The sequence below is a fragment of the Marmota flaviventris genome, chromosome 10 (assembly GCF_047511675.1).
Source record: "Marmota flaviventris isolate mMarFla1 chromosome 10, mMarFla1.hap1, whole genome shotgun sequence".
NCBI lineage: Eukaryota > Metazoa > Chordata > Mammalia > Rodentia > Sciuridae > Marmota > Marmota flaviventris.
The window spans coordinates 40,277,744-40,338,691 of record NC_092507.1 but is presented as its reverse complement, the minus strand read 5'-3'; the positions used below and the strand labels follow the sequence as shown (position 1 = coordinate 40,338,691).

Genomic DNA, 60,948 nt, shown 5'->3' with positions numbered 1-60,948 from the left:
ATCAGCAGAATGTAGCCTGCTCCTGCACTCAGTACTGAAAACCAATCTCAATGTCTTTCTGACAGCATAGACTAGGGTTCCCAGTTCACATAATGCTTTTGAGTCCTAACTGACTGCATCAACTACTATATGGTAGGCTTTTTATTGATTTATTTTGGCATGGCCAACCAAATCTTCTCACAAGAATCCATTACTATGCCCAGATTTTTAGGGTAAGTCCTTAGTTAATGCAAATTTAACTTACTTTCCTCAATGCCAGGAAATCTGGAGCCTATAAGCTTGGTTTTAAAAGGGTTCAAAAGCATACAGTGCTGCTACTCTACTGATCACATTAGGCATTTTAGATGCATAATATGCTCTCCCTCATTCATACTAAGAAAACAAAACCTTCTGTGGAAAGTACCCCAAAATAGCAACCTCCCAGTAAAAAAATAGTAAATTTTCTCAAGAGACAAATTTAATGAAAAATTCCCTCCCAATTCTGCATTTCCTAATTGAAGTATTGTAACATGTTGTTTTTTGCATTTAAAAGGATAAGGTTATTGTTTTTTTTCCTGGTTATGCTTTTCATACCATTTCAAAATGACTTGGCAGGGGCAGCCAAGACACAAGGGGCAGACACTTCACCACTGAGCTATATCCCCAGACCTTTTTAAAATTCTCAGGGTCTAAGTTGCTGTGGCTGGCCTTAAACTTGCCATCTGTGTGCCTCAGCCTCCTAAATCACTGGGATTAAGGTATGCACCACCATACCTGGCTCAAATCCCACATCTAAATAAATTCCCCTATTGGGCTTTAGAAGCTTTAATGCTATAGTGTTTTAATGCTATACTGTTTCAAAGTATATGATTAAATGATATTAAATGCCAAACAATAAAAATATTTCTCAAAGGTATATATACCTAAACATTTTAGTGATCAAATTTAAAATTTATACATGACCCCCCCTTTTTTGGGGGGGGATATCTTGGGAGATATTCTCAGTAATCAACTCTAACTGTAGCCCTTCACAGCTGTATTATAACTTTATTTAACAACTCAGTAAAAGCCAAAATTGATGGATTTTAACATGGTATGTGGAGAACAAAGTCAAAGAATACAAAGTGCCCCAAAAATCATTCTGTTCAATACCGGTGCCTTCAATATTACCAAACTTCTGTGAAAGAAGCCTTATAATAAAGAAAGACTAAAATCAAAATGGAAACTGATTTAAAAAAAAAGTTCATTTAGCAATTCTGACAATCTAGAAAAGAAGGTCTGACTATAATACTGGATAACATATACATCATGTTTTAAGTAGAAAACACAAGAACAAAAAGTAATTATCACTGAAAATATTGCACAACTTCAGCTGTTTCCTCCAAATTTACTTTATATAATCAGATGGATATAAATTAATGAACAAAAATTTAAGCAAGATACATTAACAATTTAACAGAACCCGATAATCTAATTTCTTCCAATTTTTCTCAAATTCATTTGAGTGTTTCCATCATGGTGCTCATAAGGAAATCAAACAACATATGGCTACTACAGATGAATGTCAAATTAAGTATTTATGACATACTAAATTCTTCTATAATACAATTATGAAGAATCTTTAAGGAACTTGTTTTGTATGTAGAAAAGTGTTAGAGTCAAACATTCAACTCAACAAAAATAAGAAACATTTCTGATTCCTCTGTTAGATGTAGACTGCTTCTCCTTTTGCTAATGAATGTTTTTTAGCTGTAATATCACTGAGCTGAACAAATAAATCACCTTGAGTACATAAGGAAAAATAAACACATGCTAAATGGATAAACTACATCTTTACTAGATCATCTCTACCTCTAATACTTCAGAAGCTTAGAGATTTAGAGTATTCTTACATTAACTGCAAGAAAAATTAAAGGAGAAATTCCTTTTGAGATCACAACTATGAAGTCATGTGGTTATAAAATTCTGCATTTGTGTGCAAAACATGAATCACATTTACCTTTATTCTCCCTACTTAGTCTCGTCAATCACCTAGCAGGACTTAACAGATACCTTTCAAAGAAACAGAGACTGAGATGTGTTTATATAATTTCAATAACCTCATCACTATAGTAATGAGAGATGCAGTATCCTTTTGCTATGGTTCAAGACAACAGGGAAGGAGAGATCACAAGAAAGAGAAATCAAAATTATTACAACTGAGAAACTACTTCTCATTAAGTTTTACCATGGTGCCACCTTCATTTTTACATAAGCATGGTGGCATAATTCAAGCTCAATAAATCGGAAATCTTAATATTTAAAATTTACCTTGACTTTCATTTATCACCATATTAACAACCAAAAGAATTAGCTAAAACACATAGGAAAGGGTAATATTAAACCCACCTTGCTGAGTTGATTTATTGACACATTAACTCATTTTTATATAGAAAAGGGATAGTGCATCTCAGTTTGCTTACAAGCTAGGAGATCACTTAAAATTCTGCATTTCCTAACTGCAAACAGAATATAGCACTTACAACAGGTTATAAATAAACTGGTTTTCAAGCATAGAGCCAGCCCCAACGATAATACACTATTTAAAAAGACCTAAGGCAATGAATTCCATTTCCAATGGAAAAAAAGAACTGTGCAAACAAGCTTAAAACTACTTTTTTTGTGCCAGTGTTATAAAATGTAGCTTTTAATAAAACCTTGACCCAAATGCCATTAACTTCAGAAAAAAATTTGGTGGAGAGAAGAATGTTATTTCATTTAGGAAAAATAACCACTATCTTTTTTCCTAATCTTCAACACACACAATTTAAACATATACAGTTGCTTTAACACTTTACACAATTCCTATGTACTGGAGCAATAACAAGGTCTAAATACAATTATATTCTTAAACACTGGGTCAAGGCTTTACATAAAAATACCATCCTACTTTCCCCCCCTAAGTTTCTAAAATATCACATACTTTCCTCAACATCTGCAGCCATCCAGGAATTTTTAGGAAACTTTTTGTGCATGATCTTAATTCCTAATCCCTGGCTCTTTGGGCTCAGTGACGAAAGATCAAAACCACCAAAAATGATGGTTCCCTTGAAGTCAGACGAGAGACCCTGGCTCAATTAGTCTCATAGGATGAGAGCAGTGCTGCATCAACTGGCTCCATGCAGGAGGGGCACGTGAAGGATCTCATCAACCAGTCATCTATACAGTCCAGGTGATAGATGTGCATGCACGGCAGAAATCGAATTGGGTCCCCATAAACAAAGTCCATCATACAGATCACACACCTGTGGATGTGAGAGTAAAGTATTTTTAGGTGAGTGGCCTACTCAGAACACTCTTTAAAATCCCATAACAAAGACAACGTTAATACAAACAACACATCAGAATGGTTTGCCTGTCACCTCATTACCAAAGCATGCAAACTGAATACATCCATAGTGATGTATTCAATGTTGATAAATGCTGACACATTCACATTATCTTATTTTAATTTCCTGGGAATTTGCTGGGCCTTCATCACAATCAGCAGAGCAAAGAGAAATGGACCTCAGAATCAGGTTCACTGATGTGTTTGTAAACAGCTACATATTACAGGATACATCTATGAAGAATGTGGCACTTTATGAAGGAAAGCATCAGTTAGATCAACTTTCCTTGTACTGAGTTTTTAGTAGAATGCTGGAGTAATTTTATTAAAATTTGCATTTTAATAACTACATATGAAAACATAACCACTGATTTAATCCTACCTACTGGGCTGCTGTTTTAAACCTATCTTCATTAACCCAGTTTGGAGTTCACTACACTTTTCTGAGGTTCAAGAAAGCAAACCAATTCTACAGTGTTTTAGAAGTCAATATCTACACAGACTATATTGTAAGTACTAGAACTAAATGTTGCTACAGCTAAAACAGCCTAACATTAACTAACACAGTAAATTAGATTATGTCTGTGTTAGTGAAGCCTATCTCAATTTAAAAGGAAAATGAATGTCCTCATTAAAGATTCTCAGATATCAATGATGAGCCCTGGGGACAAAAATTCTCAATAAGCAAAATTTTACCTACAACTCATTAAGCATAATGAATTATTTCACAAGAAATAAATTTCTCTCATATCACTATAAAGCCTTAACAATTTTAATGACTTCATGTTATTGATGTATTCCTGTATTATAATTTACTTAAATATACCTCTACTCTTGAACAATTAGGCAGCTAATAAGACTGCAGTGAATATTTAGTGCATAAAGCTCTGGCATGGGGGGAGTGAAGTATACATTTTGGGACAGATTCCTGGAATATTGTACATAACTCTTTCTCAGAGGTTATCAGTCCTTGAAATACTGCCAAACTACTTTCCAAAAACCTGTTGAGAGGCCACCAGCAATGTTCACTTTCATATAGGTGAATTAACTACCAAAGTCATTCAAATAGACAAGCAGCATATAATGGTCTGAATCCACACATGATTTCTTAGCTTTTTGTTTTTTACAAAATTCTTCCTTATTGTTACTCTGAACATCTTATTGCATTAACTGAGGTGTTCTAAAATCATAAATATCACAGACTTCCAAAGTACATGAGAAAAAGCAAATTTTCAAAAAGTTAATCTCAGAAAACAGACCTCTGAAATGTGTTTATTAATTAAAACTTACTCCCGGATCTTTTTTTCGGATCCATCTCTTCCAGGGTCATAAACTCCTTTAGGCAGATGCTGTATAAGGCCTATTCTTTGAGCTATCCTAATTTGTTCCTCTTCAGTCAGCTGAGTTGCTAGCCGAGTCTGGCTAGGTGTTGGATGATAAACTGGAACTGGAACTTGTTCCTAAATATTAAAAAAAGAATTAAAGATTAAAAACCTTATTTTATTACAGTTCTGTTTTCTTTGTTTTTGTTTGGTTTGGGAGAAGGGGGGCACCCAGCTCTGCCTTAACTTTAGCTTCTACAATAAAGCATAACAAAAAATTCATGTTTAGATATCAGACCTAGTTGATTTTTTTTAGTTGTAGTTGGACACAATAACTATTTTATTTTTATGTGGTGCTGAGGATCAAACTCAGGGCCTCACACGTGCTAGGCAAGCACTCTACCGCTGAGTCACAACCCCAGCCCTCAGACGTAGTTTTAAAGGAAAGTCTTACTGAAAAACTAGCATAAAATTAATAGAAGTTATTTTTCCATGAAGTCCAATATATCAAGATATATTCATTTCTGATATACCAATAGATAATATAAATAGACCTGCCATGTGATCAAGCAGTGGAACTGTACTCAGTTAAGTCACATTCTGTACGCTGCAACAGAGTTGTGGTCACAGTATTAACAATATTTGTGTTAAAACTGGCCATCCCAGAATTACTTTTTTCTTTTCTTTCCACAGATAAAATAACCTTAAAATGCATCTACTGTTTGAAAGACTGGGTATTGTTGCAATAAAATCTGCAAATTTCACTGTGCAGTCTACACAATCAAAAAGTGTGATCCTTTGTCAGACTGGAGGAGTTCCTAGAAAGGGGGACCTCAACTCAGGGCAAGTGAGGTCCTTGTTATAAGTGACTGAAAAGAATTTCAGTAGGCACAAGGCAGAGGCACATATTTAGGAAAGTAGGTAAACATTCAGAGGAGAATGTGGGCTCTCAAGAGAGAGATGTCTTTTGGATAAGGTAACAGGCATTCAAGGGAGAATGCTGGCCATTTAAACAAAGGAGAATACAAGCCATCTTGAGTGAAAAGTTTTCGGAGTAAATCAAGGAACACACATTCAAGGAAAAAGTGTGGGCCACCTCCAGAAGGAAAACAGCAGTTCTTTGATGTAGTATGTTAATATTTACAGAGGGTCAGGTGCTAGGGACTGGATTAGAGGTTGAATCAGTAAGGATTTACGTAATTTCCCATCAGTTTTCCTTGCACATATGTTGCCTGCATCATTTTACTCTGTGTGTGTGTGTGTGTGTGTGTGCACGCGCGCATTACCCAGGGGTGTTTTACTACTCGGCTACATCCGGAAGCCTGATTTTTTTTTCCAGACAGTCTTCCTAAACTGCCCAGGCTGGCCTCAAGCTTGCAATCCTCCTTCCTCAGCCTCCTGAGTCAATGGGATTACTGGCTTGCACTACCACACCCAGCTGCATTGTTACTTTTGTAAGCAAGGGCATGGGCTAAGGATGTACCTCAGTGAATGTTGCTCAAGGAATGTGTGTCATGATTATTTAAATCTCATGATTATTTCCAGTATTCCAGGATTTCATGGACATTTTCCCCAAGCAAGTATATCTTTGTCTTCCCATTTCCTATTTCATCTTTAGATATTAAATCATAAATATGGTATGGGCACCCTGTTCTTAATCACCTTGAAGACTAGCCAAATCTTCAATGCAGAAAAATTCCATAGTGTAGAGTCAAACAGAATGTCTCTATTCTGTCACCTATGTGCTATATATGTTATTTAATGTCTTTGAGCTTCAGTCTCTCCATCTTTAAAATACTAGGGTCACTATAAGAATCCAACGGTGTGATGTTTTGTTTTGCTTCGATACTGGGTATTCAATCCAGAATTGCTTTACCACTGAGCTACATTTCCTGTCATTACTATTTCATTGTGAGACAGGGTCTTGCTAAAATACTAAGGTTGACCTTACACTTGCAATTCTCCTGCCTCAGCCTCCTGAGTCACTGGGATTATAGGTGTACACTGTTACCCCTGGTTAAATGGGAATTAAGTGTTATCCTAGGCATTGGGCCAAATACATAAGTTCAGTCAATAAGTATTATTACAGCTCTGCCTTAGTGCAGAGCATTTAACAACTGACTTTTGCACTGGACTAGAGGAAAAGTAAAATTTTTAAATATATATATATATTTAGTCATTGATGGATCTTTATTTTATTTATTTATATTTAGTGCTGAGAATGGAACCCAGTGACTCACACATGGTAGGCAAGCACTTTGCCACTAAGCCACAACCCAGTCCAAAGTAAAACTTTTAAATGGGAGTTTTATAAATCATCTAAGACCAACTCTCCCACTTTATTAGTTAAAGGATTTGGATTTTGTTCATTTACATTACTTTGAAAAAATATACTGAAACCAGGTGTGGAGGTAAAGACCTGTAACCTTAGCTACCAAGGAGGCTGAGGTGAAGAATCCCAAGTTTGAGTCCGGCCTGGGCAAATTAAATGAGACCGTATCTCAAAATGGAAAAAAAAATTTTATATATATACACATACATACATACATACATATACAGGTGCGGTGGCACAGCACACACCTACAATCCCACTGGCTTGGGAGGCTGAGATATTTGAGGATCACAAGTTCAAAGCCAGCCTTAGCAAAAGCTAGGTGCTAAGCAACTCAGTGATATCCTGTCTCTAAATAAAACACAAGAAAGGGCTAGAGATGTGGCTCAGGGCCTCTGAGTTCAATCCTTAGTTTAAAAAAAAAGAGGGGGAGGTGGTGGTGGTGGGATGCTCTTGTCAATCCCCATTAGCTCAAAAAATAAAGATTTGGATTGGGGGATGATTCTTCCCATTCCATAACTGATGGTTCACTGTGCCCAAACTCTTTATGTAAACTACGATTTTTGCCAAAAACCTGATTTCCTTCTGATTCTGGAATATGGTATATGCTAGGCAAGTAAGTGTCTATTTTAATCCCTTGGGTATGAATCACCAATAAGCTTCCCTAGACGATAACCCTTCACACATGTTTCCGCATGTTGGAGGAATTAAGTTTTCTGTATAACTCCACAAGGAAAGGACTTTTGGAAGCTGATGCTTTATTTCTTCCGAACTTTGCCCTATGCACCTTTCCCCTTTACTGATTTTGCTTTGTATTCTTTTGCTATAAAGCTGTGAGTAGGATTACATGCTGATTTTTGAGTCTTATCATCAAGCCTGAAAATTGTCTTACGGATTCCCAATGCCAATGACTATGATTTGTTCCTACTTCATTTCCTTGGCTACTGTCATTGCCAGCTAAAAACAAATGAAAACTAAAAATTTTGAATAGAATATACTCCAGGGCCTAAGTATAGAGCTGATGATAAAAGGTATAAAAACATACTTTTCAAATGATGTTCACAGTGATAGCAACGGTGCCTGCATTGATGCCCATGTTTTCAAATGATAGTATTAGATATGCTCCCTTGCAAAAACAAAATACAAACAAAATCCCAGCATGCTTTGAATTCTCTTTTTCTTGGTAGTTCTGGGGTTTGAACCCAGTACCTCAAACATACTAGGCAAGTGTTCCATCACTGAACTATACCATCAGCCCTCACATACTTTGACAACAGTGGTGATCCAGCATCAACTTTTCTCAAAGTTAATAAGGACTAATATTTTGAACATTTATTATTTAGTGTAAGGAAAAAGTACTTTCAAGAGAATCCATTAGCTATCTGCCTCTATCTTGAGGGGGTAGAGGGTGTTGAATAAGATCCTATGTGCATCCTTTTTTAATCCTGTCATGGTCTTCACCTAACACTATGGCCTTGTTGACAGTTGAAATGGTATGATTCATAAATTTATACATTTCTAGGGCTGGGGATATAGCTCAGTTGGTAGAGTGCTTGCCTCACATGCACAAGGACCTGGTTCAACCCCAGCAGCCCCCCACCCCACCCCGGCAAATTACATTTTGAGTCTAGATCTCCCTTTTAAACTCTAGGTTCTACCTGATAGTTCCAATCCAATGACTCAAGGGTACCTCAAACTCAACATGTCCATAAACAAATTCCCCTTAAAAAATCTGATCCTCTTTTAGGCTTCTCTATCTCAGTAAATGGCATGATCCTGTCTTTCTATTTTTGTAAGATAAAGACATCCTTGACACCTCCTCCTTCTTCCTCACCCTCTCATATTAAGTATGTCATCAGGTTGTGGTGAACTTATTTTCTACATAAATAGACAATCTGTTATTTTCTTTCCATTTCTATTGCCAACATAGACATGTTGCCTAGTGTAAGCTCTCATTTCTTCCCTAGTATGCAGTATTAGCTAGCAAACCCTCAATTTGTTTTCTATATAGAAGTTAGAGCAATTTTTTGGGGGGGTGGGGGTACTGGGGATTGAACTCAGGGGTACTCAACCACTTAGTCACATCCCCAGCCCTATTTTATTTAGAGACAGGGTCTCACTGAATTGCTTAGCGCCTAGCTTTTGCTAAGGCTGACTCTGAACTCAAGATCCTCCTGCCTTAGCGCCCTGAGGCACTGGGATGCACTGTGCACTGGGTAGAGTAAGTCTTTAATCCTGCATTCAAATCATTGCTTTTTAGTCTTACTGGCTTTCTCTCAGATTCTTGAAAGAGACACAGTCTCATCAGAATGACAATCAATAATATAAAACAATGAATGCTGTCAAGGATGTGGGGGGGGGGAGGTACACTCATACATTGCTGGTGGGACTGCAAATTAGTACAACCACTATGGAAAGCAGATGGAACGCCATTTTGAATAGCAATTATCAAGAATATAAGTTTTACAATAAATGTTGCAAGGATATGGGGAAAGTGTACACTCATACATGGTTGGGACTGCAAACTCATGCACCACTCTGGAAAACAATATGGAAATTCCTAAGAAAACTTGGAATGGAAACACCACTTGACCCAGTCATCCCATTCCTAGGTTTATACCCAAAGGACTCAAAATCAGCATACTATAGTGTCAATGTTTACAGCAGCTCAATTCACAGTAGCTAAACTATGGAACCAACCTGGGTGCCCCTCAACACATTAATTCACAATAAGTGTGTGTGTGTGTGTGTGTGTGTGTGTGTGAGAGAGAGAGAGAGAGAGAGAGAGAGAGAGAGAGTGTGTGTGTGTGTGTGTGTGTGTGTGTAAGGGGAGAAAGAGGTATTCTGGACTAGACAGAGGGGAAGGAAGGGAAGGGAGGGGGCATGGGGTTAGGAATGATAGTAGAATGAATCAGATATTATTCCCCTATGTGCATATATGATTACATGACCTGTAACTCTACATGTATAACCAGACAAATGAGAAGTTATATTCCATTTATGTATGATGTGTCAAAATGCACTGTACTGTCATGTATAATTAATTAGAACAAAAATATATTTAAAAAGCTAGAAAACAAAAATAAAAAACAGAAACAAAATAACCAGTCTCCTCTGTACGCTGACACACAACCCTTTCCCCAAATATGAACTTAGTGATTTTAACCACCAGTGGAAAATAACATTTAGCAATTAATCATGTCCAATGTATAGAAAGAATTATGAATCAACTTATGAAGATCTATCTAAATCACCAAAGTACCAAATTGTTAATATAAACACTGGTCTTCAAGAGAGTATTTGATTAAAGCAGAGAACACCAGTTAGAAAAAGGCCAAAAAGTACCTGGGAATTGGCAATTCTTGAATGAAAGCTCCTTGGATTTATATTACAGCAAGAATAATCGTCTCTGTGGCTATGAATACAAACTATCACTGTGTTTGGGCTAAAAAAGCAATTTAACTGTGATTCCCTTCCCTAACCCATACTAGAGACCGAACCCAGGGCACTCTATACCAATGAGCTATATATATCCTGCTGACTGCCTGCCTGCCAATCAACTGATCAATCAATCATCAAGGCAGGGTCTTCTTGAATTTCTGGTCTCAAATTTAGTGATCTTCATGACTCTTGAGTCACTGGAATTACAAGATTGTGCTACCTTACCCAGCTCTATCTGTTTACCAATGCACAGTACCTGGCACATAGTTAGGACTAAAACATTACTGGATAGCTGAATGATCTATATCAAATCACTAGTGTTCCTATAATCTATGTCATATAACACTTAACTTTTTAAAAAAACTGCTGATATAATACGAAAAAATTGCTAATGATTTGATAAATCACAATAAAAAAGGTAAATTTGATATGAATTACAACAGGGCTTCTCCAAGTGACAACACCTGGCTTGCTATTTTTCAAATTTCTACCTACCCATCCCAATAGGTCCAAACCAAACTACACCTCTCTATACTTCCATATTATTTTCAAATCCAGAATTTCTACTAGGTTAATAGCAGAGAAGGACTGTGTAAATACAAGCATTTCATGGAATTTCAACACTGGCATGTAAACAAGTATGTGACTTTAGGCATGTTACTTAATACCTCTGAACAAGGTGCAGTGGCAAAAGCCTGAAATCCCAACAACTCATGAACTGAGTCAGAAGAGTTTGTGGCTGGCCTCAGCAATTTAGCCAGACCCTAAGCAACTTGGTGAGATGCTATCTGGGAAAAAAAAAAAGTGGGGTGGGGTGGAGTGGGTTTAGGGATGTAGCTCAGTGTTAACGTGGGCCTGGGTTCAATCCTAGTACAAAAACAAAAACAAACCTCTGAACCATTTGGGCTCTCCTATAATGATATCACCAGTCATTTAAGTAGATATTTCATTCTTCCTGATTTCCTTTATCCATCATCTACTTAAGTATCTTACAGTCTTATTTATCATGTCCTCAGTGATAGGATACACACAGTTGCTCTTGGACAGGTAGAATTCAGTTGGAAAAGCAAATCTATTATCAATAAATTTAAACAACATTCTCCTTAATGCTTTCTTTAGTTCTCCATATAAGTCTGCATGTAAAAAAATAAAATAAAATAAACAAAAAATAAATAAAAATTCCAAGTGAATTCAAAAAGACACATTTGTCCTATAGAAAAAGAATAATTTAATGTGCACTAAGGAAAAATGCAGCAACATGGAAGAAGGTAGAATATAAAAAGGACAGAGGACTATAAAACATGCAAATACAGGGCAATGGGAAATGACAGGTTCAGACACAGGCAGAATCAAAATATAACAAAGCAGGTCCAACCTTATGAGAAAAATCTCTGAAACATTCCAGTTGTTTGTTAATAAATAAGATAGCATCTACAAAATGAATAGTGTTGCAAGAACATTCTGGGGCCAAATCTTAAGACAAAAACAGATGAAAATGTAAAATGTGACCATCTGAAAGGCATTCCATTAAAAGTTGGATTCAACTTAGGGAATATGATACACTTTCAGAAACTAAAACAATGCAGTGGGGAATTGCCTAAATAATGTGCTGAGACTGGAAATAGTACAAGTCTGGTTTGTGGTGACGGAAAAATAAAGTCACTGCTAAAGAATGCAGCTTGTCACCAAAAGCTGTATCTTTTTATCCAGTAAGAAATAAGAGCCAGCCCTTCTGATTTTTCTCCTTACAGCCTTAAAACTGCTGCTAGCACCACCTCCTCCCCAGCTGCAGTCTCCTGCTAGGCATGTTTTCTCTGAATTTTGCCAAACTTACACTTATGGTCATAAAAAAAGAAAGATTTGGAATAGTTGGTCACAATGTGTATTTTAGCTCTGATGTTCTATTAATCTTGCTCATAACAGCAAGAAAACCCCCAAATAATAGCATTTAACTATACTTTTTGTACATACACACAGAAACAAAAGTCTGCATCTTATCTAGATACTGAGATATGATATCAACTGAGATATGATATCACTTTATATTTATTAAGAAAGTTGACAGGCGAGCGTGGCCTGAATGTTTGAAAAATTGCTCTGCTTCCAGGGCTGGGATTTGTTTGCTTGTTTTTAAAATGAAATTTACTAGTTGGTTTCTATTAAATACTGAGTATTTCATACATAGGATTGCACAGTGTCCTATTTGGAAGAGAAATGTGTTATCACTACAGGTTGTGGCAATGCCAATTAAAAGGCAGGTATAATCAAGATTATGGGGAAACAAAATTAAGATAGAATGTAGAACTATGCACATATTAGGAGATACCACAAACAAAAAAACCTTGAAACCCTAGGTAAAACCATGTGAGGGTCTCACAGCAGAGTTAGTCCCTTGATTTCTTGGCAGCTTTTGATTTTTAATTCATATGTATCATTAAAATAAACCATCTCTCTGAGGTATTTTTACCTAATTTTAAGAGTCTCCTAAGCTCCACCTCCACTTTCTTCCCTTTCAATTCCCTTTCAAATTCAACTACCTTTTCTATCCCACCAAGCAAACTGGTTTTGAAGGGAAATGGCATTTCCTCACTGATTTAAACATGTAAGATGTCATTGGTTTGAACAGGGCTCTGCATGAGGCCCAAACCAGAAACCAAAATGCAGTCACTCTTGCTGAAATTCTATGCCAGCAAAGCGAAACCAACTTGTTTATCTGATCTTCCCAGAGAGTTAATAGCCAAATCCCCAAGCAGGCTAGTTTTAGTCAGCATGACATGCAAATTCCCTCTGCTTTAACCCTTATAAAAAAGTAGCTATAAGTTATAGGAGGCTAATCATTTTTATCTGTTGTTTCTTTTCTTCCCACCTTACAAACCCACTGCTCTGCTATTGCCTGGTTGGGAGCTCTCATTCTACTTTGTAGAATGGAATCTTCCCCAATCTAAATTTGCAAAAAAGCCAATTCAATAATTCAACTTATAAATAAAATGGCTACAATTTTCTCTTTTGGCAAAGAATTGTTTGCCATTGTTGCAGATCGCCAGAGTATTTGCAGGCCAAGAGATGATTTCCTGACTTAGCATGAATTTTATTGGAACTACTTTACAACAGTCTCAAAAAATTTTGAAATTTTTCTTTCTTTTTTTTTCGCTTATTGCAATGCTGGGGTCTGAACTGAAGGCCTCTTGCATGATAAACACAAGATTTACCCCGAGGCCAAAAGCAATTTAATTAAAGACTAAGGCTAACATCACCAATAAAAATTATGTTTTTATTTTTATCTCTCATGTTAAGAATGCTGAAAAATAATTCTTTAGGAGGTATATTTCTTGGATTCTAACATTTTTGAAGGTAAATAGGAAATAGGAAAACTATATAAATACCTACTGGATGTAATGCTAAATAAAAACACATCCACACCATACTAAAATACGTTCCTTGACAGGAAATGGTAACTTAATATACCATCATTTCATTTGGGAGAAAGAGGTTAAACAGACTCCAGACTACTTAATGGGAGAGAAGAGCAAAAGTACATCAATTGAGCATAGGAAAGAAGATCTGAAGGTATCAAAAAACACTTGGGTAACCCCAGAATTTTGCTATGGAGCACGGCTGTTTACCTTCAAATATAAATCAGACCTTAAATATTTGGATATTTCTATTAATTTTGGTAAACACTGTTGTACCACATAAAGTCTACCTTTATATGATTTATAGGGCATTTATAGAAGACCCATTTGATTATAAGTCTCATTACTTCAGGTATCATTAAAAATAACTTCATCCCAGGGGCTGTGACTGGCTCAGTGGTAGTGCACTGCATATAAATAAAAGGTCTATCAACAACTTAAAAAAAAAATACTGAAAACAAACAACTTCATTCCAATGTCCCTTTCCTCTGCTGAACTCCTAGGACTGCCTTTGAGCCAAATCTATCATATTTATTTCCATTTTACAACTACCCCTCTGTCAGATTATAATTATCACTACTGTTTAAGCTCAACTCTCCTAGCTGACCTGCTCTACTGCTAAGTCTATTTCATCTTTAATATAAAGTAGACCTATTCATATTTATAGATTATAAAAATTTATAAATGCCATCCTGGTTTATGGCATTTAAGGAATTTAGGAATTTTGTCTAACAAATAAAAAGCTAAACAAGTTAAAACTCTTCTTAATCGTTTGAAGTGAGATCACACCAAGTGCATGCCTACAATTTCAGAGGCTCAGGAGGCTGAGGGAGGAGGATTGCAGATTGGAGGCCAGGCTCAACAATTTAGAGAGGCTATAAACAACTTAGTAAGATGCTGTCTCCAAATAAAAAATAAACAGGGCTGGGGATGTGGCTCAGTGATTAAGTGCCCTTGGGTTCAATCCCTGGTACCAAAAAATAGTGAGTGAGGTTACAGGACAAACATTTCCTCCTACAATCAGAGAGAAAGGTGGATATATGGAATCCCACTTACTAGAATAGAAACCCCAGAGACTCAGTGCCAAGGTATAAAAACTAAATAATTGTGTTGATGAATTGTGGAACTCAAATCTTAGGGGAACAATCACACTTGTGAATTTTACCTCCAAGACCTCTTTATCAGGTCCTTGCAATGAAAAAAATCTCATGATTCCTCTAAGTAGAAAAGGAATGATTTGAAATATGCTAAAGCATTCTGTTTTTTAAATATGGGGGTCTTGCAACTATGTTGCCCACATTAACCTCAAACTCCCAGACTTAAACAATCCTCTTGCCTCAGTCTCCCAAGTAGTGGACTATAAGTAATCAGGGCATTCTGTGCTTACCAAAACTTACCCTCAGGAGAAACACTTGTCAGAGCTAAGTGTCACTCAGAAAAGGGAACTACCAAAATCTAGCTCTTTCGGATTATCTGTCCCATTTGGAAGGAGAGAGATGAAAAGTACTAAGCACTGAAAATTAATACAAAACAAAACAAAAACCCACTCCAATATATACATATTAGGATAGTAAAAATCCAAAAAACTGGAAAGATGTGGAAAAACAGGAACTCACGTCACCGGTAGTAACATAAAATGGTACAGACACTTTGGAACACAATTAGTTTCAAACCAAAAACATTCACACAAATGTTTAAGCAGTCCATCCATCCGTCCATGTTTGTCTCCCCTCTCCCCCCTCTCCCGCTAGGGACTGAACCCAGGGCTTGGTGCATGCTAGGCAAGCACTCTACCACTGAGCTATGTCCCCAGCTTCAGATCTTTAAAATGGGTAAAAAAAAGAATGGGCATGGTGGTGCATTCCCGTAGTGCTAGCTACTCCAGAGGCAAAAGTAGAACTGCTTGAGGCCAAGAGTTAAAGACAACATGAAAGATATAGTTAAGAACCTGCCTAAAAAAAAATGTGGATAGCCAGGCGTGGTGGCACACAAATATAATCCCACTGGCTGGAGAGGATGAGGCAGGAGGATTGAGAGTTCAAAACTAGCCTCAGCAATTTAGCAAGGCCCTAAGCAACTCAGTAAAACCCTCTCTAATAAAAATACAAAAAAGGGCTAAGGATGTGGCTCAGTGGTTAAGTGCCCCTTGGTTTAATCCCCAGTACAAAAAAAAAAAAAAGTGGGGATGTAGTTCAGTGGTTGAGCACATACATGGCATGTACAAAGCACTGGATTCAATTCTTAGCACACACTCACACAAGATTTGAACAGACACTTCTCAAAGGAGGAATACAAAGATCCAATTAAGCCCCTGAAGATGTTCAATTTAATTAGCCTTTAGGGAAATACTCATCAAAACCACAATGAAAACTATATCACCTGGGCTGGAGTGCTCAATGATAGAACATTTGTCTAATGTGTGAGGCCCTGGGTTTGAGCCCAAGCACCACCAAAAGAAAAAAGAGGGAGAAAAGCAACACTTCACTGTCATCCACCAAAATGACAAATAATAATTTTTAACAAGTACATGTAGATATCAAAGCCCTCTACATTGCTGTGGCAGATGTAATATGGTCCAAGAGTTGACAGTTTTTCAAAAGGTTAAATGTGGAGTTATTGGGTACAGCAATTCCATAAGTGTATATCTAAGCAATGAAAATATATAACTGCAAGAATACTTGAACACAACTGTTCAATGTAGCAGCATTCATAAGAGCCAAAAAGCTAGAAATATCCCAAATATCTATCAATTAATGAAATTATTAAGTGGTATATCTACAAAATGGAATATCTGACAAAAAGAATGAAGTCCTGGAATGGTGAAATAATTTAGTAGTAGAGGACTTGCCTAGCATGCATGAGGCCCTGGGTTCCATCTCCAGCAACAGAAGCACATACATACAAAGTCCTACTACATTATAAAATATGTAAAACTTAAAGTTATGCTAAGTCAAAGAATCAGGCACAAATGACCACATATCAGTAGGAGTCCATTTGTGAAATGTCCAAGACAGACAAATCTATAGACAGGAAGTAGATTTGTGGTTGCTTCCAGCTTTGGGGTAGAGGTGGAGAAATGTGGATGGCAATGGATAGTGGATTTTGTTTTTTTATGAGGCCATTCTAGGCTTGACTGGTGATGGCTGCATAACTCTATACAAAAACCCACTGAAGTATACACTCTAAACTGGTGAATTATATGGTATATACCTCATTAAAATTGTTAAAAAAATTAAATGTGACAAACATAGGCAAATTAAGTTGCTTAGCTTCTGTAAGCCTCAGCTATAAAAATACTGCATGATATTATAAATGGTATATAAACATACACTATATACATTATAAGTACTTTATTCCAAGGCAATACAATGAAAATTAGAGATATACTAACTCCCAAAGTAAACAGTAAGAGTCAACAATAGTAATATTCATCTGAAATATGAACTAATCCAAAGAACTTAGTAAGGGATATCCAATTCTTATCAGGACTGATCTACTGACTTAAAAAGAAAAGCTATAATCCAATCAATAGAATTATAGATGTGCTCACAGCCAGTAAGTTTAGAGTAAGGAAAAAAGACAAGATTTAGAAATGCCACTTTTGTGCACATTTTCCATGGTTTAGATAAGGATTGTACAACCAATTTTTGTCATCATGGATCTTAAAATTCGTCACATCTTTTTATCCAGCATTTCATAAGAAAATTTACACTATAAAATATTCTAAAACAAATGTCTGATGTATTAAACAATCACAGAATAATGTAAAACAGCAAAAGGGCCAGATGTGGTGGCACATGTTAGTGTTCTCAGTGAGTGGGGAGGCTGAGGGGCAGGAATATCAGTTGGGAGACTGACCTTGGCAACTTGGAACCTGTCTCAAAATAAAAATTAAAAAGAGGGTCTAGGGAAGTGGCTCAGTGGTAGAGTACTCATGTAGCATGCACAAGGCAATCTCCAGTAAAAAAATACACACACACACACACACACACACACACCCCACACACAATGATGAGACTTGGAATGTATTTCAGTGATGAAGTACTCAAACCTGTCAAAAACAAATACATTAATTAATTGATGGGGGTAGGGTATTGGGGATTGAGCCCAAGGGCTTTACCACTGAGCTATATCCCCAACCCTTTTATTTTTTAGACAGGATCTCACTAAGTTGCTTAGGGCCTTGCTGAGTTTGGCCTTAAGCTTATGATTCTCCTGTCTCAGCCTCCTGAGTTGCTGGGATTATAGGCATGGGCCACCACACCAGGACTATTTAATTAATTTTTTTTTGAGAGAGAGAGAGAGAATTTTCTTTTAATATTTATTTTTAGTTTTCGGCAGACACAACATCTTTGTTTGTATGTGGTGCTGAGGATCGAACCCGGGCCGCACGCATGCCAGGCCAAGGGCGCTACCGCTTGAGCCACATCCCCAGCCCTTTAATTAATTTTTTAAAAATAGCAAAAGGGCATGGGATGGTGGCACAGGCCTGTAATCCCAGCAACTCAGTCAGAAGGCTGAGGCAAGAGGATAGCAAGTTCAAGGCCAGCCTCAGCAACTTGAGAGCTCCTGTCTCAAAATTTTAAAAAAGTGGGTTGGGGGAGAGCTAGTGATGTAGCTCAGTGCCCTGGATTCAATCCAAAATAACAAGAACAGAGCTGGGGTTGTGGCTCAGCAGTAGAGCACTTGCCTAGCATGTGCAAGGCCCTGGGTTCAATCCCCAGCACCACATAAAAATAAATTATTTTTTATTTGTTTATTATTATTTTTATTTATTTTTTTATTTGTGTCCAACTACAACTGAAAAATAAATATTAAAAAAAATAACAAAAAACCAAAAGGGTGAAATAATTTGAAGAGCTGAGCATATCTGCAGGGAAGGCAAAAAAAAAATTGTTTTTTTTGTATTCTAGCCCTTAACACAATCTCAGGTTTTCATTCCCTTTTCACTAAATTGCTGAGGCTGCATTAACCTCAGTTTCCTTAATCACTGGGATTCAGGCAAACACCACTATGCCCCACTGTGTGTGTGTGTATGTGTGTGTGTGTGTGTGTATGTATATATATGTGTGTGGGTGTGTGTATATATATATATATATATATATATATATATATATATATAAAATCTTTAACAGAATAACTAAGAGGTTTTTTTTATTTACTATATAATCCAGTGAACAATTATGTACCTTTAGTGTTATAGGGAGAATACTTACTATTGATTCTATTGGTAAAAATGTATTTTTAACTCCTACAGATTCATTTGGGACAGACAATGCAATTAAGAACTGGGCAAAAGACTATATAAAAGATGATCTCCAAAAGGTCAAGCATATGAAAAGGTTCTCAATCCTAGTACTCACTAGGGAAATGCAAGAAAACCACAAGGAAACATATCAATACATCTATCATAATGTCTAAAATAAAATAAAGACAATTCTGGAGATTATTGTATAGCATGGTGACTATACTAATCTACTATGTGTAGTTGAAAACTACTACTAGAGAATCTTAAGGTTCTCAACAAAAAAACTGAGGTTGTGTATCTGTTAACTAGCTTGGTTATAGCAATCATTTCACATGTATAGATATTGAAATATTGTTGTATACAATATAATTTTGTCAAATATAACTCAATAAAGCTGGGGAAAAATTTTAAAGACAATAGACTGACAATATCAGATGACAGTCTCTCATATATTTGATAGGAGTGGTAAACTTGGGAAAACTAATTGGCAACTTTTTGAAATGCACCAAAAAATATAAAAAATTGGGAGAGAATTGTACAGATATGTATTAAAGCAAATACAGCAAAATGTTAACTGCAGAATTTATGAATATTCCAACAATTCTGTCAACTTTTATTTTTGATAATTTCTCTAATAAAATGTTGAAGGGAAAACTAAACATATACACATATACTTTTCCATTACCCAAAATTATGCTCCTGGATATACACCCAAAATAGGTGCTTATGTATAATGTTCACAACAACTTTAGAGCCAAAAAAAAATGCAAACCAAATATACATCATTAGTAAAATGAATGAATAAAATATGGCCCATTTATACAAATGAATATTGCACAGAAATGCAAAAAACATATGAGTTACTGCCATTATGTAACATGAATTTCACAAACAATGCTGAGAATTCTTTTCAATCTGAAAGTTTGAAACTGAGTAAAACAAATACATGGGTGATAAATTAGGATAATGTTTACCTTTGGAGAAAGGGTACTGATTGTTGGAGGGGGCATGAGTGAGATGGTGGGGGGCTGAAATTAGTCTATGCCACAGAGGTACATAATTGTTCACTGGATTATATAGTAAAAAAAAACCTCTTAGTTATTCTGTTAAAGATTTTATATATATATATATATACACACACACATATATACATACACACACACACACACACACACACACACACACAGTGGGGCATAGTGGTGTTTGCCTGAATCCCGGTGATTAAAGAAACTGAGGTTAATGCCAGCCTCAGCAATTTAGTGAAGCCCTAGCAATTTAGGAACATCCTAACTCAATAAAAATAAATTTTAAAAAAGTGCCTGGGGAAGTAGCTCAGTGGTAAAGTGCTCCTGGGCTCAATAACCCATGCAGAAAAAAATATATAAATGAGCATGTGTGCACACACACACACACACACACACACACACACATATATATATATATTACCCAGCCCCCAAACCCCAGTATGGAGACTGAGCCCAGGGGTGTTTTAGCACTGAACTATATCTCCATCCTTCTAGAGTCAGGGGCTTACTAAATTTTCCAGGATGGCCTGAAACTTACAATCTTCCTGCCATAGCCTTCAGAACTGCTGGGATTATAGACGTGCAGAACTGCAATGGGCAAAGATATACTTTTTCACTGTATATAAATTACATTTTCATTTAAGTTTATATCTACACATATATACTGCACTTTACACAAGACTATAGAACTCTGGACTCTCAATTCATGCCCACCACCTACTTACTAGTTTTTCAACTCTAAGCTTGCCTGTTCATAATTAATCAGATAGCTCTATTGTTTTTATCCACTTTTTACCCTGAGGTTTCATGTAAAATTTCATTTGAAGGCATCAGAAGCTAAAAAGTAAATCTGACTCATTGCTCTATTTATCCCAACTTCCAAAGTCTATACAATTTTATACTTGTTTATGTACTGAGCTAATAATTATTTCATGCACATATATATATACACATACATATATAAAATATAAATTTTGTGCTCTTATAACTAAAATGACAGTTCTTTGAGAGCAAGGGACTCATTATTTCTCCTCTTTCCTTTGGTGACACATACTTGCTGTGTCACAAAAGACACAGGTATTAGGACTCCTGGATTTTTATGAGTATTCACAAAATTTTAATTAGACATAAATTTGAAGGAATGCTTTCTTCATTTCTATATCTTCAGATCCCTTAGTTACTTTTGATATATGCTCTCTGGATTAAGAAATAAGATAATTACTCATCTGCCCCCTGGGAGCACACCCCAGATTCACTATTAAAAAGGTAGGTATGTATACATTCATAGGCAATTTAACTTGAAGTATTCTTATTCAAAATAAAGAACTCTTAATAGTAAGTCAGAGTTCAAAGATGATATATCATAAAGACAGTTTAAATTGACTATAAAAAATTTTTTTCCCTTTAAAAAAATTTTTTTACTTTTCAATCTCATGTAATAATCCCTTCTGCCCTTAAAAACCACTTTATCTATAAATCAATTCTCACATCTTTCATATTTCCAATATTAGAGTATTATAATTACACAGTAGTTTTGACAAAGTCATGCATGCATAAAATTTTATTTATTCCATTACAGTCCCCATTTTTCCCCCTTTCCCTTCACTTCTTCCTCCCCTTATTCCCCTTCCTTTATTCTTCTGATCTTCCTATTGCTTGTTTATTCATTATTTATTAATATTTGTTTAGCAATATTAAATGTCACTCATAAGGAATCGACTTTAGACTTTTTACAGCCTATTTTTACCCATTTTTGTTTTAAAATGCACATAGAATTTACCAACTTAGCATATAATTCAGTGATAGTAAACACATTTATGTTCTACAACCATTACCACTATCCATCTTCAGAGTTTCTCTTCTTTTAGAACTGAAACTGTATACCCACTTAACAGCTCTCCATTTTATAGATTATTTTTAATAAACAATTTAATACAGAATGGAAATATATTATCCCTGAGCTGGGCAAAGCAGAGCTCGCCCTGTAATCCTAGTGACTTGGGAGGCTGAGGCAGGAGTATTGCAAGTCTGAGGCCAGCTTCAGCAATTTAGAAAAACTGTCTCAAAATAAAATGGGCTGAGGATGTAGCTAAGTGGTAAACTGCTCCTGAGTTGAATCCCCAGTTACCCCCACCCTTAAAAAAATTTAAGCCCTTAAAAAAGAATCCCATCATGAGCTGGGGTTGTAGCCCAGTTGTAGAGCGCTTGCCTTGCATGTGTGAGGCACTGGGTTCTATCCTCAGCACCACATAAAAATAAAGATATTGTGGCCATCTATAGCTAAAAAATATATTTTTAAAAATCCCATCATGCTTTAAGCATTTATCTTAAAAAACTGTATATTAAAAATTATAAATATTTAAAATCAATTAGGTTTCTATTATTACAAAAAACTGTTAAGAAAATCAAGTTCTCAGATCTTATGTACCAAGTAACTCACTGCCCCATCTTCTCATGTTACCCTATAATTAGCTCTAGAATTAAATTCTGTTGACACTCAGTACTCTTAAAGGTGCATACATTCTTTTTTTTTTAATATTTTTATTAGTTGTTGATGGACCTTTATTTTATTATTTATTCGCTGTGCTGAGAATAGAACCCAGTGTCTCATGCATACTAACTTGGCAAGTGCTCTACCACATTCTTTTTCTTTTTTTTAAAAGAGAGAGAGAGAGAGAATTTTTTAATATTTATTTTTTTTTAGTTCTCGGCAGACACAACATCTTTGTTTGTATGTGATGCTGAGGATCGAACCCGGGCCACACGCATGCCAGGCAAGCGCGCTACCGCTTGAGCCACATCCCTAGCCCTCTACCACATTCTTAATGACAATTAAGCAATTTTAATTAAAGGACCAGTGGGAAATCAGACAAAAAAAAAATCTGAAATAATGGTCACAATAAATAACTTTGCTCATGTATAAAAAAACAACTAAGCAAACTGAACTTCACATAACATAAAACCAAATCCAAACACACAAAATATAGCCAAGCACAGTGGGGCACACCTGTAATCCCAACACCTCAGGAAGCTGAGGCAGAAGAACAGTAAATTCAAGGCCAATCTAGGCAATTTACCAAGACCTTGTCTCAAAATAAAAATAAAAATAAAAAGGATTAGGGATGCAGCTTAGTGGTACTGTACCCCTGGGTTCAATCCCCAGGAGCAAAAAGAGAAAAGTTATCTGAAGAATGGTATACAAAGAAGTAAAACAATTCAGACTGAGAAAAATTAAGAGCCTTTCTTAAGATGCCCTGTAATACCAGCTACTCAGGAGGCTGAGGCAGGAGGATCACAAGTTCCAGTTTAAGCAGTTTACTCAGGCCCTGTCTCAAAATTAATAAAAAGCAGTGGGGATATAGCTCAGTAATAAAAGAACCCTGGGTAAAATTCCCAGTACCTAAATAAATAGATAAAATAAAAAAGGGGTTGGGGTGTAGCTCAGTAATTTTTCAATGCTTGCCTTGTATGGCCAAGGCCCTGGGTTTGATTCCCACCACCACCAAAAAAGAAAAGAATTTTATGTTGCAGGTTGGAATTCATGAACTCATGACATTTGAGCTGGACTTTTGAACACTAGGTGGTTAGACTGGGAAATATTAAAGAAGAGCATACTGAGTAAACTGAACAGAAAGAACAGAGGTGAAAGTCAGGAATGCAGAAAGCATATATAGCAAACTGTTAGGTTTGACTGGAATAAATAGGTTACAGGGTTACAAAGAACTGGAAAGGTGTACAGAATCAGATCATAACCCTGAATGCCTAAACAGATCTTCAGTAGTTAGCCATGGAAGAATCATTAAGGATTAAGAAACAATCATCTGAGATTTATCCAGTGTCATGAAATGGAATCAGGAAAGGAAGTGTCAATTAAGTTATTGTTGTAGGAACTGACAAAGTTCTCAATTGTGGCATAGTTCTGAGCTAGTTAATCAAATATTCTGTGGGTGTCTACAATATGTATAGTGCCCTTCCATTCCACCAAGAAATTTTAAAAATTCAATATATCATTCTTATTTTTGAGGAAATTGAACTGGAAAAACAAATATCATTAAGACCAAGAGTTAATTAACAAGATAGTAAATGTCAAGAGAAATGTTAAAACAAAATTGTACTTGACAAATTAAGAGTGAGAAGAATGAAATGTCTAGGGAAGCCTTTATTAACAAAGCTGGAGTTGATCTATACCTCAATGAGAAAGTAGAAGGGAGGGATAAAACTTCACACAAGGGAAAGTTTTTTCTGGTTTGAATCCAGGGACTCAAGCATATTCAGAAAGCTTTCTTTGTACCACTAATCTACACCCCCAGTCCTTAAGAGAACTTTCTAAAAGTTAAACACTTTGTTTAATAAGACTAAGATCAATGAAATAAATTTGGAGGTAACTTCCACAAAAAGGTAAACACAATGCTGATACATTTAAAAAACAAACAAACAAAAAACCCTTCAATTATTTGAATTAGGTATCAGAAAAATGAAGAATTAATATAGACAATTCCAAATACTTTTAAAATAAATAACATATCCCAAGATTTTAAGGAGGGAGGTTACTATTCAATGAGTTCTGTATGACAGAAAAAGCTATTTAACAAAAAAGTACCTTGAAGAAAGCATTATTCAGTGACATTTTGAAATATTCAAAGCATTACATTTTTTTGCCTGTGAAGGAAGTTCATTAAGACATAATCTGATAAACTCTTTCCTTTTCTTATAAGTAAGTGGCCAAGCAATTTGAATCCAGGCCTATCTAACTCTAAAACCAGAGATATTCTTGTATTCACTGTCCTATTAATAGCTTATTTTCCTTTTGACTTTTAAACTTCCAAATGTTATTCATCAAAAAGTACAGGGTATGCCAGGTGAGGTGGCATATGCCTATAATCCCAGCTACTGAAGGAGGAAGACAGCAAGTTCAGGGTTGGAATGGGCAACTTAGTAAGACCCTGTCTCAGGATAAAAAAAATAAGGTTGGATGTGGTGGTGCATGCCTATAATCCCAGCTGCTCTGGAAGATCACAAGTTCAAAGCTGGCTCAGAAACTTAGGGAGACCCTGTCTCAAAACAAAAAAAGGGTGGAGGGGTTGGGAGATAATAGCTCAGTGGTAAGTAAAGCACCCTGGAGTTCAATGCCCATTGTTTGAGCAGGGGAATGGGAGGAGTGTAAGGCAGAGAAAAAAGACTGGTAAATCACAAACTATAAATGCCCCTCAATTTACAATGGGGCTAATCCCAATAAACCCAATGAAAGTTGAAAATATTTTAAGTAGAAAATGCATGTAACATATCTAACCTACCTGATGTTATAGCTTTGCAACACAGTATACCTTATAGAGTACTGGTTAAGCTTGCTACCCACTGCCTAGCATCACAATAGAGAATCATAATCATGTATTACTAGCCCGGGAAAAAAAGCAACTTCAAAATTCAAAGTACAATTTCTATACTGAGTTTGCACCATAATAAAGTTGAGAATTTACCAGGCATGGTGATACAAACTTAAATCCCAGCTACTCAGTACATTGAGTCAGTAGGATTTTCAAGTACAAGGCCAGCATGGGCAATTAAGTGAGACTCTTTATCTTTAACAAAAAGATAAGAGTCAAAAAACTTAAGTCAATTTTTTTTTTCTTTTGGTGCTGGGGATTGAACCCAGGACCTTGTGCGTGTGAGGCAAGCACTCTTAACAACCGAGCTATATCCTCAGCCCCAAAATCTTCTTAACTGATGGAAAGTCTACATATAGTTCTTATAAAACATCAAGATGTCAATATTTATATGTACTCAGAAAAACTATAAAGTGATTTGTTGTTCAATGACAACTCTTAGCAAAATGCCTGTCAAACCAGCACATAACAGGGTTCTTGAGTGATAGAGCGATTATAGCTCTAGCTGTTATAGGTTGCCTACTTGATCCCCTTCTCTGATGAACCTCCATTCCCCAGCATTTCATGACTTATTTTCCCTCTTACTACCACTCCAAGACTGCCTTAGATGGGCAGATTTCATTTGTATTATTTCTAAACATTCAGAAATTAAAAAGCTGGGTAAAATGGGTTGCCAAATTTTAATTCTTCCAGTTCAAGAAATGCCTCAGTCACTCCCCCACCCATACTTCAAAGGTAAATATTAAATTACTTTACCATAAAACATCTAGAGGCAATATAGATATGCAAATTAAAAAAAAATTATCAATAAATTATTTTAAATCAAGTCCAATATTTAATGTTCTTGGCACTTGACTTTTTTAGAAGTGACTAGGAATTGCAGTTTTCCTCTAAAACATTCAACTTGCATTCACTTCATAATACATTTAATCTACTAAAGGTGAATCCATATATTCCTTCAACCAAATTATTGAGTGCCTAATGTGTCAAGCACAACTTAGCAAACATCAACTTTCCAAAAATCTCCTTTCTTCTTAGTGAAAGATGGATAAACATAGTAAGTGTGTGCTTGAAAATGATAAATTCAAGCCTGTCAAGGTGGAGAATACTAAAAACCTCCGCTAGTCAAGAGGCTGAGGCAGGAAGATAGCAAGTTCAAGGCCAGTCTGAACAATTTATCAAGACCCTGTCTCAAAATAAAAAGGGCTGGCAATGGAGCTCAGAGGTAGAGCACTTGCCTAGCATGCACAAGGCCCTTGATTCAATCCTAGCACCTCTTCCAGAAGAGCAAAAAACGAAAAACATCTAAGGAACAAACCCTTAAAGGAGAGGAAGTCAATCAACCATGATGATACCTGGGGAGCACTCCAGGCATAGGAGAGAGCAGAGAAAAGGTCCTAGATAAGAACAAGGAGACCAGTGAGACTAGAGGGAAGCCAGCAAGGGGGAAAGCATAGTAGATGTCATAATAAGTATGTGTGGAGATGCAGAATAAATTGTATAGGGTTTATGTGACATTGTAAGAAATTGTTTCATTAAACAGGGATCCATGAAGGATTGAGTGCCATGATTTGATCATTATCATTCTGGCTATTGTGCTTAGAACAAATTACATATAAGGAAAGCAGGGGTGAGAACTAGGAGACTACTAAAAGGAACAGGGCAAAGAAATACATACTTCCTATAAATGTCGATTGTTAATGGCAAAGGAATTACTTTTCTTTTTCTTTTTTTTGACAGGTGCTATTGATTGAAACTTGAGCAAACACACCCTCGCCCAGGGCTCATTTTTAAGCAAAAATTTTTAAAAATTAAAAAAAAAAAAAACACAAAATTGTCATATCCTGCTAATAAGAAATATCTGGAATTTTGCTTTATCAAGTTCTTGGTATATATGTACATTGTACAACATAAACACAAAGTTATCTTAACAGTTATCTTAACTATAACTCACGGGGGGGGGGGGGGGAACCACACACGTTCCTCTACCTATAATCAGCTATTCCCTGTTCGAAGTCCTATGCAGCTGAGTGTGTTTTTTTTAAAGAAACAAGGGGTCAGTGGTAGAGTGCTTGCCTAGTACCTGTGAAGGCCTGGGTTCAATCCTTAGTACCATGAAAGAAAATAAGTAAGCCAATGTTACTGTAGTTCTGTTAATTATTTACTAATTCTTGAAAAAAAAGTTACTTTTGTTAACTGGAAATATTACAAATCACCTTGGATTGGTGCTACTCAAATTATCTAAAATAAATGTTCCTAAAATCTTATTTCTTTCAGGGGGACAATATTCTTCCTAAAAAAAATGTTTCCTTTTATGCTCCTGCTTTTAATATAACTATTTTCATAACTAATACAAAATTCACAATTAATACTAAACTTTACATCAGTTATCTAGGTCATTCACTTCAGGAAAGGACAACCACAAAAACTTCCCACTGTCAAAAATAACACAAACCAAAAAATGCTCATGATCACAAAAAAACCTTCATCATCTAGTGCTTCTGGCAAACACAAATGTGGTTCTCTAAAGTTATCCTTAATATAGCAATCAAAAGGATAAGAGAAAGAGCAACAAGTTAAAGATTCTGAATTGCTAGAAAGGGGCTAGGGAGCATAAATTTTGTAATGAAAATTCATAATTCTAAAAAATTTTGTTTATGAAACTTACATTTGCTGTAGAGTGTATATATATGGTGAAGGGATGATGAAATTTAAAAAGTTCACTTGCTTTCATGCAAAGACATTTGGAAAGACATCCAGATACTGCTTGGAATTACAGAGATTACCCCTGTGACAACTTTCAAATCCTAGGTGTATAAGTACAGTAAGTATAATATTGAATGCAAGCTAATTCATTCACCATTTAGGTGTTTTAATGTGCCAGAAATTTCATGAAAACACTGAGATTAGCCACTGAGAACAGGGCTTCTATTCTTCATTTATCCCAGTTACCAAGTACCTACTATAATACAAAGGACACCTGGAAATACAGAGTTCCTAGCCTCATACAGCTTAAACTGGGAACAAGGGGAACACCTCAAGGATGAGACACATATCAAACTAAAGAAAAAGAACATTGAAGTGTTATAGGTACTGCTTATGTAAGTGTAGAGGGTTCACTGGGAGACACATCCGGGAATTCAAAGTGGGAGGGAGAGTAATGTCAGGACTTCAGATATAAAAGCTGAGTCCTTAAAGCTGATTAGATGTTCACCTGGCCAACCTTGGGGGAAGGGCTCCAAGCAGTGAGCAACTGGAGAAAAGGTGTGAAAAGCCTGATGTACTTTCTAGGCTTGTAATACAGAATGAAGAGAGAAGCCATTGAGGCTTCTACGTACCACAATTAACACTGGACCTGACTGGTATACATGAAAGAACCCTCAAGGGTTTTATTCAGAAAACAGCATATGTGATCTGGTTTTTCTGGTGTGCTGAGACACCGGGTTACACAGGAATGGGAAAAGAAAACACTAATGATGTCACCACATGAAACAACAAAGGAGACTACCCAGTTAGAAAACTATAAACTCCCTTCAGGAAAAAATAAGGACTACTATTCAGGCCCTTCTGGAAACTTTTTATTCAGTATCATTTAAAATGGAAAAAGCAGAGGAAAGGCTTTTAATCTATCAGGGATTACAACATCTGCATATCTATTTTGAGTTTTCAAGAACTCTAGCTCTAATTAATTCCAACACATCTGGGGTTAGTGGTTTTTATACCAAGAGCAATGAAACCTGTTCTGGAGAATCTGATAAAAAGGGAGAACCACAAAACAGATGGCATTTCCAGTAAGGCTGAAAGGTTTTCAAAGTTCAAGATAATCAAGTCTTAATAAGCCGGCTCGTTAAAAAGGTGTGTCAGGGGTGGAACAAGAGGAGGACGACTTAAAATTAATATACCCATAAACAACTCTTGATATTGCTGACTAAAATCACCACTTGGAGATCTGTCTCCCAAACAGAGGGAGAAATGAACACCTACCAGATCCAATTAACAAAGACGGGTGGGGGTGGAGAGAATCGTATTTGAAAATATAAATGAGTGGGGTGGGCGGTTGACCACCTATCCAGTTGGTGGTTGCGATGAGGAAATCATACGATTCAGTCATAAAGGCAGGAAAACAATGTCACACCCAAACTCCACATGCTAAGCACCAGACATTGGCCAAAGGGATATGATCACATACCCTGATCCCTGAACTCAAGGACAGGGAGTACCAGCCCCATACGGTGCCCGAGGGGAGGTGAAGGACCACCCCATTCTGGGGCTGGGAGCAGACACCTTCAGACCCAGCCTTAACGGGGTCAACACCCGCCAGGCTAGGCCTCGCCAAGGCCAGACATCCCTAAGCCCCCTCCATCTCGGCCAGCGCAGCCTCTCCTCTCACCCACCCCCAACACAACCCTCCCCTACCTGATATGGCGGCGGCGGCTCCTGATCCGGCTCCGTCCCCTCGCCAAAGCTAGCCCGGTCGGACTGAGACTCGTGAAGCAGGGAGATGTCATCCGAGGTGGGGGATTTGAGGCAGTTCCCCATCTTCCAGGGCTGGGGAGTGTGATCTGAGGGGGAGGAAGAAAGCAGTGACGGGGTCGTTCGCACGTTCCGCGGTCAGCCTCTCTCGGCGAGGTGGGGTCGACGGCAGACTGGGGCTCAGGCGGCGGCTCCCCCGCCCCCCGGCGCCGCCGAGGGGCAGCTCATGCCAGCCCCCGGGGGTGGGGACTCAAGGCTGGGCCGCGGGCCCCGCTGGGGTCGCGGCGGTTGCCTCCTTCGAGGCGGCTCTGGGGGGGGGGGCGGGGAGACGTAGAACTTCCCCACCCCGCCCCCCCGCGGGGCGGCGGCGGCCACGGAGCTGCTGGGCCTAATCCAGGTCAGGAGGTGGGGGCGCGGCCGTCACGGCTGCCTCAGCTGCTGCCTCAGCTGCTGCTGCCCCCGCCGACGCCGGAGCCGGAGCCGCGGGCCTCATCCTACTCCGCCTCAACGCGGCGGCGGCGGCAGCCAGAACGAGGCCGGCAGGGGACCTGCGTCACCCCGTCGTGCGTGCTCTGGCTCCGCCCCGGGCGCCCAAAGCCCGAAGCAGGGCGGCTCTGGAGGCGCGGCTGGCCCCTCCCCCCTTTTGCAGCTGCTGGGGGGCCGGGAGCCCGCAGGATGCAAGGGTTTCTTCCAGTCTACCTGACCGTTTGGCTGGGGTACCTGACTCTGAAATCTCTCAGCAGTCTCCCACACTTCCTTACATCCACTGCTCCAAACCTCCCCTCTTACCTCTGCACCGTTCTGACGGTCTTCTCACTACCCTCTGCCAAGTAGTGTATTTATAACCCCATATCTGAATGGATCAGTACCACTGTTAAAATGCTAAATAGCTTTCCCTGTATCCCTTCAGAATAAAGTCCAAGCTCTTTAATGAACTCTCCCTATCTCTCCAATCACTTCTTTCCTACCCTCCTATCTCACACCCAGAGATTTTCCTGTTGTATATCTCAGATTATCCCATTTCTTTCCATTCCCACCACCATAGTCCCAAATTACCATAATGTCTTAACCACACTTCTGCTCCGTTAATCTCTGTGCATTCATCATTGTCATCATCCAGTCTACTTTAGTAATCTCCACAGTTGACAGTTATTTTTTTTTTATACTTTATTTATTTATGTGGTGCTGAGGATCGAACCCAGTGCTTCATGCATGTGAGACAAGCGCTCTATCACTGAGCCACACCTGCAGCCCCACAGTTATGTGTTTAACTGTAGATCTGGCCACATACTGGCCCTGTTCAAAACTTCCAGTGGCTTCCCAATTCTGTTCTTAAAACAATCTTTAAATGGTTTACAAACCTGACTGCCTCTCAAATTTCATTAGCAAGATTGTCCACACCTTCACAAATTCTAAACTCTAGGCCATTCAAAGTGCTTCTAGTTATCTCAAGAACTATTCCCTTTGGTTGGGGCCTTTGCCCATATTGTTTCTCTGACAGAAATCCACTTCTCAGTCCTGGCCTTCTACCTCTCATCAGGCTAATCATTATTCCCACCTTTCCCTCGCGTATTCAATTTCATTTTCCTTGGGAAGCCTTTCCTGACCCTCCAGCCCTAGATTAATCACCTCTTCTGTGCTCTCAGACCTTGACTTTTCTCTTTCACAGACTGATCAAGCTGAATCATCTGTCCCTCCTCTGTGCAAGGCCTGGCACATTGCCTAAGGTAGAGCAGGCCCACTTCTTGGTTGAATGAACAAATAGCTCAAATAGCATATGCAAAGAAAACAAGAAAGATGAGAGTACTCCTAATATTCATTCAATCTGAAGACAAAGAAAAAAAAAGAAGACAAGAAATTGATTTTGAATCCTTTTTTTATATTCTTATTTGTATGTGTCCCTATATGAAACACTAGTAAAACTGATGGTTATCCAGCCTGGCTTGTTCTTGGTGGAGCCTAGAATCCAGCTAGGAAGACAAGTAAACAGAGGAACCCTTCTGAGCCTCTCCCCAACCCCTACAGTCTTTAGAGAACTGAGAAGAGAATGATTAGTTCAGTTGGCTAAGGATCAGAAAAATTCCTAGAGTTAATATTGTTTTAAACAATATGGGCCTTAGCACCCTTACTTCAGAGTCCCTAATTCTACAAAATCACTATCTTAAAAAACATTCAAATTCCATGTTAAATATAACATTTTGTAGTAGTATTTCTTTTCTTTTTTTTTTTTGGTGGGAGGGGCTGTACTTTGGATTAAACTCAGGGGCATGCTACCACTGGGCTACATTACCCAACCCTTTTTGCTTTTTGTTTTGAAACAGGGTCTTGCTAAGTTGCCAGGGCTGATCTTGAATTTGTTGTTCTCCTGCTTCAGCCTCTTGAGTTACTAGGATTACTGGTGTGTGCCACCATGCCTGGCTAGTGTAAAAAAATTTTAAAGATTGTAATAATTTTGATTTTTAAATGTTGAGTTTCCAGGAAGTCATGTAATTTGTGCTTAGCTAAATCTTCCAGAAATCAGAGGTACTCCTGAATTTTTGCAAAGTGAGGAAAATTTAACTTACAAATTATTTTCATGTCTAATGACATTTCATAAATAACAAATTTAATGTAATGTTTACACAATGCTAGAATTTATAGATACAGAGTTTTTTGTTGTGGTTGTTTTTTAGGTTTTGTTTGTGCCCTAGTTTTTTTCTTAATTTTGCTCTTGCTCTCTATCTCTCTTTGTCCTCTCTCACTCGCCTCCCCCTCCATACACATATACATATACACCATATTACTACCTCACGTAGGTACAGCTTTAGACCTCCGTGTGGTAAGAGAACGACTGTTGCATGTTCCTGAACCTAGCACTACCACCTAATTTAGGTGACAATATTGATAATAATGAGAGTTTCCCTCTCATTCCACAGAAATTCAAGTCAGTTGTAAAAATTTTTTTTCTCTTTGTTTGGTACTACAACTTTAACCCAGGAGTGCTTTATCACTGAGCTATATCCCCAGCCCTTTTTTATTTTTTACTTTGAGACAGGGTCTAAGTTGATGAGGCTGGCCTCAAACATGCAATCCTCCTACTTCAAACTCCTGAGATGCTGGGATTGCAGGCGTGCACCACTGCACCTGACTGCAAATTGTTTTTTTTAAGTAGCCACAGAAAGTATGATTTTTATAATAGCATCTAGGACATAAAGCATACATATGAAGAGGAGGTATGGAATTATATTTTAGAAAAGGTGAGTGGTTATTCATCATTATTTCCTTAGGAAGAGACTCCCCCTTTCCCCCTCCCTGTGGTGTTAAGGATTAAATTTAGAGTCTTGTACATGTTAGGCAACTGCTCTGCCACTGAGTTATGTCCCCTAGCCCCAGCATTATTTCCTAAGGGATGGACAAAATACCAGCTATAATCCTAACACAGTTTTAAAAAATGATACAAATGGTCTTGATGATAATAAAATAATGCATAAGAAACTATATAATCATAGTTATGCACCGCATAATATTTCAGTTGACAACAGACTGTATATATTATGATGACCCATAAGAATATTGGAGCTGAAAAATTCCTATCACCTAGTGATGTCTAGTCATTGTAACATTATAGCACAATATGTTACCTGAGTGTTTATGGTGATGCTGGTATAAACAAACCTACTGTACTATGGTCATGTAAAAATATAGCACATAGAATTATGTACACTACATAATACTTGATAATAAACAACTGTTCTTGGTTTATGTATTTACTGTATTATCCTTTTTATAATTATTTTAAAGAATTGCCTTATACTTATAAGAAAAAAGTTTGCTGTGTTACACCAACAGCAGCCTCATATATTTTGTGTTTCCCACACCTCTTAATTGCATCTTTTTCTCTTGTGCTTGACTTAATCATGTTATTTTGTTCATTGTGGTCCCTAATCATGTGAAATCCATTGCAAGTGTTGCTAGGAAGAGGCCACATCAACTGAGTGACCTGAAAACCAAATTAAAAGGGATTAAGAAGCTGGGTGTGGTGGTGCACATCTGTGATCCCAGCTACTGGGAGGTGAAGAAAGGAGAGTTACTTGAGCCCAGAAGTTTTTGGCCAGTCTAGGCAAAACAACGAGAGCCTATCTTAAAAAAAAATAAAAATAAAAAAATTAAGGACTACAAAGGTGGAAAATCAATGATTATTATTAGTCACTTCTCAGGCATGTCCCATTACACTATAACTAGGATTTTGAAGAACAAGAATAAAGTGACAGAGGCTGTTAAAGGATCTATTTCCATTGACAGCAATGTACTAATAAAATTTTGAGAAGAGCCTATATCATAAATGGAAAAACTTCTAATGACGCCGGACACAGAAGCATATCCCTCTCAACTTCAAGATCATCACAACCAAAGCAAAAATTTGTTTGCATTGTGAAAAGAAAACGCTGGACTTGACTACCTATGACATTGACTTTACTGCTGCTCTGAGTTGTTTAAAAGATTCAAGAATCATTATTCTGGGACTGGGGACATAGCTGATAGAGCATAAGGCCCTGAGTTCAACCCCCATTACATGGGGAAAAAATAAATTTATGGTTAGGGATGTAGCTTGATGGAAGAATAGTACTTGCTTATCGTGCACGAGTTTTTACCCCCATCAATCAATCAATGAAAGATTTGTTATTTAAGCTGGATGTGGTGGCTGGCATCTATCACCCTAACTACTTGAGAGGCTAAAAGGGAGGATCAATTGGGCCCAGAAATTTAAGGCCTGCCTAGGCAACATTGTGAGAGCCCATCTTAAAAAAAAAAAAAAAAGAGTAGGGACTTGAGTCATCAAATACTAATGTGAAGACAGCTTGAGAATTTTTGAGATTATAGTGCACACCTATAATCCCAGCTGCTCTGGAGGCTGAGGCAGGAAGATCACAAGTTAGAAACCTGCTTTAGCATTTAGCGTGGCCTTAAGCAATTTAGCAAGACTCAAACTCAAGAAGGACTTGGGGAGGCAGCTCATGTAAATGCTCTGGATTCAATCCCCAGTAGGAATTTTTGGAAACTCTAGATAAGCTGATTTTGGAGGAAAATCACTTGCTTGAGCAAGCTTCAATGTGGATGAAACATTCTTATTCTGGAAACAGATCCCTGGACAAGACTTCCATTCATAAGGAGGCTAAGTTCAGTGCTCAGTATCCATGGTTTTAAGGACAGACTAACAATCTTGCTATGGGACAATGTTTCATGCTACAAATTGAAACCCTCTGTGATCTGGCACACTGAGAATTCCAAGGTCTTCAAGCATATCAGTAAGCACACAATGCCAGTGTACTACAGCAGAAATAAGAAGCCATGACCCAGTTCCTCTTCCAAGGTGCCCTCCTGCATTGCTGTGCCAGCAAAATGGAGAAGTGCCATTTAGAGAATAACACACCTTTCAAGATTCATGGTAATGCTCTCATGAATCCTCCTTTTATTGGTGAGTTTCATCCCAATATCAAACCAATATTTTCCCCACTAAACCCAAGCTCTTTGATCCAACAGATGGATCAAGGAGTAATAACAGCTTTTAAGATGTACTACCTGAGGAGAACCTTTTCTCAGGCTATTGCTGCAACTGAAGACATTAGGAAGACACTGATGCAATTCTGGAAGAATTACAAAGTATTTCAAGAGCCTCACTTGGGGTTGGGATGATGTCACCAGTGTGGAAGAAGACATTTAAGAGGTTCATTCATGACTTCATAGGACTTCCTGCCCAGGATGAGGAAGTTGCAAAAATCAATAAGACTATGAAGATACAAACAACTTTAAACTGTATGGGGATGAATTTGACATTGAGGAGCACATAGAAGTGGTTCCTGAGGAAATGACTAATGAGGAGTTGTTGGAAATGAAACAGGAACACATAGTTGAAGAAGAAGCAAGAGAAAAGTGAAATGCAGAAGAACAAGAAGAATGCCTAAGAAAATTCACAGCTTAGCAGAAGGACTTACCAGAAGTTTTTGCAAGTTTCAACAAGCTCTTAAAATGTTTGAAAACATGGTCCCCAACACTGAAAGTGTGTCATTAGCAGAGAGGAATGGTCATGATTCAATATCTCCTTATAAGCAAATTAATGATGAAAAAAGAAACCAACCAAACCACCTTGGACATATTTCTGAAAAGAGCTGACTTCTCAGAAGAGCTTTAGGGAAGTCCTTCCTGAAGGGATCCAGAAGAAGGCATTATTATCACAGGAGTTGACAGCTCCTTGCATGTTATTGTCCCTGAAGAACTTACAGTGGGATAAAATGTGAAGTTAGAAGACAATGATATTGATAATTCTAATCCTGTATAGGCCTAGGCTAATATATTTATTTATTTTAAATATTTGTTTTAGTTGTAGATGACACAATAACTATATTTTTATTTGTTTATTTTTATGTGGTGCTAAACCCAGAGCCTCACGCATGCAAGGCATGCACTTACCACTGAGCTACAACCCCAGCCCTAATATATTTATTTTAAAACAAAAATGTTTGATCTGGGCAGATTGGCACATACCTGTGACTCAAGAAACTGAGGCAAGATTACAAGTTCAAAGTCAACCTAGGCAAGTTAGCAAGACCCTGGATCTCAAAATAAAATAAAAAGGGCTGGGGGCCTGGTTACAGTGGTGCATGCCTGTAATTCCAGGGGCTCAGGAGGCAAGGCAGGAGGATCATAAGTTAAAAGCCAGCCTCAGCAAAAGCGAGGCACTAAGCAACTCAGTGAGACCCTGTCTCTACATAAAATACAAAATAGGGATGGAGATGTGTCTCAGTGGTCGTGTCCCCCTGAGTTCAATCCCTGGTGCCCCCGCAAAAAAAGGGGGCTGGGGAGGTAGCTGTATGGTAGAGTCCCCTGGGGTCAATCCCCAGTACCCCAAAAATAAATAAAAATAAAAAGATTAAATAAAATATATTTATGCTAGCACACAATGAGCTTCATATTGTTATTTTTAAACAAATAAATATGCTTATGATTTTTTTTAATATTTAGTTTTTTTAGTTTTTTAGGTGGACACAATATCTTTATTTTATTTTTTTATGTGGTGCTCAGAATTGAACCCGGTGCCTCACACATGCTACCACTTGAGCCACATCCCCAGCCCCGCTTATGATATTTCTTAACATTAGTTTCTAACATTATAAATATTGATAGACATAGTTCATATAAACAAAAACTTTTTTGGGCCTTCAATCTGAAGATTAAAGTTTGAGAATCCCTGTTTAAGGCCTTCTTACTCAACTGTGTGGTCCATGAATCAGCACTATCTGAATCACTGGTGAGTTTGTTAGAAATTAAAAATCTTAGGTGTGGTAAGGTGGCCCACACCTTTAATCTCAGCAACTGAGGAAGCTGAAGCAAGAGGACTGCAAGTTCCAGATTACCCTCAGCAATTTAGCTAGGCCCTAAGCAATTTAGCAAAACTCTGCTGCCAGGCATGGTGGCACACGCCTTTAATCCCAGTGGCTCCTGAGGCTGAGGCATGAGGATTAGGAGTTCAAAGCTAGTCTCAGCAAGTTAGCAAGGTGCTAAGCAATTTAGTCTGTTTCCAAATAAAATATAAAAAGGGATGGGATGTGGCTCAGCGGTTAAGTGCCCCTGGGTCCAATCTCTGGTTTTAAAAAAAAATGCAAAACCTTTAAACAGATCTGAGATTGATTAAATGAGAATGTATCTTTTACCATGATACTCAGGTGACTTATATACATATTAAAATTTGAGCAACACTGATCTATGTGGTTAAAAATTCTTGGAAGAGGTGACACTTGGATTTTATAGGATGGGTAGGAGTATCCAAGGAGGACTGCAGATAGATGATTTGGGGAGGGAGAGAGCTGGAGGAAGGTATAGTAAAAAGAAATGTCATGACATTCTGTGACACTGTCAATAAAACATGCCTATATCCTTAGCAACGTTTAGTCCTCCAAAAATAATGAATTATCATGGGCTGGGGTTATGGCTCAGCAGTAGAGCGCTCTCCTAGCGCCGGCAAGGCCCTGGGTTCGATCCTCAGCTCCACATAAAAACAAATAAATAAAACAAAGGTATTGTGTCCAACTACAACTAAAAATAAATATTTTTAAAAATGAATTATAGCAACTATAAGAGTTCAACAAAAATCAGGAGCTAGGCAGGTGTGGTGCAACATGCCTATAGTCCCAGCTACTCAGGATGCTGAGGCAAGAAGATCCCAAGGCCAGCCTGGACAACTTAGTGGAGACTCTGTCAAAATAAAATAAAATTGAGAATTGGGAATGTAACTCAGTGGTAGAGTACCTTTGTGTTCAATACATGCCCCCCCCCAAATTAGAATCTAAAAGTGCCTCTAGTCCTCTTTCTGAAACTTTATTCTGAAAGAGATTTTTAAAGTAAAAGTTTATAAAGTAGCTGGGCACGGTGGTATATGCCTGTAACTCTAGCAACATGGGAGGCTGAAGCAGGACAATATCAAATTCAAGACCAGTCTCAGCAAATTAGTGAGACCCTCCACAACTTAGTGAGACCCTGTCTCAAATTTTTTTAAAAAAAGGACTGGGGATGTACCTCAGTGGTAAAGTGCCCCTGAGTTAAATCTCAAAAGAAAAGTGTATACACACACACACACACACACAATGTAGGCTCCCCCATGATGCCACCCATGAGGTCCTCACCCAAGCTGGCAACATATTTGGAATGCCAGACTCCCATACTGCTCCACTGTTCCAGTTTTGAATTCCACAAGTCTTCATTTAACCACACCCTAAGGAGAGAAGACTCATACATTTTTTAGTTTTTCTAATGAATATTGGAAACCTCCTAATCCCACCAGGCTGCCAAGCCAGGATAACAACAACTCAGCTCCTCTCCAGATGAATATTTACGGTTCTCCTTTGACTATTGGCCTAGCTCATGTATAACCACCAAGAAGTTACCAGCAACTACCTATAGAAACTTACTGTGGTGCCAGACAAACTCACAAAGGACTTTTACCCAAGTTTTCTTTCTCTTTTTTTCTCTCTCTCTCTTTGTTTTTTTTTTTTTTTTAGATTAATTACTATATTATTTTTGTTTTAGTGATGAGATCTTTCTTTGTTGCCCAGACTGGCCCTGAACTCCTGGGCTCAAGTGATCCTTCTGCCTCAGTATCTCAGGAAACTGAGATTACAGACATGTATGACCATGCCTGGCTAGTTACCAAGTTTTCTAAAATAAGATAATTTATGCCTGGTGCAGTGGTGCATGTTTGCAATCCTAGTGACTCTGGAGACTGAGGCAGGAGGAACACAACTTCAAGACCAGCATAGACCCCAGCAGCTTTGTTTTTCTTTATAGCACTTGACATTTTACCAAATATCAATTATTCACTGTATGTCTCCTTCACAGGAATAAAGTCCACATGGTAAGGACCTTGTCTTATTCACTACTAGTCCTCAACATCTAAAATAGAGTCTATCCTGGCCCTATGGCTCAAGCCTGTAATTCTAGCACCTCAGGAGCCTGAGGCTGGAGGATATTGAGTTCAAAGCCCGACTCTGCAACTCAGCAAGGCCCTAAGCAACTTAGTGAGATCCTATCTCTAAATAATAAATATAAAAAAAGGCTGGTGATCTCACTCCAGTAAGAGTGGCAGCCATTATGAAGACAAACAACAACAAGTGCTGGTGAGGATGTGGGAAAAAGGTACACTCATACACTGCTGGTGGGACTGAAAATTGGTGCAGCCAATTTGGAAAGCAGTATAGAGATTGCTTGGAAAACTGGGAATGGAACCACCATTTGACCCAGCTATTACTCTTCTTGGACTATACCCAAAGGACCTAAAAACAGCCTATTGCAGGGACATAGACACATCAATGTTTATAGAAGCACAATTCACAATAGCTAAACTGTAGAGCCAACCTAGATGTCCTTCCATGGATGAATGGATAAAAAAAAAATGTGGCATTTATACACAATGGAATATTACTCAGCAGTAAAAAAGAATAAGATCGTGGCATTTGCAGGGAAATGGATGGCATTAGAGAAGATTATGCTAAGTGAAGTTAGCCAATCCCCCCAAAATAAATGCTGAATGTCTTCTCTGATATAAGGGGGGTGACTCAAAAAGGGGTTGGGAGGGAGAGCAAGGGAGGAAGATTACCTCTAGATAGGGAATATGGGTGGGAGGGAAAGGGATGGAGAAGGGGAATAGCATGGATGGTGAAAGGAGACCGTCGTCATTATACAAAATACATGTATGGAGATGTAAATTTGGTGTCAACATACCTTATATATAATCAGAGATATGGTAAATTATTGTATAATGGTGTATTAAGAATTGTAATGCAAAAATAAATGAAGAAATAAAGAAAAAAATGGCTGGGGATGTGGCTCAGTGATTAAGCCCCCCTGGGTTCAATTCCCAGTACTATAAATAAAAAACAAAAAGGGCTGGGGATGTGGCTTAGTGGTAAAGGGCCCTTGAGTTCAATCCTCAGTACCAAAAAAACAAGAACAAAAACAATTTAGAACATTGTAGGAACTGTGGACATATTTTAGACAATATATGAATGAAATATAATCTTCAGTATAATACATAGTAAATACAGAAAATAGAATGCAGTTAATTCTCTCATTAAAATAGTGAAAAATGACATATATATGTTGATAGAAAATGGAATTAGGAACTTGGAGACAATAATCACCAGGATAATGTGGAAAACCAAAAATGGCTTATTTGATAGGGGACAGAATTGCTAACAATGTCTGCCCTTGCCACAGTATTACTGTTTCAAAATCGTTTGTACAATGAAATAATTGTTTTGGGGGGATGGGGGATGCTAGGCAAGTGCTCTAACCCTGAGTTACATTCCCAGTAAGAATTATTTTTTTTAGTCAGAGTGAGCCAGGTGTGGTGACACAAACCTGTAATTCCAATGACTTAGAAGGATGAGACACAATGATCACAAGTTCAAGACCAGCCTTGGCAATTTAGTGTCTTTTTTTTTTTTTTTAATGCTGGGGATTGAACCCAGGGATACTTTGCCACTGAGCCACATCCCCAGCCTTTTTAGTTTTTATTTTGAGACAGGGTCTCACTAAGTTGCTTTGGGGCTTGTTAAAGTGCTGAATCTGGCCTCACACATTCAATCCTTCTGTCTCAGCCTCCTGAACTTCTGGGATTACAGTCATAGGCCACAATGCCTCATGAGAAATCATAAAAAATTAAAAGGACTGGGGATATAACTCAGTGGTAGAGTACTACTGGGCTCAATCCCCAATGCCACAAAAAGTGGATTAAAAATCACTGTGAAGGTACAGATAGAATATTATGTTTGCAAAACTTATTTCTGAAAAATGGGACTCTGTATTTCAAGATGGGAAAGGACAATCCTTAGTATTTTTGGAGAGAGAAAAATAAGAGAAGTAGGATAGTTTGCTTATTGTTGAACAGTAAATAACAACACATTAGGATTGGGGAATGTGGAGAGAAGGAAATGGAAAATAGCCTCTCTGATCTGTGCCCACAGGCTCTGTTTTGAATTTTATAATGGAACACTAACCACAAGGCAAAACAGAGAGCTGCACGGTCTGTACATGTTGCAAAGGTGCCCAACTCTGGAAACAAGTGGCTGTTGAAATTCAGATGTTACTCTCTGAGCTATTGAAATTGTCATAGTATGGTATTTGCCCATATAGTGTGCCTTGTTCTAATTTTCACAAAGGCATCACAGAATATGGCTGAGGCCCTATCATGGGTAGTGAAGTGGGTATTGATTTAGTGTGTTGGAGTCTAATGTAGGTGAAATAACCTCTTAGTTGCAACATATAAATCTCGACTCCAGCAATACTAGGGTCAGGTTCAACATGTAGCCTTCATAGAATATTATGAAAACAGTGATTGATGTTTATCACATAGTGTCCATTACCTGGAAATGCACATATTATTGAAAAACAGTAGTTTATGTACTGGATGTAAATATAGAACGATAAATGACCTTATCTTCCTCTAATCCTATTGCCATAATTTAATAAAGAAACGGGGCTGGATTGTAGTGGTGGTAAGTGTTGCAAATGGGGAGAACAGAAAGGAAAGTGTTGGAGTCACAACCCTTGGAATTATCAGTAGGAAAAACACTATGTTGTGCTTGCTTCAGCAGCACATATACTAAAATTGGAATGATACAGAGAAGATTAGCATGGCCTCTGTACAAGGATGACATGCAAATTTGTAAAGTGTTCCATATTTTTAGAAATTGTGAGATACACACACATACACACACAAATAATGGCATTCTGCTCAGCCATTAAAAAGAATGAAATTATGAGAATATCATGCTAAGTGAAATTAGCCAAACTCAGAAACCAGAAGGTCCAATGGTTTCTCTCATAATTAGAAACTAGAGTAAAATAAAGGAAAGGGGGAGGGAAGGATAAAATTAAATAAAGAACCCATCAAATACAAATTAATAGATACGCAAAAGGAAGTCTAATAGACTAGAAGAAGGAGACGGGGAGAAGATAGGGAGCATGGGAGGGAAAAGGGGGATCATACATCTATTTCCATGCATGTATTATAAAGGGTTCACTTGATGCTTTGACTGTATTCCTTGTGGCTTTGAAACTTACATGTTTTTTTTTTTTTCTTTTTCCCAACCTTCTTCTCCCTGACCTTCTCCTCCTTGATCTTCTTTTCCCTAACCTTGTCCTTCCTGATCTTCTTATCCCTAACCTTCCCCTCCCTGATCTTCTTTTCCCTAAACTTCTTCCTGGTCTTCTTTTCCCTAAACTTCTTCTCCCTGATCTTCTTTTCGGTGATCTCCTTCCTAATCTCTCCTCCCTAATCTCACTTTCTCTGAATCACCTGATGGGCAGAATCACAGCCTTTGGGCTGGAGTCTCCTGTGTTTCTCCTTTGCTAGCAAAGCAATAAACTTTTTTTTCCAAACCAGTGTCCTCATTATTGGATTGGCATCTGGACAAGGACCGAGCTTTTGGCAATAGTAGGAGTCTCTCAGGATGAAACTAACTACTATGTATAACCATAAAGCTCTAATAATAAAATAAAATAAAATAAAACAAAATAAAAGCACTATGTTGAAATGAAGTACCCAATCATTTTCTCCCTATCCCTCTGAATGAGTCAGGAAAACAAACAAACAAACAAACAAACAATAAAATAAGCACTTTGTACTCCTCACCACCTTCTACACCAATCACATCAACACCTCAATGTTTCGCAAACATACTATGCACATTCTCTTACTGTTCCTCTCCTTGGTTCATGAATGGAAAGTCTTTCATTTTTTTTTTTCTTTTTTAAAATGGTACTGGGGATTGAACTTGAGGCGGGGGTAGTGGGGAAGTTTACCACTAAGCTTCATCTACATTCCCAAACCTTTTCATTTTATTTTATTTTTTTGCAGTGTGGTGCTGGGGATTGAACCCAGGGCCTTGAACATGTTAGGCAAGCGCTGTACCACTGAGCCACATCCCCAGCCCCTCTTTCATTCTTTTCTGTTAGCAAATTTTCTTCATTTTTCAAAACTCAGCTCTATGAGCACTTCTCTGATACTCTTAGCCAGTCTAGTCCCTTTTACTACAATACTCTATTACCATCTTGTATTAAATGTGAACCTACCTACTGACCTTATTAGTCTGTTAGTTCTACCAGCTAGCCCTTCCCCCTGAATCTAAGCCTACTTGGTGACTGCTTCCACTAATAAAATATGGCAGGAATGACACTATGCCCATTACAAAGCTACACCTTAAAAAATTGGAAGCTTCAACTTCCTATGCTTGGAACACTGCCTCATGGAGTCCCCAGGTGTCATATAAGATATATGACACCCCTCTGGAGAGACCTCATGGAGTCTTCAATACTATATGCAGTGAAAAAGGTTCTGAGCCTAGCCTTCCAGTTTTTCTTAACAATGTGTCAATCACATGAATAAAGCTGTCTTGGATCCTCCAGACCAGACTGCCTGCCAGCTGAATACCATCACTGATCTTGCTTGGTTGACCCCCTAATTACATCCAAGTTTTACCCTGAATATTGACTCACAAAATTGAGAGAAATAATGAATTTTTTTGAGCAACTAAATTTTGGATAGTTTGCTACATCATTAACCAATAAACATAACAGAATTTTATACCTGCAAATAGGGTGTTTCTATAGCAAAAACAAACAAACAAAAACAAAACCCCAGAACATCTACCAATTACTTTGGGACTGGCCAATGGGTCTCTACCTTCAAGGTCTAGAGGAGCCTTTTAGTGAAAACTGGAAAGCCCTGAAAGAGATCGTTAATCTCTTGGGTTTGCCACCAAGGAATTGCTATTGGAGACAAGTTTGACAACACTGTTGATTTTGGTAACATGCAAAGTAGAAAGATACTTAATGACCATGTGCATATGGTTGGGGAGTTTCCACATAGAAAGTGCAGAGTATCAACTGAATATTTCTAGTTGTCTATCCAAAAATATGATAGAAGGACTCAGGGTAGCATTTCTAGTCTCTGTAAGATCTCAAAGGAAGAAATGGTAAATATCAAATCCATAGGGTTGCCAGTAAAATGAGATCACAGGGTAAAGATAAGTCAAGGGTGTGACTGCAAAACCTTTTAAAATCTCAGAAATTTTCAAATACTTTCAAAATCATTTCTAAAGGAAAAAAGTATAAGGATCTTAATTATATGCCTTACAGTCTCTCCCTGATCAACAACAGGGTTTTTTAGCCTTATGGGTGTGGTTTCACATCAGCTGCATATGGGGCCCATCTACAAGGTGTTTTTTTTTTTTTTTTTTTTTTTCCTAATGGAGTGGAGTATAATTTGAGACATAGAAAACTCCCTAAATTTTATTTTATTTTGCTTTTTATTTTACCCTCCAAAATTTAAAAAGTTACATTAGCTCGGCTAATTCACAGACAGTACAAATCAATAAAAGTTCTCTGGATCCCTACCTACTAAGGGCAGAAAGCAGACTGAGGAAAGTAGTAAGCTATAAGCCAAGTACAGTGGTAAGCATCTGTAGTCCAGGCACTGGGGGGGGGGGGGGGAGGGTAGGAGGATTGCTTGAGCCCAGGAGTTGGAGACTAGCCTTGGCAACATAATAAGCTCTTGTCTTGGAAGGAAGGGAAGAGGAGAAAGGACAGGAAAGGAAAGGGAAGGAAAGGGAAGGGAAGGGAAGGGAAGGAGAGATTGATTTGGGGCTAGGGATGTGGTTCAGTGGTACAGCACTTGCATAACATGTATTAAGGTCCTGGGTTCAATCCTCAACACTGCATTAAAAAAATACTCAGTTTCAAAAATGGGCTGTTTCTTATGGAAAAGAAATGACGACAGAGGGCAGAGAATCATTTCTAGGTAGCAGAACCAAGTCTTAACTAAGGAACTTGCAAATAGCTAGGTTTCAGATTTTTTTTTTTTTTTTTTTTTTGGTATCTGGGTTTGAACCCAGTGTCACTTTACTGCAGAACCATATCTCCAACCCTTTTTATTTTGATATAGGGTCTTGCTAAGTAGCCAAGGCTAGCATGGAACTTGCAATCCCCCTGCCTCAGCTTCCCTATAGCTGGGATTACAGGCATGTGCCACTATGCTTGGCCCTACAATCCTCTCAAAAAAGAGTGTCTGTTGCAGTTATCTTATACCTATCTCACCATTTGTAGTTGTGTGTGTAAAGGGGAGCAACTTATTTTTTTAGTTCACAGGTGTTTAGGCTGAAAGGATACTCAAAAACTAAGCTCTGTGAGCTGTGTCTGAAGCCCACAACCACACCTAGCATTTGAAGAGATCACAGACCTTGATCCTTAGTCTGATGTAGTGAGCTGAGTTTTGCTGAGTCCTTTGAAGATGTGAGCATACTTTGCATGGTGAGAGGAATGTAAATAATTTGTGACCAGAAAGTAGATTGTGACAGATTAAAGATGGCTGTAAATGCTTTGATAATCCTGGCAGGGTCTTGTGTTTCCTTCTCTCTCTCTCTCTCTCTCTCTCTCTCTCTCTCTCTTTCTTTGCTTTATTCCCCCAACATTTTTTTTTTTTTGGTGCATTATAGTAGTACATACTGATGGGATTTGTTGTTATATATCCATACATGCATACAATACACAATATAACAATATAATTTAACCAATATCACCCCTTCTTTTATTGACAAGTTTATTTAGGAAAGTAGTTACACATTCAAGGGAGTAGTTACACATTCAAGTGAGAAATACATTCAAAAGAGAAATGCCGGGCTGGAGATATAGCTCAGTTGGTAGAGTGCCTGCCTCATGTGCACAAGGCCCTAGATTCAAGCCCCAGCACCTCGAAAAAAGAAAAAGAGAGAGAGAAATGCCTTTGAGAATATGCATTCAAGGGAGAAATGGGAGCCATCTGCAGAGGGAGAGAAAGCCCATGTTTCCTCCTCTTGAATATGAGTGACTTTATGAGTGCTTTGACTAAGAGAATACAGCAGAAATGACACTTGTGCTAGTTTCCAATCCCAAATAATTCAGAGACTGGTAACTTTTACTACCTGTCTCTAGGGAACAGTGTCTATTAGACCTCTGAGAAAACAATGTACTCTGCTGGAGAGATTATATTGAAACAATATAATTACTGAAGACATGTCTCCAAAAAAGGGTCTGAGGAGTTTCCAGAGAGAGGTGAGGACTTGACTTGGAACCAATGGGGTTCTTGGCATACTTGACAGGAAAGAATTTCAGTCAAAGGCATGGATAAAAAGTTTATTTAGGAAAGTAGAAACATAAGCAAGGGAGAGATACTTTGGAAGCCAGGCGTGATGGCACGTTCCTGTAATCCAAGCGTCTTCGGAGGCTGAGGCAGGACTATTGCAAGTTCAAAGCCACCCTTAGTTACTTAGCAAGGCCCTTAGCAACTTAATGAGACTCTTTCTCAAAAAAAAAAAAAAAAAAAAAAAAAAAGGGGGGGTGGCTGGATGGGTAGTTCAGTAATAAAGTGTCCCTGGGTTCAATCTCCAGAACAGAGAGAAAGGGGGATAGGGAGAGGGAAGGACAGAGAAGAGGAGGGGAGGGAAGTGGAGGGGAGGAGAAAGGGAAGGGACAGAATAGAGAATAAAGAAAAGGCCTTTGGGATAAAGTAATAAAATATCAACACAAGGGAGAATTTGGGCTATCTGCGGGGGTGGGGGGGTGGACAACAGCTGGTTAGTATAGGTTGTTAATATTTACAGAGGGAGGGTTGCTAGGGGCTGGACTTGAACTGGAGCCAGGGTGGCACTACACAATTTTGCACCAGTTTTCTATGCTCTTGCACATTGCCCTTATGTTATAAGGGCATGGGGCCAAGAGCATTTCACTCTGGAGTTGCAATTGCAATTCTTCATGGGTTCTTTCTTTCTGTCTTTTCTTTCTTCCTCTGTGTGTGTGTGTGTGTGTGTGTGTGTGTATGCGCGCGCGCGCACTGCTAGGAATGGAGCCAGGGGCTGGCACATGGTAGGCAAGCACTGTCTGTTGCAGTTATCTTATACCTATATCACCATTTGAAGTAGTTTGTGTAAAGCTATATCCCCAGCTCTGCTTTCTCAATTTCAAAGGTTTATGGGTGTTTCACACATTTCAGTGCTTCACTGGCACTTCTTTGAGACTCAGTATCTCTCCCTTTATTCCCAAATACATATTGCAAAAGTACATGGAGTCTCTCTCAGGTCCTCACTTCCAAGATGACTAAAGAAGGAATAATGGTTGTGCCAAATAGAGCCACGTATATCCTATTCGTTGTCCAAACTGCACCTGATGATGCCCAAGGACAAGGCTGTTAGGAAGTTTGTCAATTGAAACTATTGCCAAAATCTCGGTCCTTGTTCCCAATGCCAATTCAATAACAAGAACACAGTTTTGAGAAAAAAAAGAAAAATAAAATTTATTGCTTTGCTAGCAAAGAAGAAACCCAGGGGACTCCTACCCCAGAGGCTGTGATTCTGCCCATTAGCAGGAATAGCGGCTTTTATAGAGGTGATTCAAAGGCTACATTCCTTGTGTTCTCTGTTGGAGCTATAATTCACTTGTTAATTTGGGAGATAGTCATTTCTGAAATCTGGTACCATCCCCCAAACCTGGATTACTTTGTTCCTGTGGTAGGCAAATGTGGGCAAAGATGGGGAAGAAAGGTAATCCTGTTTCCCCTGAGATTAGGGAGGAGCCAGGAGAGAGGAAGAGAAAGAAACGTGTCCACTTTAAAAATAAGTTGCAGTGGAGAGCCGCACCGTCTATATTCAAAGCAAAAAGTGGACCATTGTTACACTGAGACAGAGTCTTGCTAAGCTGCCCATGCTAGCCTCAAACTAGTGATTCTCCTCCCTCTGCCTTGTGAGTAGTTGGAATAACAGGTGTGTGCCACTGTGTTCACAAACCTTTATATTTCTGATTTTTAGCTCCAATGCAGACTGTTTTTGAAGGAGATTGTAGTACTTGATATGGCATCTGGGCATTTGTTGATACCAAAATGAATACAGAATACATGTAATCAAGATCAAGTATGCAATAAGTATTTTAGTGAGTTTTGCTTTTTTTTTTTTTTTTGTACTAAGAATTGAACCCATGGTTTTTTGTTTTGCTTTTTGGGAATATTTTTAGTACCATGGATTGAACCCAGGGGCACTTAACCACTGAGTACAGCCCCAGTGCCCCCAACCCCCTTTTAAAAAAATATTTTAGTTAGCGACAGGGTCTTGCTAAATTGATTTTAGGGCCTCGTTAAATTGCTGAGGCTGGGCTTTGAACTTGTGATTCTACTGCCTCAGGCTCCTGAGCTGTTGGGATTATAGGCATGCACCACCATTTCCAGATAACCCAGGGGTTCTTTACCACTGAGCTACATCCCCACCCCTTTTTAGTTTATATTTTGAGACAGGGTCTTGCTGAGTTGCTTAGGCCTTGCTAAATGGCTGAGCCTGGCCTCTAATTTGCATTAATCCTACCTCACTCTCCCAAATTGCTTGGATTACAGATGTATGCCACCACACCCAGTTATTTTAGTGAGTTTTGGAGAATGAATAAGGTGAGTAAGTAGAAGTAAGGGGAAGAACACTTCAGAAAGAATAAATAGTATATGCAAAGGCTCAAAAGCCTGGAAAGTTTAGAAAATCTCATTTCAGAATTATTGAAATAACAAGTATAAAAGAAAATGAGGCAGATGAAGCTGAAAAGGTAGACAAAGGCAAGCCTCAGGAAAGATATGTGTGACTGCCCAAGTGTCTATCCATAGACTATGAAAGATACTGAGTGTAAAATTATCAAGTATCTTCTTTTAAAAATAAAAACTATTTTTAAGTTGTTGATGAACCTTTATAATATATTTATTTATATGTGGTGCTGAGGATTGAACCCAGTGCCTCAAACATGCTAGGCAAGTGCTCTACACTGAGCCACAACCCCAACCCCTATCTAGTACCTTTAATCAGATAAATTATATTAATTCTCTTTTTGTATATATGGAAAATGAGGCTCCAGACAGGTTTTGCCACCTGTTCAAGAACACATCATTAGTAGGTGGCTGATAAAGGATTTGAATCCATGTCCAATAACTATGAAACTATATTTTAAAAGACTTCAAGGGCAAACATGACTTCATTTTTTCTTTCCACATTTGTTATTGGTGCATTATAATTGTATATAATGATGGGATTTGTTGTTACATATTTGTACATGCACAAAATATAATAATATATTTTGGCCAATATCACTCCCCAGCACTTATCTCCTCCCTACCCTCCTCCCACCCCTTGGTCCCTTTCCTCTCCTAACTTCCCTTTGATTTTCATGAGATCCCTGATGACTTCATTTTTTAAAACTAATTTTTGAACACATTCTATCTGCCAGAAATTATGTAAAGTGAATATATGTGAAAGTGAATGTCATAAGCAATATAACATATGAATGTGTTGTGCTAAAAACGATTAATTTTCCCTGAGGAAATGAGAAAAAAAGCTTCTCAGAAAACAGATATTTTACCTATTTCTTCATCATTCATCTTTTATTATTTAAAACTAGAGCTAACACTCATTGAACTCGAATCTTATCTAAAGATGCCTGACCTTGTACTAAGTGTTTTATTATTTTGTCTCACCAACCCTATGAAGTAGCCACTATTATTTTCTACATGTTACAGATGAGGAAACTAAAGCAAAGAGTTTAGGTAACTTGTTCAAGGTTGCACATTTAGTAAACTGGATTGGAAGCAGTTGGACCAGATGTCATGCTTTTAACCAATAATAGGGATATTTAAGTTGTTTTTTTAAAGAAGATTTGTGGGCCGAAAGGCATTTAAGAGAGAACACACACATACACACACACAGAGAAACACATGCAAGATGGGCATAGTGGTGCAGCCTATAACACCAGCTACTCTGTAGGCTGAGGCAGGAGGATTACAAGTTCAAGGCCAGCCTGGGGGATTTAGCGAGAATTTGTCTTGAAATAAAAAAATGACTAAATAAAAAGGGTTGGGGATGTAGTTCAATGGGTTCAGTCCCCGCTAATGAAAAATAAAAAAAATAATAAAGAATGAAAAAATACTGCCCATGTCCCGCACAGGGGTTGGAATCTGGATAACTCTGCGTGGTGTGGGCTGTTGGGCAAAAGACCACATGGAAGTAATTTTTTCACAAAGCAGGGGTAAGATGACCCTGTGACCTTAAAGGACTTGCTATCACGCTGGAAGGCAGGAGAGTGAGAGAGCACCATGCACCAGAATCTCTTTATTTATAGGGAAAAGCATAAAGGATTTTCTTTTCTTTCTTTCTTTCTTTTTTTTTTTTTAAGAGAGAGAAGTTTTTTAATGTTTATTTTTTTGGTTTTCAGCGGACACAACATCTTTGTTTGTATGTGGTGCTGAGGATTGAACCTGGGCCGCACGCATGCCAGGCTAGCGTGCTACCGCTTGAGCCACATCTCCAGCCCAAGAACAAAGGATTTTCGATAAAATGTTCTTCACCAAGTAAGGCTAGGGGGACTGGTCAAGTCCCAATGGATGACGCCCAGGTCCAGAACCAGGAGGAAGCAAAACTTCTTTGCCGATTGAAGGTGGAAGTCACCTGCATGGGCAGCCTGAAGCTGCAATGCTAGACTAACACCTTCTTGGCTCAAGACTGAGAGAGAATGCTTAATCATAGCTCTGGCCACCCACACACACACAAAAAAAAAAAAAAAAAAAAAAAAAAAAAAGAAAGAAAGAAAAGAAAAGAAAGAAAAAAAAAGGAAAGAAAGAAAAACATGCCAATGTTTGATGACTTTAAAAAATTCACTGTGCTCTAAGAATAAATTTTAAAAGTACCTAAAATTTAGAGAATTTCTCTAGTGTGTGTGTATGTATGTGTGTTGGGATATGAGGAAACGGGATGAGAGAAGAATGATAGGTGGAGTGTGCTAGAAGAGTACTTTCTTTGGGGCCAGGTAATGGAGGACAAGGGAGTTTTGACTTGATCCAATGGGCTGTGTGGAGCCATGATTTTTTCCTCCCTTTTTCTCTTACTTTGTATTTGTTTTTGTATTTTGTTTGTTTGCAATGCTGGGGATCTAACCAAGTGTCTTCCACATGCTAGGTAAGTCCTTTACCACTGAGCTACATCTCAGTTCCTCTTGGCTTTTTTTTTTTTTTTTTTTTTTTTTTGATTGGGGAGTGACAAGAGTAGATCTATGTTGGAAAGAACAGTCTGGTGGCAAGGGGAAAAGGATTGAGTGGAAGAGACTGGAAGCAGAGAAAAAGGGTTGTTAGGACTCAGTTGCAATGGATATGGAGACCCAAACTAAGAATGATGGCAGTGGGGATAGAGGAAATGGAACCAAGGAATACAAAAACTAGTGATTGTAAGGTCAGGCACGGTGATCAAAAAGAGGCAGATTAAAAGCAGCTGAACAAGGCTTTATTGAGATTTGCTCCGTGGGGAGATCCTCCAGTCTAACAGAGCGGGTCTGGGGGAATAGCGCCCAGGCTTAGCCAGATTGGAATTTTATTCGGTTTAGGAGAGGAAAGGAGGGCTTGGGACAGGAAAGGGAGGGTTTTAGAGTTCCCTGGTCCTCCTGGGGTTGGTTGGGGGATCTTGCTGAGATCCATGTCCGTCCAGGATTGGTCAGGAGATCCTGCTGATTGACAGGTAGTTATGAGGCACCATCACTGCTTGTCTGTTGGCACCTGATTGGTTGTTCTTTTGTGCACCAGTTGCCTGGTGCTTTGTTCCTTTAGCCACCTCAAACCAACCTAACAGTGATTATTTCCACAGATAATACCTTTTCTTTCTCTTTCTGTACTGGGGACTAAACTTAGGGGCCCTCAACCACTGAGCCACATCCCCAACCCTAGTTTGTATTTTATTTACAGATAGGGTCCCACTGAATTGCTTAGCACCTCCATTTTGCTGAAGCTGGCTTTGAACTCACAACCTCTTGCCTTAGACTCCCTAGCTACTGGGATTACAGGTGTGTGCTGCCACACCCAGCCAGGACATGATATTTTGAAAGATGATTAAGTATTGCCTGGTTTTGCTTGGAAAGGCTTGATAAAGGCTCATTTTCATAATTTGGAAAGTTAGGAACTCTGCCTACAACTCAGCATCCTCCTTACAGAGCAAATCAGAAACACTGAGGCCAGTAGAGGATACACATATCAAAAGAATTTGAGCCAGGTATGGTAGCACCCATTTGTAATCCCAACTATTCAGGAGGCTGAGGCAACTTAGTAAGGTCTTGTCTCAAGAAAAAAATAAAAAGGCTTGGGATGTGTCTCCAAAGTAAAGCACTTGCCTAGAATGTTCTGGGTTTGATCCTTAGCACCACAAAAACTAAAACAAAAAAATGTACTTTGGTAGTCTCCTCTATTATCCATCATTTGCTTTCTGTGGTTTCAGTTTTTTTAAGCTCAACCTCAGATAGAAAATATTAAATGAAAAATTGCAGAAATGAACAATTCATAAATAATTATGAATTATGAAATAAAATTATTTTATTTTCTGATACTGGGGATTTAACCCAGGGATGTTTTACCATTGAGCTACCTACATCCCCAGCCCTTTTTATTTTGAGACAGGGTCTCACTAAATTGTTTAGAGTCTTGCTAAATTGCTGAGGCTGGCTTTGAACTTGCTATGCTCCTGTCTCAGCCTCCCAACTTGCTCACAGGCATGCACCATGTACTGCTGAGTAGCATGAAGAAATGTTTTAGTGTCCTGCTTGGGACATGAATCATCCCTTTGTCCAACATACCCATGCTGGATACACTAATTACCCATAAGTCATTTAATAGCCATCTAGGTATGGATTAGTCAGGGTTCTCTAGAGGAACAGAATCAACAGGATGTATAATTATAAAAGGGGGACTTATTTGGCTGGTTTAAGCAACCTGAAGCTGGATAATCCACAAAGGCTGCCTGCAGGCTGGAGAGCTGGAAGAACCAGTAGCTGCACAGTCCAAGAGGCTAAAGCCCCAGAACAAGAGGGATCAACAGTGCTGCCCTAGTTTGAGATGGAAGGCTTCTGGAGAATCGCTTTGGAAGAGTGAAGAAGTGAGAGTCCAACATCCTCAGATGATCACAGCAGCAATCAAGAACCCATTCAAGAAGAATTAAGGGCTGGGGATGTGGCTCAAGCGGTAGCGCGCTCGCCTGGCATGCGTGCGGCCCAGGTTCGATCCTCAGCACCACATACAAACAAAGATGTTGTGTCCGCCAAAAACTAAAAAATAAATATTAAGAAATTCTCTCTCTCATGAAAAAAAAAAAAAAATTGAGCTTGCAACTGCTGCTGCTTTCTGTTCTTCCAACTTTTATTCCATCCAAGTCATCATCCTATTGGATGGTGCTGCCCACACTTAGGGAGGATCTCCATTTCAGTTGGCTATTCCACATGCCAATCATTCCTAGACATGCCCTCATTAACACACCCATAAGCCTCCTAATTATCTGCATCTCAACCAATCAAGTTGACAATTCAAATTAACCATTAGAGGGTTATTAGATTGACTGTCACAGTATTGTAGTGCTTAAAAGAGTACTGATGCTTTTGCAATTCAGATACACCAAAATAGAAGCCTTAAAGTGCTTTCTTTAAGTGAAAAGGTGAAAGTTCTCAACATAATCAGGAAAGAAAAAAATCGTATGAAGTTGTTAGGGTCTATAGTGTAATAAGATTTTTTTTCAGAGCATTATAATTATACATGGTGGTTGGGTTCATTCTGATGAAATCCTACATGTAAGAAATTTTATTTTAAATTCCTACTTTTCCTTCCCTTCTCCCTCCCCTATTCTCCCTTCTCTTCGGATCTTCCTTTTATTCCTTTATTTTTTTTTTATCATCATCATCATCATCATCATCATCATTATTTTTGGTACTGGGGGTGGAACCCAGAAGGGCTTTAACACTGAGCTACATTCCCAGCCCATTTTATTTTTATTTTGAGACAGGTCTCACTAAGTTGCTGAGGTTGGCCTCAAACTTGTGAGCCTCCTCCATCAGACTCCTGAGTCACTGTGGTTACAGGCATGTGTCACTGTGCCCAAATATTTATTTATTTATTTTTATGTTGAAGAAATAGTATATTTAGAATTAGCTAGCTGGATATTTATTTATTTTCGATTGGTACCTTCTACATATACATAAAGGTGAAATTCCCTTTGGCACATTAATATATACATATAACATGATTTTGTTAAATTAATTCCATATTTCCTCCCCTTTCCCTTCCTTCCTCCCTTTAATTCTCCTTCTTCTACTCCACTGATCTTCCCTATATATTTATAATATCAGATACTCCCACCTCCACTGCCTTCTTTCCCTTGTTTTGCTCTAGTTTTCACATATAATAGAAAATATTCAACCCTTGATTTTCTCAGTCTGGCTTATTTCACTCAGCATAGTATTCTCCAGTTCATTCATTTACAGGTAACGGCCATTATTTCATTCTTCTTTATGGCTGAGTAAAACTCCATTATAGATATATACCATATTTTTTTTGATCCATTCATCTATTGACTGGCATCTAGGCTGATTCCATAATTTGGCTATTGTGAATTGTGCTACTATAAACATTGAAGTAGCTGTATTGCTATAGTATGCTGATTTTAGTTCTTTGGGATAAATACCGAGGAGTGAGATAGCTGGGTCATATGATGGTTCCATTCCTAGGTTTTTTAGGAACTCCCTACTGCTTTTCAGAGTGGTTGTACTGTTGTATTGCTGTCCCACCAATGTATGAGTACACCTTTCCCCAACATCCTTGCCAGCATTTATTATTATTTGTATTCTTGATAGTTGCCATTCGGACTGGAATGAGATTAAATCTTACTCCAGTTTTGATTTCTATTTCCTTGATATCTATAGATGGTGAACATTTTTTTTATATATTTGTTGGCCATTTGTATTTCTTCTTTTGGGAAATTTCTGTTTAGTTCTTTTACCCATTTATTGATTGTTTTTTTTTTTTCACTGAGTATTGGAGTTCTTTATATAATCTGGATATTAATCTCCTGTCAGAGGAATAGCTGGCAAGGGCTTTTATTCCCCATTCTGTAGGCTCTCAATTCATGCTCTTAATTGAGAGCTTTGTTGTACAGAAACTTTTAAATTGTATGGCAGCCCACTTATTGATTATTGGTTTTATTTCTTGAATGTTAAGGGTCTTGTTGAGGAAGTCAGCGCCTGCACCAATGTCAGTGCACATGATGGAGTGTTGACCCCACGTTTTCTTCTATCAGTTGCAAGGTTTCTGGTCTAATTCCTGTCTTTGATCCATTTTGATTTGACTTTAGTGCAGGTTGAGAGATAGGGATCTAAATTTCATTTTTCTACACAGGAATATCCAGTTTTCCCAGCACCATTTGTTGAAAAGGCTGTCTTTTCTCCATTTTATATTTTGGTAACTTTTTCAAGATTGGATAACTGTAGGTATGTAGGTTTGTCTTTTTGTCTTCTATGACATTAATCTTCATGTCTATAATAAGTTTTTCTTTTTCTTTTTTTTTTTTTTTTTTGGTACCAAGATTGAACCCAAGGGTGTTAAATCACTGAGCCACATCTCCAGCCCTTTTGTATTTTCTATTTTGAGACAGGGTCTTGCTAAGATCCTTGCTGAGTTGCTAAGGCTGGCCTTGAACTTGCGTTCCTCCTGCCTCAGCCTCCCAAGTTGCTGAGATTACAGGCATGCACCATAAAAAATTTTTTGGGGGTGGAGTAACAGGTATTAAAATCAGGGGCACTCAACCACTGAGCCACATCCCCAGCCCCATGTTTTGTTTTTTTGTTTTTTTTAAAGACAGGTCTCACTGAGTTGCTTAGCACCTCGTTATTGCTGAGGCTGGCTTTGAACTCATGATTCTCCTGCTCAGTTTTCTGAGCCACTGGAATTACAGGCATGCACCATTGCGCCCAGCCTATAAAATATTTTGAGAGACTACATTCACACAACTTTTATTTCAGCATATTTTTATAATTATTTTATGTTATTATGTTGTTTATTTCTTACTGTGCCTGATTTATAAATAAAATTTTATCCAAGATGTGTATGAGTAGGAAAACTATCATATGTAGAACTAGGTATCAGATAGCCACTGGGGTCTTGGAACATATGTATCCCACCTGGATAAGGGGAGACTATTGTATATTTATTCTTTTTGGTTTGTCAATTTTAGACATTATTTTGGAATTCCATTATGAAAGATGAGGATTTAACTCTCTTTCATCACTCTAGGCCTCTATTTTCCCTCCCTCATATGGTTAAAATATAAATTTTTACTAAATCAAAATTTATTGAATTTAAATGTTGTTTACTGCTAAGCTAAGTGCACTGTATTTTCTTTCACACCTTTTTTTTTTTTCCTTACTGGAGATAATAACTTTGTTCTTTTCTTTCTTTTTTCGGTACTGGGGATTGAATCCAGAGGTGCTTAACCACTGAGCCACATCCCAGCCCTTTTTATTTTTTATTTTGAGATAGGGTCTTGTTAAGTTGTTTAGGGACTGGGTAAATTACTGAGGTTGGCCTCCCACTTCCCAAGTCACTGAGATTACAGGAGTGCGCCACAACACCCTGCACTAATAACTTTTTTCATTTACTTAATTCTCTGTCACTATTTTCTACGTGATCAAATGTATTAGATAATTTCTGTTCCTAAAGTCCTCCATTCTACTGTTCCAAAGTGTGCATGGGAAACAGTGGTCATTTTAAGATTCCCCTTTATCATCCTCCTGGGGATTCTCTGCTTCTTTTCTGTGTTGTATTTCCTGTTTTACACATTCCATGTTTTTTGCTTTTTTACTTTGCTGTCTCCTTTTAGTGACACATACTCTTGTATTATCTTTCCAATTAAGAGTCATGGAAAATAATTTTTTGGAAACTTTACAAGTCTTAGTATGCCTTCCTTTTTCTTTCATGCTTGATCAGTGTTCTCTGGATGTAGAATTCTAAGTTGAAAAAAATTTACACAGAATTTTTAAGGCCTTGATACTTTGTATTCCATTTTCTAGTGTTTGCTTTGAGACATTTAATGTCATGTCAGTTTTCTTTCTATCCCTTGTATGATACCATTATTTTTTCCTGGAAGTGTGGCATATTTTCTTTATCTGCTAGTTTTCATATTGATGTGTGTGTGTGTGTGTGTGTATTTCAATTCTCAGTACCAAAAAAATAAAATCTATGTGTAAATTCAGACATTGTTGATACCAGTATAAGCTAATATAACTTTTTCCATTGTAGAAATCTGTAACTGAGTCATAAAATGTTTTGACTTTACCTGGCTCTGCTATGAAATTAGAAGTGAAAAAAAATCTATAAACAAAGAAGGGGTTGTTTGTTTGTTATGGGGAACTGAACCTGGGTGCTTTAACATTTAGCTACACCTTCAGCATTTTTTTTTTTTTTTTAACTTTGAGATAGGGTCTCACTGAATTGCTGAAGCTGGCCTCACTCTTGTGATCCTCCTGCTTCAGTCTCCCAAATCACTGGGATTATAGGCACGTGCCACCACACCGGTTCTGAGGTTATTCATTAAAATAAAATTAAAAAAAAATTGGAGGCACAAAATTTTCCAAAAGTCCCAGAATGTTAAAATTCTTTAGATTTTTAGTATTATAAAGTAATTATTTAAAGTAATAATTATGTTAATAAGTGCAATGAAAAGGACAGGGGCATATGTTCACTGCAGGTCAGCAATGTAAATTTTTTATAACTATAAAGTCAATATGCAAAAATAAACATTGTTTGCAGAGGTAGAATTGGGAAACTTTTTCTTTTCAAAAAAAATTTATACATGTTGTCACAAAAACGTTTTTATAATTAAAAAAATAAATCTCAAGTCTAAAGCTAACAAAAATCATAGTGACGTGTCTCGCAGCCCCCTTAGATGAAGATGAAAACTAAACTGTTCTGCCACACATCTGAATGTTTCAGAACAGCCAGGTCTTTGATGTCGGGTAGACTAAACAACCAGATGTTTGACTGAAGTTTTCTGTTTTCATCTGAATGGCTGACAAATGTTAACTATAGCCTGAGTGTGTAACTGATGTCAGTTACCATTAAAGTTCAATGACTTGCTAACATGGCCCCATGCAGCTCTCCTGGCCTTCTTCATTTGTTGCTCAAACATATTTTTAATTGGCTCTTAGCTTTGGTGTTACATAACTCCTAGATTATTCTTCATTATCTAAAGAGTAAAGGCTAAACTCAACCCTTTATCATTTGGTTCCAGCTGACTTCACCAGATTTATCTCTCATTTTTCTCTCTTACAGAGTCTATGTTTTTAAATATTAGAATACAGCCTTTGACCCTCAAGATACTCATGGTTATATCATTATTATTATTGATGTTATTTGGGGAATAGCATTGTTATTCATTTTACTAGTGCTAGAGTGCTAGGACTTTGTATACTTTATTGAATTTGATCTTTATCACCTTCAGTGGAATTATGATTTTCCTCTTCACAATGAAAAAAAAAAAAAAGAGGCTCAGAGAAGTTCCATATCTTGCCCAAAGTCATAACCACTAAGTAAGCTGCATATTAATAAGTTTACTACAGCATGTTGGTGGCTACAGTAGAAGTATGAAGAGAATGAGAACTATAAAATTTACAGGAAATTGGTAACAATAGGCAAAGGTTTAATCCAAAAACCATTTATAGAGTGCCTAGTATGTTCTGGGCTCTATGCCAAGCATCTGGGACATGGTAAAGTCAAATGTCCTCTCTTCCTTGAAGGAGAAAATTGCTTGATAAGGATGTCAGTCAACTAAAATTAGGTGGAAAGCTCGGGTGTCCCAGAAATGCAGCCAACAGAAGTGATGGCAACATAAATGATCAGGGATTAGCTGGGGTACAGGTCCTAGCCTCATAGTTCCAGGAAAAGGGGATGGAGATTCAAACAAATCCCAGGTATCAAGTGACTTAGAGACAATTCCCTAGGAAAATGTGTGTCTCCCCACAGGAATATTTGAAAGGTAAGGAAAGAGGAGAAACTGACATCCCATCAATATGAAGAAAACACTGAAGCCAGATATTGTGTTGTGCATCTGGAATCCCAGGACCTCTGGAGTCTAAGGTAAGAGGATCACAAGTTCAAAGTCAGCCTCAGCAATTCAGCAGGACCATCAGCAACTTAATAAGACCCTGTATCAAAAAAAAAAAAAAAAAAAAAGAAGGACTTGGGATATAGCTTAAGACTCATTAAGAGTGGAGTAAGGGGCTGGGTATAGTGGCATATGCCTATAATCCCAGTAACTTTGGAGGCTAAGGCAGGAAGATTACAAGTTTGAGAGTAGTGGGAATAATTTAGTGAGATCCTGTCTCAAAATTTAAAAAAAATTAAAAGGGCTGGGAAATGTAGGTCAATGGTTGAGCATCCCTGAGTTCAATTCCCAGTATCATAAAAAAAAAAAATTGACATCATTGTATATTTTTCTCCAGTCATATTCAGGGGTTTTATTGCAGGCACAGAATGAGCAGAGTTGGATATGTGAATGGTTCTAGTTCATTTGTTTGTTTGTTCTTTCTTGTTCCTGGGAGTAGAACCCAGGGGTGCTTAACTCTTAGCTACATCCCAACCTCTTTTTATTTATTTATTTTATTTTGAGACAGCATCTCACTAAGTTGCTTGGGCCTTGCTAAGTTGATGAGGCTGGATTCAAACTTGAGATCTTCCTCCTCAGACTCCCAGGTAGCGGAGGCATGTGCCACCACACCTGGTAAGTTTGGATTCATTGGTTTTGAAAAATACTGCTCCCTCCTCGTACATTTAAAAAGAGAGTATATGAATTTATTTTGTGCCAGCAGCTAATTTGGAGGATGGAGGAAGCCAGTCCAAGGATATGGTACACATATATAGAAGGTTAGAAATGATACAACAATTTAACAATTGAAGATAAGGCCTAATTGAATTGCCCTGAAGTCTACATTATTGTTTAACTTTCAGTTACATTTGCCAAAAGTTTCTTTCCTTAATTAAGGCAATTTGAATTTATTTTCTACTACTTGCAGCTGAATGGATCCTAATTTGAAACACCTATGCGTATGATCAGTATGCTTTAACTTGTATTTTTTTTTAGTTGTAGTTGAACACACTACCTTTATTTTATTTATTTTTATGTGGTGCTTTTTTAAAATTATTTTTATGAGGATTGAACCCAGTGTCTCACACGTGCTAGGTGAGCACTCTACCACTGAGCCATAACCCCAGCCCCTTTAACTTGTATTTTTAAGTAGGTGTGTAAACAATGATTCACTTTATGTTTTAACTCTGTCACTGTTGCTCTAAAACTGACGTGTTGTTTTTCTTTTTTCCCAACCTTCTTCTTCCTGACTGATCTTCTCTCCTAATCTTCTCTTCTCTGATCTTCTCCTCCGTAATCTTGGGATTTCTTTAAAAATCTGTTGTTCCTCATGATGGGGAGAATCACAACCTCTGGGACAGGAGTCCCCTGTGCTAGCAAAACAATAAAACTTCTTTTTTTTTTTTTCATAATCATGTCCTCATTATTGGATTGGCATCAGAGAC

At 38.0% G+C, this 60,948-nt stretch overlaps 1 protein-coding gene and 1 non-coding gene across 2 annotated transcripts; one reads left to right on the top strand and one right to left on the bottom strand.

Annotated features, from left to right (window-relative positions):
* Positions 1–1,000: 1,000 nt before the first annotated feature.
* On the bottom strand, positions 1,001–30,533 carry Rnf11 (ring finger protein 11). The gene is made up of 3 exons (XM_027944896.2): positions 29,928–30,533; positions 4,637–4,806; positions 1,001–3,263 (listed from the first exon to the last, which is right to left on the bottom strand). The coding sequence occupies exons 1-3, from the start codon at positions 30,048–30,050 to the stop codon at positions 3,092–3,094; spliced, it is 465 nt and encodes a 154-aa protein (XP_027800697.1). The 5' UTR covers positions 30,051–30,533; the 3' UTR covers positions 1,001–3,091.
* An 11,560-nt stretch (positions 30,534–42,093) lies between these two features.
* On the top strand, positions 42,094–42,200 carry LOC114100378 (U6 spliceosomal RNA). The gene has a single exon (XR_003584058.1). It is a non-coding gene; the product is annotated as a U6 spliceosomal RNA (small nuclear RNA).
* The last annotated feature ends 18,748 nt before the right edge of the window (positions 42,201–60,948 follow it).

What these genes read in the sequence shown, in the direction of transcription:
- Rnf11 (XM_027944896.2), bottom strand. Translation starts at nt 30,050, where the DNA reads ATGGGGAACTGCCTCAAATCCCCCACCTCGGATGACATCTCCCTGCTT. An exon ending in AGCCGCCGCCGCCATATCAG is followed by an intron (nt 4,807 to 29,927) that starts GTAGGGGAGGGT and finishes TTTAATATTTAG; the next exon opens with GAACAAGTTCCAGTTCCAGT. An exon ending in TCCGAAAAAAAGATCCGGGA is followed by an intron (nt 3,264 to 4,636) that starts GTAAGTTTTAAT and finishes TCACATCCACAG; the next exon opens with GTGTGTGATCTGTATGATGG.